This window comes from Stenella coeruleoalba, assembly GCF_951394435.1.
Source record: "Stenella coeruleoalba genome assembly, chromosome: 1".
Lineage (NCBI taxonomy): Eukaryota > Metazoa > Chordata > Mammalia > Artiodactyla > Delphinidae > Stenella > Stenella coeruleoalba.
In genome coordinates, this window is record NC_137169.1 from 32,171,084 (window position 1) to 32,232,031 (window position 60,948).

Consider the following 60,948-nt stretch of genomic DNA (forward strand, 5'->3'; position numbering starts at 1 on the left):
CCTAATTGTCATCTCAACCATTCAAGATGGATTTTTTAAAAAATTATTTATTATTTATTTTTTGGCTGCATTGGGTCTTCGTTGCTGCGCGTGGGCTTTCTCTAGTTGTGGCGAGCGGGGGCTACTCTTCATTGCAGTGCGTAGGCTGCTCATTGTGGTGGCTTCTCTTGCTGCGGAGCACGGGCTCTAGGTGCATGGGCTTCAGTAGTTGTGGCGCATGGGCTTGGTTGCTCTGCAGCATGTGGGATCTTCCCAGACCAGGGCTCGAACCCATGTCCCCTGCATTGGCAGGTGGATTCTTAACCACTGTGCCACCAGGGAAGTCCCTCAGGATGGATTTTAATATCTTTTTCTAAGGCTAACTGACTTGACCAAGATCATACATTAAGTGGAAGAGCTGGGGTTCAGGTTCAGGTCAGAGTGATGCCAAAGCCAGATCTTAACCACTACATTATTATATTGCCAATATCTCTTTTGCCTACTTGTAATTTTTGGACCTGAGACCTTAACTCAGGCTGGAGCCAGGGACTCTATCCTAGGAGGAGAAGAAAGATGGGCTCACATAGATCGTTGTCTGTCATCAGCCCCTTCTGGCAGGGGGATACAGGATCTGCCCAAATGCAGAGAGGCTCTGGGCCAGGCAGCACAGATGCAGGCGCTCCTCTGAGCCAGGCTGGGAAACACTCCAGATGAACCACCAGACTTCTGTGCCTGAAACTCTGAGCGATAAGGAAGAATCTTGGGTGGCACCCTCAGAGACAATGCGATTCTGCAGGTTTAGAATTTTGCTGAAATCCAGGCAAAATACATGAAGAGGGGGCATGTGTGAGAATCAATCAACTCTCTGCTGACAATTCTCGTTTGAAAAATGATTAACTGCACTCTTTTCTCCCTTTCTCTCACCAAGGTCTGAGGCTGAAAACCCCCAAATCCAGTCTTCTGCCCATCTCCCATTCACCCATCTCCAAGTCTCAGAGCCACCCAGGCCCTTCCCACCCTTTTCACTTAGTCACAACTTTCCATAACTATCCATTGAGATAGATTTTTGTGCTAGAGAGGCAAGGACTCTAACTTCAAGGTACTTAGAGAGAAAGAAGATAAAAAATAATAGCACAAGGGCTTCCCTGGTGGCGCAGTGGTTGAGAGTCCGCCTGCCGATGCAGGGGACACAGGTTCGTGCCCCGGTCCAGGAAGATCCCACATGCTGCGGAGCGGCTAGGCACGTGAGCCATGGTCACTGAGCCTGCGCGTCCGGAACCTGTGCTCCGCAACGGGAGAGGCCACAACAGTGAGAGGCCTGTGTACCGCAAAAAAAAAAAAAAAAAAAAAAAAAAAAATATATATATATATATATATATATATAATTGCACAAATAATTATTTAATTAAGATTGTGATATCTGCCAAGAAGGAAAAGCAATATTCAATGGGAGTGTATCCCTGGGGAGCTAGATCTAGTCTGAAGGTTCATATTCAAATCATCCCGTTTCCATCTGTCTTCCTCCTCCTCCCTAGCCCCTTTATAAGAATGCTATCTCCTGCATTGTCCCCTTTGCTGCATCCCCGATACCACAGCTTTGATTCAGACATCACTACATCTTTGCATCTGTTTTCTGACAGGTCTCCCTGCCTCTTTTTTTACTCACTCAAGCCCATGCTCTACACCACAGCTAGAATTGTATTTCTAAAATGCGATCTGACCAGCTCCCTCTCACTTTCACACTAGGGTTTCACCTCTCCTGCCTGGCACAGCTTGCTCAACCTCTTTTTTTTTCCAGCCTTATCTCCTATTCCTCTCCTACAGGAACCTCTCACCTCATCTAGACACAGATTCCCATCTCCACTACTGTTTACTCACGTTTGCCCTGCAATGTTCCACCCATCCATCTCAGCCCAGGATATGACTGTTCTGAATTCAAGGGGCTCATGAACATGAGCCTGATGAGAGCCCACCATGGATGAGGCACTGAGTACTGACTGGGCACTGGGCAAGATCAGTGAGGAGGAAAAAAAACTGGAAGCCAGTAGTCAGCACATCTACTGATGACCTCCCCAGATGGTGATACTGGTTTCTACAATAGACTGTGGAAGGTCCACGAGGGCAGTGACACGGTCTGACTTCTCTACTGCTGTACTCCTAGTAGTGCCTGGTACAAAGTAGCATGGTGCTTAGCACAGAAGAACTCAGTAATTTTTTTTCCATGTATAAATAAATGAATAAATAAAAGTCATGGACTTCCCTGGTGGCACAGTGGTTAAGAATCTGCCTGCCAATGCAGGGGACACGGGTTCGAGCCCTGGTCTGGGAAGATCCCACATGCTGCGGAGCAACTAAGCCCATGCGCCACAACTACTGAGCCTGCACTCTAGAGCCCGTGAGCCACAACTACTGAGTCCGTGTGCTGCAACTGCTGAAGCCCGCATGCCTAGAGCCCGTACTGCGCAAGAGAAGCCACCGCAATGAGAAGCCCGCGCATCGCAACGAAGAGTAGCACCTGCTCGCTGCAACTAGAGAAAGCCCGCAGGCAGCAATGAAGACCCAATGCAGCCAAAAATAAAATAAATAAAATAAATTTATTTAAAAAAAAAAGTCACAGATACTGTTCTTAAACTGCCTCCCATTGGAGTTACAAGTACCTGTGTTCAGACTTCTTAAAAGATTAGAAGTTCCTGAAGGGCAGGCATTGTGAACATTGCTTCTATTTCTCATTACAACCCCGAATTACTATCCCCAATTTATGCATGGGGAAACTTTCTTCCTTATTTTCTTCCTTCTCCTTCCTGTTTCCCACTTTCTCTCCCCTTCCTCTAGGATGCATGTATGGTTTTGGTATTTCCTGTCTCTAATCCGGAAAGAGATTTAGAAGGGCTAAGTGTAGAGCTGATTATGATAAGGGCCAGGGAGGCTATTTGCCCTAGGTTACACACACATGAATCACTCAAATATAACCTTTCAATTTTATGTCTGAATAGAGTTGGTGTGCATGTGTGAGAGACAGTGTTTTTGTTAAATGTAAATATTTAAAAGGTACTGCAGTTTTTGTTCCATATTTTGTCATGTGGTCATTTTCTTGTAAATATTCTGGGAGTCATAAAATTGAGAAGAGGCCCAGGTTCAGAGAAGTCAGGTAACCTGACTTAAGTCTGACCCCTGGTAAGCGCCTAAGCCATGACTGGAACCCAGGATGTCTCCCCACCAGGGGCATCACTGCCTCCAAATTGCAGCAAATGATTCCAGTTCGGTCTATCATAGGGGTTAAGTTCTGGGATTTAGTTAGATAGATGTGTCCCCTTCAAAATTCCGACACTTTATGAACCTGGCAAGTAATTCAGCCACCTCATTTTAAAACTGTAGGCCATAATGGTACCTACCGCAGAGAGTTCGTTAGAATTAAAGTGAAAATACGCTTGAAGCACTCAGCACAGTCCTGGTATGTACTCAGCGCGCAGTAAATGGTAGCTGTTATTATAAGAATTGTATTTGTTGAATGAGTGACTCTGGCATATAACGCTTGCATTCAACTTTGAAGCTTGCAGCCGTCACAGCCGTTCAACTGAAGGGGTGGGAACTTGCCACTTTTTTCTGTAAATAAAATCTTTGTAGGAGGATAATCACTGGTTGGAAAGTGTGAGCCTTGAGGGAACAAAGCTCTGATCCCCAGACCCAAGAAGCACCGAAGAGAAGTCTTCCCCGCGCGCCGCGGCCACCGTGCAGAACCTGCCCCGGTCTGAGTGGCAGGCAGCTGGCCACGCCCAGCCCGGGCAAGGTGCCTCATAAGCCGGGTTTTAGCCGAGTGGAGCTGGATACCTTCTGATTCCGCTCATCTTTTTCTTTTTTTTCCCCCGCTCATCTTATTCTCGGGGACACCACCCTGCGCGCAGAGAGGAAGGACTCCCAAACCGCCAGACGGAGGCTTCCGCGCGGCCCCAGACCTGACCATCTATGGTCACAGAGCGCACCGAACAAACAGGAAGTGGGGCGAGCTTCCACCTTCCCAGCCCGGGGCAGAGCGAGTGGGGCGGCGGCTGGCATGCCCAGAAACGCGGGGTTGGGCCCGAGCGCCCCCGCCAACCCCCCCGCCGACCCTTCCCCACACCCAGCCTCCGCAGGTCCTCCCGAAACACTGTCCAGAGCAATAGCCTCCCCACGTCACAAACGGGGAAACTGAGGTTTGAACGCCCAGAGGGAGGCGGAGCTTAGCCTTGATTCCCCTCGGAGAGTAGACGGCCGCCCGTGATTCCCGCCCTCAGAGAATCCTCCGGCTTGACCCTATTAGGGACTGAAGGGTTGAACCCCTTCCCGACTACTGTGAAAAGGGACCGGCCTTTGCCAATGAGGCCAAACTGACAGGAGAATTAACCACTCATCTGTCCTCCTTCTCCGGGGGTGGAGCTTAGCCAGTAATTTCGGCCCTTCATTGGTCCGGGCGATTCCGGCAGCTGCGGTTGATAGAAGGGCGTGGCTAGCCTTAGGTACGCCCCCCGTCGCTCCCGCCTTGGGGGCGGGACTCTTTTCCCAGGCTAGTGGGGATTCTCTCTCCCCGGCGTGGCGAGTAGGGGGCGGAGTCAAGAGCGGAGCTGCCAGTCTTCTTCCCCGGTCCCTCCTCTGGGCCGGCGTTTCGGCCGGCGGTTCATTTCCGGTGGGGGTGCCGCGCCCAGTGAGGGCACGGAAGTGGGTCGCGCGAAGATTGCTGGGCGGTTCTTGCCGGAAGTGGAGAGCGGCTGATCGCAGTCCCGAGGTGAGGCAGATCTCTGAGGTGAGTGTGCGCGGCGGGGTAGGGACTATGGTCCCCTCCGCGGCCCACTGGCCCCTGGCGTTGTTAATGACCCTTCTGGCCTAGGCGCATGCGGTGAGCCCCCCTGAGGCGGCCGGCGCCGGGACCCTCAGGCCGACCCGGGATCCTGGGCGCGGTCTCTTGAGGTGGGGCCGCGGTGACCAACTGAGCCAGGCTCTCCTGGGGAGGCCCCTTCCGCTGGACTTCGCGGTTCTGGCCATCAGCCTCAGCGGAGGCCTGATTCCTAAGGTGCTCTGACTGAAGGGAACCTCCGAGACCTTAGAATCTTCTCTATCCCTGGTCTCGCCCCCATTGCTTGGATGGGTAAATTGATCCCCGGAGAGAGGAGGCTGGTCCAAGATCTTACAGCGAGCGACGGAAACAGTCGGAGTCTAGACCTCAGCTCCTTAGATTACCGGCCCCATATCCTTCCCTCGTTCATTTCCCAGGAAACTCTCTCTACCTTGGGGTGGTCTTCCAGTAGGTATCGTCTCGCGGGCAGTTGCAGGTTAAAGGCTACTCGCTGCGTGGAACTTTTAAAAAATGCAGCCTGTTTGGCACACCTGGGCAGTTTTTTTAAAAAGAGAGGATCGGGTTTTTGTGTTTGCAATCAGAGAGCCTCCCCTTTCTCCTAGTCTATAGCTCTGATCCTGAAAAGCCAAGTTAACTTTGTTGAAGGTGTTGCATACTTCTGGATGTGAAAGCAGTTGGCTCAGTTTTGGGCTGGTCCCACTGCCAAGCATCGGTAGCCATAGGCGCTTTGTTTAACTTGTTTGAGCCTCATTTTTGTCATCTTTTAAGTGGAGATCTCTGCTCACCTCACAGGATTAAATTCAGTGTAACAGATTGTGTTTATTCTTTGTTAGGCACTCGGCCACATCCAGGGAAGGCAGCAACAAAACAAGGTAGACCCTGCCCTCACGGAGCTGACAGTGTTTGCAGGGAATTTAACAAATAATTATAAATGTGATGAGTGTTAGGAAAGAGGAACAAGGTGCTTTGGCAGTATGTAATGAGGGGCTCAGGAAAATCCATTCTGCAGAAGCAGGGTTTAAGATGAGTTTCGAAGCATGAAGAGCTCAGTGAAGAGAGCATGAGGAACTTAAGGCAGAAGTTAGTATCAGAACTGTCAGTTGAAGCTCTTTATAGGGTTCCCTGTTCAAGTGAAAACCGGGGCAGCCCAGCACATTAATCATTCACCAGCCATTTATTGAGCCCTTGATATGTGTGAGGCACATATTAAATGAGGCATCTAGCCCTGGTGACTAAGAATAAAGTAGTTCTCATGGAGTGGAGGAGGAGGCAGACAAGTAAATCAGGGGTGGCTTACAGTGTCATAGTGTGTGAGCACAGGGCTCTTGAGAGGAGGAATACCTGAGCCAGCTTTCCAGGCTTTAGGGAGGAAGTGGGAGGCTAAGTCCTGCAGGATTTGTTTAGCCGTATGGTGAATCTGGAAAAGGGATTTCCAGCCAAAGGGTCCAGTGCAAGGACATGGAATCTGGACATGTGAAAGACCATGACTGGAATTCCAGTAATGCTCAGAGAAGTGGAGGAAGTGGGTGGGGGTGGTTCCCATATGAAGGCCCTTGTAAACTATGCTAAGGAATTTGGAGCTTACCCTGAAAGCTGTGGGGAGGCTTTGCAGGCTCTTATGTAGGAAAATGATGTGGTCAGATTGATGTTTTAGTTCAGCCTGTCAAGGGGGAAGGAACATAATGAGGAAGTAGACCAGTGTTTGGAAGCTTGAACATGGCTTGAACCATGAAGACAATGAGAATGGGAAGGAGAGGAGGGATCAAATTTGAGCAATATTAAAAAGATGGAATCCATAGAGTTGAAGGCTGATTGTTTATGGAAATGAAAAAATAGCAGTAGCCTAGGATGATTGTCTGGTTTTCTGGTTTAGGGAACTGGGTAGCACCATTCACCAATATAGGTACTGTGAGAGGAGGGTCAAGTTGGAGAGGTGCCATGGAAAGAAAATGAATTTTGGACATATTTAGTTTGAGGTGTTTGCAGCACATCTAAGCAAAGGTGTCTAATAAGATATCTCAACTAGAAGAAAGAGCAAGACAAAGGTGTGGAGGCAGGAGAGGGTTTATATTGTTCAGGGAAGTACTGGAGCCTGGGGTTTGTAGGAGAAGATAAGACCAGAAAAAAAGGTAGGTGCTGCCAGGTTGTGAAGGGCTTTTGATGCCTTGTATGAATGCGTTTGGATTTATTCTGTGGTTGGCATTTTGCTGATTGTTTGACTTGCTGCTGTCCAGTATAAAGAAATTTCTGTTGGAATTTCCCCCCCCTTTTTCTTCCCCAGAAATACTTCATCAATCAGATGGACATAATTTATGTTTCAGCAGAGTTTAAATAAAATGGTAACTGTGAAAGTACTTTGTCAAGTACAACCTGTCATGCAAACCAAAAGTGGTGGTATTGTTAAGATTCAGTGAGTGTATTTTTGCCTTGAGGAGGTTAGCTGTTTAGTTTGTAAAATGTTTTGTTTCCAACCTGAAAGATGAACTTTTTTTTCACCCCTTTTCTTGCTTATATATACCTTTGTTTAGTTGCAGTTATTTTTTTAACTAGGGACTGAGCCTTTAAAAAGTGACTTCCTCCTTTCAGTTTTCTGTGAAGTATGGTGAGTCAAAGATTCATTTTACTTAAACAAGCAAATGCAGTGTCATTGAAAGTTGAACCCTCTGGTTTGAAATTTAATCCTGAGATTTGAAATCTGAGGATCCTCAAGCTATATCTTAGCCAGTCCTAGTGATTATTCCTTTGACTTGTCCTCATCAGTTTCTTTCTTTACTTTCTACTAAACTGGCTTTCATATCTATACTTCAGCTTCTCTACCATAACCAGACTACTCTTTTTTTTTTTTTTTTTTTTTTGGCGGTACGCGGGCCTCTCACTGTTGTGGCCTCTCCCGTTGCGGAGCACAGGCTCCGGACGCGCAGGCTCGGCGGCCATGGCCCACGGGCCCAGCCGCTCCGCGGCATGTGGGATCTTCCTGGACCGGGCACGAACCAATGTCCCCTGCATCGGCAGGCGGACTCTCAACCACTGCGCCACCAGGGAAGCCCCAGACTGCTCTTTTAAAAAGAACCATTTTCATCTTAACCCTTCACTGGCTTCATTTTCCCAAAGAATCAAGTCTAAACTCTATTGTCCAATTTACAGAGTTCTCCACAGTCAGACCCTCATCTTAGTTTTCATTGGGTGGTACAGAGTGACATTCTAATTTAGAAAGTCCTAAACTATTACATCAGCATTTTATTTGTACCTCTTGTACTACCTTTTGCTCATTATTACATTAGAACAGGGTTTCTCAACCTCAGCATAACTGACATTTTGGGCCAGGTGATTCTTCATTTCATGAGGTTGTCCTGTGCATTGTAGGATTTCAGCAGTATCCCTGGCCTCTACCCATTAGATGCCAGGGGCACTCCCTCAACTGTGACAACCAAAAATGTTTTCAGACATTGCCAAATGTCTCCTGGAGGACAAAATTGCCCCGATTGAGAACAATGCATGAGAAAGTATCATAGCTCTGATTGTGCAGTGTCTTATCTCTCCAACTCAGTTCTCTGAGGGCAGGCTCCATGGCCGTGGTTAGCCCAGTGTATGGCACATGATAAACGCTGGGTACCTTGCAAGGAATAAATCATGGGTTTCACTGAGGCATCAAGAATTATTGTTCATTCAAGGAATTTCTGGGTGGGCCTTGAAGAACTTGCCTTTTTGTGTTTTTTTCCCTCAGAGGATGTGATCTTAATAGAGAAAGGCCATTGTTTAGGCACTCACTAGAAATGAGGTTGGTGTTAGTTGACAGTGCAAGTCAGCAGATTTATATTTCCCCTATACTGGGGCTATATAAATTCCTGTTTTCTTTGCCTGCATTTAGACAGCTTGGTTTAGTGGATAGGGATTATCATTTATTTTACATTGGATGTAGTTTATGATGTTGTTACTCAAGATTTATTTTGACTGATAAAATTGTTATACAGTTGACCCTTGAACAACATGGATTTGAACTGCGCAGGTCCACTTGTACGGGCAGATATGGAGGGCTGGCTGTAAAGTTATTGGAGGATTTCCCACTGCACTGAGGGCCAGTGCCCGCCCGTATCCCCGTGTTGTTCAAGGGTCGACTGTAGTTTCATCAACCTTAAATTAATGCAGCTCTAGCATTCACCATGAAACTATTTGTTCTTGATATACCATCATGTAAACCTAATAAAAACCATCAACTCTAAAAATACTCCTCAGCTACAGTGCAGCTTTGTTTGCCTTGTATTACCAGACCTGTTGTATCAAATTTTTCTATTCTACTGGAAAGTAGTTATAGTTGAAATGTTTAATGGAAGAAGTGAGCTTGCTTTTTTGTTTTGTTTTTTATTTTTTTTCCCTCCAGAGGTCATTAAAATTCCTACACGTAAGTTAATTATAGACTTGCAGTCGCAGATCTTTTTGTATCTCTAGCTGTAGCTGAATCATGGTTAGGGACAAATGGCATCCTTGAATCTATCTTTATGCATGAGAATGGGAAATGCTGTTCTGTTTACAGCAACTACCAGTTGAAATCAACCAATGCAGTTTTTCCTTACACAATATAAAAGATGCCTGCTGAATGCTTTTATGGTGTTAGTCTTCATAATATTCCTTGAATGTGAGAGAGAGGGGAGCCCTTGACCACACAAAGTTATCTATTTGCCCCAGAGCATTGAAACAGCTAGTTTTCAAGTCTGACTTCAGCTTGTACACTATTACTAGCTTTACTCACTCCTGGAATTTTAGATGGAGGACCATGTTTAATGGTCAGGAGACAAGTGCTGATATTGGGTAGAATTCTTTCCCTCTGCAGGAGACAGGCCTTTCTTTCTGTTTTAATCTAAACCTCAGGTGGCAGTGACTCAGGCACTAAATGTCATTGGTTTCATCAGAGAAACCAAATGCTTGGGGAAGAACAGTGGCTCCTGATTTGGGTTAGATTTAGATGGCATCTTACTGGGGCAAAGTGGTGTCTGTTCTTTGGTTTCTGGGTTAAATCAGCCAACTTGTAAGTATCCTATTAGCATGTGTAGGTTTTGCTCTGTAGCATGTTAGAGTCTAGTGATGAGAATTTCTATATTGTTAGGAGCAGAACTAACTAATGCCTTATAGTTTAGTGGTAGCTTAGGAGAGATATCCAAGTGGAGCTGTTTTGTTTTGTTGTCTTCTATTATAAAGAAATTGTATTACTATGTTAAAAAAATTTTGGAAAACGGGGAAATTGTCTAAAACTCCATCACTCGAATGTGACAAACACTGTAAATTTTGTGTTCTTTTTCAGGTCTTTTTCCACAGTGCATTTAGCTCTTCCCCTGTAATTAGAAGTCTAAGCTAACACAGCATTAAACATCTTCATGCCTATCAGTTTTCCCGTTAGTATTATTTTCTTAGGATAACATCTAGGGAACAGAATTACAAAGCAAAGGCCAACAGAAGCATTTTGAAGCAGATCAGTTGGGCTACCATAGCATACAGGGTGACTTGTGTAGTTGCTTTCTTTTCGATTTTACTTAAGGGTATGACTTAGAGGAACAACTACCTGACAAAGTAGAAAACATTTTAAGCATAGCAACTTCTTATGAGTCGAAATTCATTCCACTGCCTTAATTGCCTGGTGAGAAGAGGCAAGAACTGCAGGAGTAACCTGGTTCCATTTACTTCTGAATGACAGGCAGAAGGAATTGGGTTGCTTGAATTGTTAGAATGATGAGAATATGAAGCAGCTTTGGCAGGAATCACTGACCATTTCTGATTTTGCTTGGTTTCAGACCACAAAAGAAATTGCTGGAGAATCAAGCTCCTGGTTTCTTTTCGCTCTGCATGATATCCCTCCAAAAGCCTATGCAGTCTCATGACTTTATGATGTTTCCTTGCTGATGACTTTGTAAACATTGATCTCTAGCCTTGATTCTTCCCCAAGCTAATTTCTAACTATTTACTGGACATTCCCACTTGGAAGCTTCATCTTCTGTTCAAACTGTGCATACAAAACTGACCTCATCTTCTTGCCTTAGCTAGAACGTGCCAGAAACCTGTTTTTTTCCTATAGTGTCATCATTCTCTTACTCCCCTGGATTTGCAACTCTGGAGTCATCTTTGACTCCCTTCTCTGAATGCTACTGTAACTCAGTAGTTAGTACCACACAGTTAATACTTGTTCTGTGTTTAATGTTTAGTTGTTTTGTGTGACCTCCAAGGGCAGAACCAAGATCAGTGGGTGGAAGTTGCAGGGAGACTGGTTTTGCCTCCATATAAGGAAGAACTTTTAAATACTTTGAGCTATGTGAATGGAATTGGCTGCCTCCAGAAGTCTTGGGTTCTCCACACTGAAGGTGTTTGAATAGAGGCTACCTGACTAATTGCTGAGAATGTTGAAAGGTCTGTTCTGTCATCAGATGGTGCTTTCTAGACTCCCTCCTCATCCTGAGAGCCAATGATTCAGTGGAAGGTAGCTTTGTTGCTCCTGCTAGACTCCCTCAGGGTAGAGAAACTATTTTACTGTTAATTCAGGTGCTGGTCACTTAGCGGCCTAAAAGTGATTATTATTTTCCTTTGCGATAGCAAAAATATTTTTTACAGTACCACTTTTTTTTTTTTTTTTTTGTGGTACGTGGGCCTCTCACCGTTGTGGCCTCTCCCTCTGCGGAGCACAGGCTCCGGACGCGCAGGCTCAGTGGCCATGGCTCACGGGCCCAGCCGCTCCACGGCATGTGGGATCTTCCCGGACCAGGGCACAAACCCGCGTCCCCTGCATTGGCAGGCAGACTCTCAACCACTGCGCCACCAGGGAAGCCCTACAGTACCACTTTTTTGTTTTGCAGCTAGTTGAACAGCTTCCAACCTAACCTAGACCCTAATATCTTCCCTTTTTTTCCTCCAAAACCCATGCTATCAGACAGTACTTGTAAAAATTTTGCTTTCGTCATATTATTCCTTCTCTCAAAACCCTTGAATGGCTTCACATTTATCACAACATCAAATTCAAATACTGCCCAGGTTTCAGTGCCCTCCATAACCTAGCCCAGCTTGCTTATTTCCCATGAGACTATGTGGGCTCACCTTCTCACACTTTCTGTACATAGCCTTCTTGGTCTCTCTTTGCTTTTGATTGCTCTGGAATGTCTTCCCTTTTTTCTTTTACTTTTTCTGTCAAAATGCCCCACTTCCCTCCTGAAACCTCCTGAGACTACCTTTAGTCCTCATTGATTTCTTCTCCAAGCATGTAGTCATTTATACTATATAATTCAGGACCATACAACATTCTGCAAAGAAAAAGCTCCACTGTATTAGCTGGTAACTTTAACTTTTCCCAATCCAAATGAAATTAGTTAATCTCTAACGGAACTTTAAAAAATATAGTCTTCAGTATTTAGTCCATTGGTATTTCATTTGCGTTGCCCTTCCCAATAAGAATGAAAGCTTCTAGAGGGCAGAGACCGCGGGTCTTCTGTTTCTTCAGTAGCTGTCACAATGCTAAGGACTTTCGTGTTATGAGTGTCTTCTGTGTGCCAGGTTGTTCTAGGTGCTGCAGATTTTGGGGGTGGGGGCAGCTGGGGAGCAGGGTGGGGAGAATGGATAAATTGCCATGTTTCTGGAGCCTGTATTCTATTACATGGTATGCAGCAATAACATTTTACATTTGAACTGCATTTTAAGGCTCCCGAAGTAACTACTCATCTATAAAACCAACTCCTTTGATCCTTACATCTCTGTGTGCTAAGTGAGGGTCCATTAAATGACTATCCTAAACTTACACAGTTAATACGTGGCAGAATTGGGACTTAAACCTTGGTCTCCTGAATCCAAGTTTTATTTAGACTTGGGTAATTAGGACTGCCTCTCCTTCTGAAGCTTTTATGATGAATGCTTAAATAGTTGGGAATCTGCACCTTCATTTACGGAGGCTTACATATAGTTCTTGGCTACTGTCAGTCAGAAATGGCAGGGAGCAAGATTAGGCAGAGCTATAGTTTTCTGCTCTGGCAATTCTGTATTCTTGGGAAAAACCTTATTTTAAATATTTGCTTTCCAAACATGTGTCGTCTACTGAATGTGAAAAAATATTGGCCTCCATAGAGGAAACTGAGAGCAGAGGAATTGAAAGCTGCTAATAATGTGCCTAAAGACACCATAAAGAGACCTTGAACCCACAGTGCTGTGCTTAGCAAACAGCTGGGGCTGCATGCTGTGATGAACCGGTTAGTCACTTAATTGCTTAAAAGAGCCTCAGAAAATTTGTGCTCAAGGTTAGGTTCTCTCCCACCGGTTGGTTGATACCTAGCAGGCTTTTTAACTTCTGTCAATTTCTTCATTCTAAAGATGGGGATCAGTATCTTTATAATATATGTCACAGAATTATTTTAAGTCTCAAAAGAAGCAGCAGTTTGATGATATAAAGCACCTACAACTCTAAGGGAGTTCTGTTTTTAATTAATATTATATCATCTAATAAACAAGGTTATCTGCCTTATGACACTTGGTTTGAAGATCTCTATATCAATTTAATTTCTGCCCAAGAAGGCAGCGTTTATTTGAAAGATGGGAATGTTTGCTAGAGCCTACAAACAGGCAAAAAAAAATGTGTTTTTTTTTTAAAGAAAGGAACACCCCCCCCCCCCACACACACACACACTTCTCCCCAGATTTGACACAGAGAGGAGATAACCAGACTTGCGTTGAGGGGAGAAGGGGGTAAAGGCACTTATGTATTTATTTTTCCCAAGGACCTTTATTAACCTATTGTATTTATAGTGCCTACCATGTTTATAGTACTGGAATTACAAAGGCAAGACATGGTCTCTTCTGTAGGGTGACTGCCTGTTGACTATTAAATGACTTTAAACCAGTGTGTTAAAGTGTGGTAGAGATAAGTACACAATGATATGTGGGAGCACATATTGGAAATGCTTCTTGGGGAGGTCGTACCTTGGCTGAGACTGAATGGACAGTAGGAATTCTGGAGAGGGGGCAAATTGAGAAGGGAAAACATACCAAACTGGAAAAGCTTCCTAGAGGAGGTGACACCTTAGCTGAATCTGAAAAAGGCAGTAGGAGTTATGAGAAAAGGAACAGGTTGGGAAGGGAAAGCAGCCAAGCAGAGTGGATAGCACTGTAAAGGCTCAAAAGTGAGAGAAAGCATAACTCTTTCTGGAAAATGCAGGTAGTTCTGGGTTGCTGTAGAATGTTGAGGAAAGGTGTGGCAGGAGATAAAACTGGCAGAGTAGTAGGAAATAAAGCAGGGCCAGTTTATGGAAACCCTTGCTTGGACTTTACTCTGAATCACTGTGGTAATAAGGAGAATGGATAAACAGGGTTTGTAACTGGAATTAGAGGAGACTAGTGAGGAGGTTATTGCAGTAATCTAGGCAAAGTCATGATGACCGAATTTTTATCAATCAGGATGAAGACAGGGGCATCTATTTATGATATGCAAGATAGAGCCTATGGATTTTGATGACTGATGAGATTAGTAAGGAGGTCATTTAGTTAATGTTTATGGAATCCTAACCATTTTTCAGGACTGAGCGAGCCAGTCACTTCCACATGTATTTCCTCATTTATTCTCACTATAGCCCTTTGGATTTTATATTGTTGTTGTCCCTGTTTTACAAGTAAGGAAGCTGAGGTTGAGAAAGTTTGGTAACACTGAGACACAGAGCCAGTGAGTACCACTATTCAAACTCCCAGTCTCTCTGACTTCTTTAAAGAACAACACTCTTTTTTTTTTTTTTTCCTGCGGTACGCGGGCCTCTCACTGTTGTGGCCTCTCCCGTTGCAGAGCACAGGCACCGGACACGCAGGCCCAGCAGCCGTGGCTCATGGGCCCAGCCGCTCTGCGGCATGTGGGATCCCCCCAGTCCGGGGCACGAACCGTGTCCCCTGCATCGGCAGGCGGACTCTCAACCACTGCGCCACCAGGGAAGCCCCAAGAACAACAATCTTAACCACTATACTGTACTGCTTAACAGTTTCCAGGTTACTATCTTGATTGCTGGTAGTGCTGGATTACTGAGACAGTGAGTCTGGGGGAGCAGTGCTAGGGAAAATGATGAGTTCTGTTTTGGACATTTCAGATGTCCTTTGGGACATCCAGGTAGAGATGTCTAGGTGGAATTCTGAATCCCAGAAGGATGGCCTGAGCTGGATACACTGCTCTGGGAGTTGTTAGTCTATAGGTGGTTGTGGTGGTATCACTCAGCAAGTGGACTGGATAGTAACGCGATAATGGTAGTTGACAGCTTTGGAGTGGACATGACCACCTAAAGAACGAATATGCATACATAAAGAATAAGACAAGGTGTGTCTTTTGGTCCTTCAATTCTAGACACTCTTTCCCATAACATCTCAAATTTAACTCCACCCCCACCAAAAACAAAAAACTAGGAACTCTTCTCCTATATTTGATTTGTGGTGGAATGAGATTAGCTATAATGATAGCTGTTTTGTCTTTTCTCATTCTGCTTAAGTTAAACAGCAGAACCATAGCTTGTTTAGCATTGAAAGCTTAAAGTACAAGTAAAAGATGGAAAAGAAGGAACCAAAATCCATGAAGCTGTATTATTAAGCTTTTCAGATTGGTAAGTATTCACGAACCCTGGCAGCCTTTAGAGATGCTTGTACTGTGTTATCATGTTCACACTGGCCGGAACTTATAGTATCCATTATGTCCGAAGGAACATGTTTTATAACAGAATGGGTGGTATTTATTAATGCAAGGTAGCTTGGGAGTTTATTGCAGTCACTGCCTTTTCCCCTGGGATTTACAGAGTGTGGTGGATTATATGTGTCTGTCCCTGGATAGTATCCAGAATGAACAGGGCAGCAGTTTGGATATTTGGGTGATTGTGCCATAACATAAGGGAGAGTATATTGGATACTTATAGTCTGCTCCATAGTCTGTTCCATTTTGAGTAGAGTACAGATTTGGAGGCTTCTGCTACCTCTTCAGGCCGGCGAATGGAAAGGTTTATTTGGTTCGCATTCTTATTTTTTTCCTTGATTCTTTTTTAAACAACATTCTCTGGCAAATCACCGGGCTCTGAGAGATCAGAGCCTGTACACAGAAAAGAATGGACAGGGATGATATTGTCTTCCTTAGTTTATCTTTTGAGTTGCTTCTCTCTTCCACAGGGAAGACAATGTGTGTTAAATGAGATATTCTGTCATGTAGCTGTCTTTGAGGGAATTATAATTGCTATGGTCATTTTAGGTGGCTTCAAGGGAGTTGAGTTCATTCGGCTTCAGTTGCCTGAATAAATTAACGCTTTGAAATGACATCTCTCCAAGTCAAGTCTTTGATTGTGATTACACTGACTGATTTTTATGAGATCACCTATAATCTAAAGCACTTTATGTCGATGTATATTGATAACATTAACACTCATTTATGTATATTTGTGGGTAACTTTCAGAACCCTTGTTTCTGGAGTTCTGGGATACTATACTTCAGGTTCATTAACTTCTAAAATATTTATTGAACACCTTCTACCTGCCAGGTAGTGGTCTAGATGGTAGAGGATAAACTTGTTTAGGAAACAAACCAGAGAAGGTCCCTTCTCTTTTGGAGCTTACTTTCTTTAGGATATTAGACATTGAATGAGGCTAGTTCAGATAAGTTGGTACTTGTGAAAGATCTGTAACAAGCTCTCTGGGTGTGTCTGTTCTCCTTCCCTGCTGCATATCCAGATCCTACCCACCTTCATTTGAAGCCGGCTCAATTGGAAGCTTTGCCATAATAGCCTTATCTGATCCTTCCAGCTGATATATTCTTCCCCTCTCTGAAATCCTGTGTTATTCTCTCTGCAACTTATGTCACCTTAATTTTTTTTTTCTATTTGTTTTACAGTCGTTAGTACACATGTAAAGTCTTCTCTATTAGACTGTAAGTTATTGGGGGCAGGATAAATACCCTATTCATCTTGGATTTGGGCATTCCATATGTAGGCAGCAGGATGTTGTAGGAAAAAACACAAAACTTAGAGCCATAAGGCTTGAATTTGAGGACTGGCTTCCCTACCAGCTAACTGTGAGACTATAGGCAAGTCATTTAACTTCACTGAAATTGTTTCCTATCTCTGAGAGTATAGTAATTATCTTTCCATTCCTAAATAGTTGTTGAGAGGCTTAAACTGAGATAATATATGAGACTGTACTTTGTAAATTCTAAATTCTTACACAAATATTTATTTGGTGATATCCAGTAAGTATTTGAATGAGTAAGCACTTGCTTTCAGTTAACACTGTTTCCTGGGTAGTTCTTTTGCTTAATGAAGTCTCTATGATTTTGCAAATATGCTAGACTATCTTCCATCTTATTTTACTGTAAAATGATTCTGTTCCTCAGAATTGGCATCCTCTTCACTCCCAGGGTATTCTTTTTTTCTTTTCTCCCTAGGTTCTATGTAATATTAAAACCACAAATGACATTTGATCTGTTTCAGCAGGTGCTACATTATGGCTGACATGCAAAATCTGGTAGAAAGGTTGGAGAGAGCAGTGGGCCGCCTGGAGGCAGTCTCCCAGGCCTCTGACATGCACTGTGGGTATGCAGACAGTGCTGCAAAAGGTAAGCAGCATACAAGCCAGCAGAATACCTTGAGTGGTGAATACTTGGTGTCCTGGCCGGAAATTCTTCTGTCGCAGTATATTCCTTCCTTTGGAGCTAACTCCCTAAAATGTTTAATCTAGAAAGTTCATTGCCTATAATTCGTTATTGCTGTGAACGGATAAGGGAGGAAGTGACTTGTGCAGGGAGGCCTGTGGTTAAGTTATTTTAACACGAGAACTTCCTGCTTGTGTGATATTTCCTGTTCTTTCTTTAGCAAAATGACTCTAGTATAAGTCAAATGACAAGTGATATTAAATTTCCTCTCTCCAGACAATTGGCAAATTGGCCATTTTGCACATGCCCAATTGAGTCAGAATGTTAGAGCTAAAAGTAACCTTGAGGGGGATCATTTTGTTTATTTTCATTCTATTGGTAAAGAAAATTAAGCTCAGCAAGAAAACGGGACTTAGCCAGGGTCGCACAAGAAGTTAATGGTGGTTCTGGAGCTAGAACACAGGCTCCTGACTCATGCTCCAGCCTTCTGTTTACTGTGTTACCTTGCCTCTCTGCTTTCATATGGAAGTGCCTTTAACAAATCCTCTTTCTGGTGTGTGACCAATTCTTCGTGGTGTGTCTGTCTTCAGCAGGAACGACTCCATATGTGCAAGCATTTGACTCACTCTTGGCCGGTCCTGTGGCAGAGTACCTCAAGATCAGTAAAGAGATTGGGGGAGATGTGCAGAAGCATGTAAGGAGGTTTGGCCCCTTTTTCCCTCTTTTAAGGACTGGTGGCTTTCTTCAGATCCTACTCATTCTTGGTTGAAGAGCCCCTTGAGAGGCTCCTGGCTCCTTCTCTTCTACCTGCACTGAGGAACTCAGTCCACGCACTGGAACATTTCCTCAGGTTTTTCCAGGCTCCCTGCTTTTATCACATATTCCGCATGGGCTTCTTTTATACAGATAGTTTGCTTCGTGCATAAAATGTGGCTTGGTTCATCTTTGTAGTGAGAACATGCTACCAGCCTGATCCCAGTGTGTTATATAACCAAGCCTGGGGTGGCTTATTCAAAGGAGTCATCATCATGACTTAGCATTTATAAAACTAAGCATGGTACTTATGCTAAAGCTATGCTAATGTGAGTTATTTTCATACTTAGCCCACAGTACGAATGTGAAGTAGGCAATGACAGGTGCCTCTCCACCAACCTCCCTTCATGTGCTGCTACCCACGTTGTCACCCCCGCCCCTACTCTGTCTCTTTCTCTGAGACCCAGAATCCTCCTGCTAGTCTTCTAAGTGATCCTTTGTCAGCAAGAACCATGTTTAGGATCTTCCTGACCCGTCAGCAAAACTGGTTGCTTGATCTTTGGAAGAGCTATTTGGAGCCTCTTATATACCATCTGTTGGCAATGGTGTTAACTCTAGAGGGTGGGACTGGGACTTAGATAGGAGTGTGGGGCTTGCATTTTTACTTTATACAGTAGGTCACATTTGAAAAGGTTTTAAAACGTATCACTTATATATATATTTTTTTACTTTTATATTTTAAAAATACAAATCCAGAAAAAAATATATGACTTGAATTTGAATTTTTGTATTTGTAGTGCTTATAGCCTCATGTTTCTTAAACGCTTGGTCATGACCTTCAGTAAGAAATACGTATTTGTGGGACTTCCCTGGTGGTCCAGTGGTTAAGACACTGCACTTCCACTGCAGGGGGCATGAGTTCGATCCCTGGTTGGGGAACTAAGATCCCGCATGCCGCACAGCGCAGCCAAAAAAAAGAAAGAAAAAGAAAAAAAAGAAATGCATATTTGTAGCTAAGATATAAGTTTCACATTATGCTACTTGTGTTGCACTTTTTTTTTTGGAAATAATTTCCAGTTGATGTATTGCACTCATTGTTCTATTCTCCTTCACTTAATAAAGTGCAGGTTATGGGGTCACAAAGTTGATTTAATTACCTGTGATAGGTCATGGTCCAACTTTTGAAAAATAGCTTTAACACAAAGGAGTAAATACCTTGAGAATTTGAGGCATAAATTTAGGTTTTTGCTTTAACTCTTACCTCTAGTTCTTGAGAACAGATTTGGGAGGGCGGGGGAGGTGATGAGAGGTAAGAGGGATTTTCAGTGCACTTCATATCGCACTGCATGTTCAGTTGCTGACTTGACTTCATCGAAAGCTAGCCCCAGTTATCTTCATTTCCAACTCTGGATTATATCCCTGATTAGTTCCAGCAGGAATAATGATATATTAGTCTGCCATCAGTCCCAAGAATCAGGAGTACTTGAAGAAATCAACATGCAGTGCCTGGGTTGCTACCAGAGTACATGCAAGTGGAGGTTTCAGGTTATTCTTACCAGGACCTCTACAGTTGTAAAGTGTCATTGATAGCTGATTCTTCTCCTTTCCTCTCCTTTTCAGGCGGAGATGGTCCACACGGGTCTGAAGTTGGAGCGAGCGCTCTTGGTTACAGCCTCTCAATGCCAGCAGCCAGCAGGCGTAAGTTCATTACTAGTTGGTTTGAGGCACAGGACAGGTTGAGAGCTTTCTGCTAAGCTATCACAACATGCTAAGATAGACCTACTAGGCTCATGTATGTTCACACCAAGTCCCAGAGGGAGAGTCAGATTTTAAGCGCTACTGTGGGAATGTGCCATTGAGTATATATTTGTTGGGCTCTAATGGCTTTTTTTCTATCACTTTACTTAGGACTGTAGTTATCCCTGGGACTTTGCTGCTTCTCTCAATAGACATTCTTAGCCCAAATTCATCATATTGTCCCCTATGCCCTTTGGGACCCAGAGAGTGGTTCTCTTGCTCCACTATGGGTGGGCTTAGTAAGGCTGCTGGGGAGATCCTAAAACTCCTAAAGCACTGCTTCTCCCCTCACCCTTCAGTGGTTAGGCATCTCTCTTTAACTTTATTCCTACCTCAAGATTTTATGCTGCCACAAGTATGAAAATAAATTAGAGAAAATTTAGATTTTTCTCAGAGCCAAACATTTTAGTTTTGTTTCATTTCTTCTTTTTGCATTTGGCTTTCCTAGGCAGAAGGCTAATAAAATAAGTCTTCCTACTAATGCTGTATTAATACCTGTGAACCCTTGGCATGCCTAAATAATGTAAAAATAGCGTAAGATAATGTTAAATATGTTAGACTCTAATTTTTAATCTGTCTCGAATAGTTAAAGCATTTTGTCTAAACCTTTTTTCCAAGCCCACACTTTCCACAACAAATCAGGCAGCTGAGACATTATTATCTTTCCCTTGCTTTAGATCGAGGATTGGCAGACTGTAGTCTGCAGGCCAAATCTGGCCTGACACCTATTTTAAATGAAGTTTTTTTTGGAACACAGCCATGTCCATTCTTTTAAGTATTGTCTGTTGCTGCTTTGTGCACTACAACGGCAGAGTTGAAAAATAGCAACAGAGACCGTATGGCCTGCAAAGCCAGAAATATTTACAGTCTGGCTCTTTACAGAAAGTTTGCCGACTCCTGCTTTAGACTGTTCTCATGCTAAGATCTGAGAAATGAGATGTTCAGGAAACCAAGCTTCGGATGAAAACACAGAAACACAAGATTCATCCATTTTGCTAAGCTGTCTGCTCAAGTGCCAAGCCCTCTAATTGCATTTGATTCAACAGATCTCTTCTCAGCAGCTGCTATATGGCTAGCAGCGTGTTGAGGGCTATACGGATTATAAAAGAGGGCTAAGACAAAGCCCTTGTCTTTGAAGAATCAATGACAAAGAAAAGCATGTTTACATGGGTCCATTAATAAATTGTGCTGGTGTGTGATAAGGTGCCAGAATTGGTTATGCTGACGATAGATGCTGTAGGAGGCGGGTGTGGTTGGTGGAGTGCTGTCCCTCATGACGCAGAGGAGCACACGGATAGATGGAAAGAGAGGAGCCCAGAAATGAACTAGTGTCTGCTGTTAGTGGGACAGAAAAGAGGCAAGTGGCAGAAATGGTAGAATTTTGTGGTACAGCTGGAGTATGGGTCCTGATCATGAAGAACCACAAAATCCAGCCTGGGTAGTTAGAGCTGTCTAAGGAGAGTGAGATGATGAGCAGTATTGTAGCCATGTGAATCTTTGCAAGATAAATACAGAGTTTATTTGCATGCTGTTGTAGTTCGTGAAGAATTCTTGCCTTGAGGATCAGAGTTGAGCAACATAAAGGCTTCTATAAAAATACACTAACCTCAGTCTTTTCTTGCATCTTTTTCTAGAATAAGCTTTCCGATTTGTTGGCACCCATCTCCGAGCAGATCCAAGAAGTGATAACCTTTCGGGAGAAGAACAGAGGCAGCAAATTGTTCAATCACCTGTCAGGTGTCAGCGAAAGTATCCAGGCCCTGGGCTGGGTGGCTATGGTGAGCGGCACAGCTTCCATGGGAGGGAAGGGACAGATTGAAAGAGGCAAGGTGATACGGCTGGAGAGGCCCCAAGTCACTGACAGCTTCTCTTTTTCTAGGCTCCCAAGCCTGGTCCCTATGTGAAGGAAATGAATGATGCTGCCATGTTTTATACAAACCGAGTCCTCAAGGAGTACAAAGACGTGTAAGTCCAGCCTGTCCTCAAGGGGTAAAGGACAAACCCAGCTGGTTACTTGCTGGAGTAGTGCTTTGTGTTAAGTTAAGACTGCCTTTGGCTGCTGTGTTGGTTCTCTTATCTCAGGGCTGCTTTTTGGAAAGTTTGATAGATATTGGCTCATAGAAGCTGCATTTGCAAGCAGGAAGTGTTTCTGTTTCCTCTTCTGCTTTTTCTCCAGGGTTTGTAGAGGACTTTTTTTTTTTTTTGTGGTACACGGGCCTCTTGCTGTTGTGGCCTCTCCCATTGCGGAGCACAGGCTCCGGACGCACAGGCCCAGCGGCCATGGCTCACGGGCCCAGCCACTGCGCAGCATGTGGGATCTTCCCAGACTGGGGCACGAACCCATGTCCCCTGCATCGGCAGGCGGACTCTCAACCACTGCGCCACCAGGGAAGCCATGTAGAGGACTTTCGAGTCTTCTCATCCTTAACCCTTCCAGGTTTAGGAGGTAAAATGGTCTAATGCCCTTTTATTTGCCTGTGTGGTCAAGATTTTGTTCCTTTGTTGAAAACTTCTAACTGGCCCAGTTGCAAAAGATTCAGTAAGATTTACTAGAAAATTACCCTGACTATTCACGTGGTCAGGTAAAGTGAGATGAAGGCTGCCTGACCACTGCAGGTATTGCACAAGGGGAGTCATTGTACGTCCAACCACACGTGGCCACCAGTGTCTACTTCTCCATTGCTGGTTTTGAGCTGGAGTGACTGCAGGCAGGTATTACTTAGCTGCATAACTCTCCAAACCCTTCCTTTCTTCCATCCATCATCAGTTATCCAACATCTGTGAAGGAATAAGCCTTCATGTGGGTGAAAAATGTCCCAGAACACCAGGCTGCTCCTTGATCCTTCCAGTAACCTGGGATTAAGCATCACAATGTTTTCATTATACTCCACCATATACTCTGCAATTTATAGTTGAGGAAATTAGGCTTTATGCTAAACAATCATAAACTCTTCCAGCTAATAATGTATAAGAAGAGAGGAGGACTTCCCTGGTGGCGCAGTGGTTAAGAATCCACCTGCCAATGCAGGGGACACAGGTTTGATCCCTGGTTGGGGAAGATCCCACATGCCGCAGAGCAGCTAAGCCCATGCGCCACAACTACTGAGCCTGTGCTCTAGAGCTCATGAGCCACAACTGCTGAGCCTGTGTGCCACAACTACCGAAGCCCACGGGCCTAGAGCTGGCAGTCTGCAACAAGAGAAGCCACCACAATGAGAAGCCCACGCACCACAACGAAGAGTAGCCTCCCACTCGCCACTACTAGAGATAGCCCACGCGCAGCAATGAAGACCCAAACGCAGCCAAAAAAATTTTTTTAACTTTTTTTTTAAATTAGAGAGAGGAGACTTGAACTATAGTGCAGTGCTGTTTCTATAATTTAATACTGACTATTTCCTCCTAACAGAAGTTTTTATTTTTAATTTCTTAGGAGGAGGGCATACTTTTGACATAAGGCTTATGCTATAAGGCACTTGAGTTTCTTGGAGTCCTAGAGATCCACAGTGATGCTCGAGAGACCTCTCTACCATGGCTTCATGCACAGAATGTTTGCTTTTATCAGTTTTGTATATTAGGTTCTGCCTAAGGTCTACTTTGAAATAGTGGTTTTGCTACTTTTAAAAAATGTTTGAGGAATACTGCTGTAAGAGATAGAAAGATATAATCTGGAGTCCCTATCCATATGGACTTTGGTCTAATTAGGGTAAGAGAATAGGTTCAAAAAAAGAAGGAAAGCTCAGTTACGCAGTTGAGCAGAGCCTAAAAAACGCCACAGGCAAGAGCATGTGAGTTCACAGATAGGAGGGGATCTGGAATCACTATTGTAATGTACCCTGACTGCCTGTGATGAGTTCTTCTTTAATTCTCCCAGGGATAAGAAGCATGTGGACTGGGTCAAAGCTTACTTGAGTATATGGACAGAGCTGCAGGCTTACATTAAGGAGTTCCATGCCACTGGCCTGGCCTGGAGCAAAACGGTGAGTGCTCCTCCCCTCCCTTCATCGCTCCAGGAAACCTCCAGGATCTGCAGGTTTCTTAGACTTTAGCACTACCAAGGTCTAAGAAGGAATGTTAGTCTTCAGAGTGGAGGGTAGAAAGAAAAAGGAGAGAAGGAAAGGGGAAAAAGAGTAAAGAAAGCAAGGGTCAGAGAAGGAATAGTCAGTTCTATTCAGCATCAGTAAACATGGGTCAGGGACAATGATTGGGCTGGAAGGAGAGACAGATGAATGAGTTACACTGTGCCAACCCTCAAGAAGCTTAAAAATACAGATACGAAACCCCACTTCAAATCACCAAGCTAAGTGCTATAATAAAGGTACACACTACAGAGTATGAAGAAGAGAAGAATGATTCTCACTGGGAGAGACTGTACTTTGAAGAGGTATAGTCAGACTTTTCAGGTATAGGACAGAAGTGGGAGAAATGGGAATACTAGTAAACAGCAAAGCTTAAACAAAGTAAATGCAGAGTAAGTGTAGAGATTGGTCATCTGGCTTCAATAAGGAGAGAGAGTCACATATTTAGGAGGAAAGGCTGGAAAGGAAGGTAGTTGAGACCTTTAGACTTTATAATAGGTGATAAGTAACTATCAGAGGTATTTGAGCAAGAGAGTGATAATGATCCTATTTGTCCTTAAAAGAGTCTTAGCATATAGGTTAGGGGTAAGGGCTTATGCTCAGACTATGGAAGTGCTCATGGCACTAGGGGCTGGTACAAAAAAGAATGAGATATAACCAAGGTAATAAACTGATTTAAGATCGAGGGGTTTGGAAGACTCAAAGAAGATTGAATGGTCAAGCTTGGTTGATAATATCTCTCACTGAAATAGAGACATGGGTGTGATGGTGAAATCAGTCTTGGACTTTGTGAGTCTGAGGTACCAGTGACACACTAAGTAAGTATTTAGAACTATAGGTTCAGAGCTGGAAAAATGTGAAGGTTGAAAAACGGAGTTGAGTTGGATCCTTGGGAAAGGGTGAGAAGGAATAAAGCCAAGTTGGGTGTGGGTAGGGAGCATTAATCATTGCATCAAGGGCCACAGTGGGTACCCCATGTATCTTGGACACATGCAGGGCCCTACTGGGGATGGTACAGAGGGGAAGAGACGCTGACTGTGTTACCTGCACTTACTGTTCCAGGGGCCTGTGGCAAAAGAACTGAGTGGATTGCCATCGGGACCCTCTGCTGGATCGGGTCCTCCTCCCCCCCCACCAGGCCCACCTCCCCCTCCAGCCCCCACCAGTTCAGGCTCAGATGAGTCTGCTTCACGCTCAGCACTGTTTGCACAGATTAATCAGGGGGAGAGCATCACACATGGTAAGTGAATGCTTTGGCAAGAAGAGTTGGTGAATAAGTTGTTTTGGCAAGAACTTACCGACTAGAGACCTGACAGTCTGTAAACCAGAACCGTGGTTTGTATATGGGAGATTCATTTGGGGTGTCACATTCCTTCAGGTTGCCTAAAGGGATAGCAGAGCTGGCTCAAATGGAAATTGACAATGGCTCATTATAGTTGGGGGAATCTCTCTCCTCAGAGGAAAGTGATTTAATATTAAGGGGCATATACAGAGTACCTACCCTGTGGTGCCAAGACGTGGTGCTGGCAGTTTTCCCTAGAGGTTTTTCCCAGTTACCGTGTGGTCTCTTCAGGAGGTCATCTTGGAGGGGGTGGTTCACGTCCTCAGAGGGTGTATGTTAGTCACATGGAAAATTTGCGTAAGAATGACCTGATGTTGGTGTAGAGAAAGTAGACACCCTTATACACAGTAGGTGGAAGTCTAAATTATACAGCAGTCTCCTAGGAATCTACCTATAAAAACACTGAAAGAACAACTTTTATACATTGTTGTTCACAGTAGCTAAAAATGGTGTAACAACCTGTATATCCCACTGTAAGAGAAATGGTTAACTGTGGTATGTTCCTCTTGACGCAATACTATGCAGCCATTAAATCTTTTTCTGCAGTGAACCATGCAGTGTTTAGGAGTGGTGGAGCTGAAACGCCAGTATTGGTTATATAGATTGGGCCGTGTCCACAAGCAAGGCACGTGTCAGCCTGTTGAGGGTGATTATCGAATGTTTTTCCTTAAAAAAAAGATATTTTTATTTATTTATTAAATATATTTATTTACTTATTTTTGGCTGTGTTGAGTCTTCGTTGCTGCACTCAGGCTTTCTCTAGTTGGGGCGAGTGGGGGCTACTCTTTGTTGCGGTGCACAGGCTTCTCATTGCGGTGGCTTCTCTTGTTGCGGAGCACGGGCTCTAGACGCGTGGGCTTCAGTAGTTGTGGCATGTGGGCGCAGTAGTTGTGGCTCACGGGCTCTAGAGTGCAGACTCAGTAGTTGTGGCGCATGGGCTTAGTTGCTCCGCGGCATGTGGGATCTTCCTGGACCAGGGCTCGAAACCATGTCCCCTGCATTGGCAGGCGGATTCTTAACCACTGCGCCACCAGGGAAGCCCCCAAAAAAGATATTGTTAGAAACTATAGGTTAACTTGAGAAAATTTTTATTGTGTTAATTGGTTAAACCAAATTTCTTAACAGTGTGCATGCTTATATCTAAATAAAAAACAACTATGAATAGAAAAATTATTGTAAGGGGAGTTTCAAATGCTAACACTGATTGGAGGTCGTAGGTTAGCTGTGAGGGTTCTTTTCCTTTTACCAAATTTTCTTTATTATCACATACTACTTTTTCTTCCTCTGTTGCTTTAAAAACTACGTACGTATTTTGTGAGTATATACTGATACTTAGTATGTCTTTCTAGATCTTTTTACATACCCATCCCCCCATACACACACATTCCACTTTTTTTATTTTTTAAGTGGAACTTTATAATTTAATCTTGGGGTAGAAGAAAAATTATAAAAGTGCTTCTCCAAAGCTGTGTGTGAGAGAACATCTCAAAGGCTCTGGTTTGGGGCTTTGAATTTTTTCTTAAGGATCAGTTTAACTTCTGATAGCAGAAGTTGGTTATTGCCTCAGCCCAAAGCCCTGGTATGAAGGACAGGAACAAGGCAGCTGTTGTTCTTACAGCCCTGAAACATGTATCTGATGACTTGAAGACTCACAAGAACCCTGCCTTGAAGGCTCAGAGTGCTCCAGTACGAAGTGGCCCCAAACCATTCTCTGCATCTAAACCAGGAGTCAGTCCTTCCCCCAAACCAGTCACAAAGAAGGAGCCAGCTCTACTTGAACTGGAGGGCAAGAAGTGGAGAGTGGTGAGTTAAAAATGCCAGGACTGGGGGAACAAGGAGTGGGGACAAAGCGATTAAACGGAGCACAGCCAAATGAGTACAGGGTTCTGGCTTAGATTGCAAGAATGAAAGTTTGGCATAGTCTGTGTTTTGGGGTGGCATGTGCTTAATGATGAGATTCCTAAAAGGGATATCTCTTTAACAGGAAAATCAGGAGAATGTTTCCAACCTGGTGATAGATGACACAGAGCTGAAACAGGTGGCTTACATATTCAAGTGTGTCAACTCAACATTGCAAATCAAGGGCAAAATTAACTCCATTACAGTAGGTGAGTTCTTGTTGTTGACCTAGGCAGGCTCTGTCCTAGAGCTTGAGAGGGCTGGAACCATAGCTACCCTATTTCTAGAGATTCTTAAATTCTTAATTCTTAAATCGAGTACTTTCCTTTAAAGTTATACTGTTGACCCGCTCCCTTTCTTCTCCTAGATAACTGTAAGAAACTCGGTCTGGTGTTCGATGACGTGGTGGGCATTGTGGAGATAATCAATAGTAGGGATGTCAAAGTTCAGGTAACTTGATACTTGGCTCCTTCCTTTAGTCCCTTAGGAATTAATTGAAAGAGACACAGCCGACCCACAGATGTTGCTGTGGTGGGAATCTGACTCTACAGAGTCTGTAAGCTGAGCTGCTTTGGATGTGGCAGGAAGAGTTGGCCCTTATCACGAGCTCTTTCCAGTACCCATTCTCACCCGCCCCTAGTATCCAGTATCTTGTACACCTGTGAGTTTTTCATGTAAGCCCGTGAAACAGTGAAAGCTTTTCCCACAGCTAACTTGTTCTGCTGGCTGCTGGGACTCAGTGCTCTTGGTTTCCCCTGCAGGTAATGGGTAAAGTGCCAACCATTTCCATCAACAAAACAGATGGCTGCCACGTTTACCTGAGCAAGAATTCACTGGATTGTGAGATAGTCAGTGCCAAATCTTCTGAGATGAATGTCCTCATTCCTACAGAAGGCGATGACTTCGTAAGTTCCTTGATCTCTTTAGTAGTATGGTCTGAAATCAGAAGGGACTGAAGACTTGCGTTGGAGGAGAAGTCTTCCAACGCAGCTGATGGACACTCTGCACCAAGTGGGTGCAGCCCAGCAGTGCACACCTCAGGCACAGACACATGAGGTAGTCCCACGAAGTAGACCCCCAAAGGAGGGTGGTTTCTGCCTTTCTTAGGCAGAGCAGATGCTCAGGGTAGTCAAAAAGGAATGGGATTGAATCACAGCACCCTATTGAGCTGGTGCCGTGAAGCCATACACATTCCCATCTACGCCTCGTAGGTTTAACAGTCTGCAAGGTCACTGATCAGTGAACAGTAAGAAACAGACTCAAACCTACATCTGTCTAGCTTTGGAGCCTTTGTTCTCCTTCCTACACTGCGCTGCTGCTTCACTGTCAGCGGTGGGGGAGGTGGTCTAGAAGATGTGGCGCTGCTAGTGCGCTGCCAGTTCCACGGCCTTGCTTTCTCAGGTGGATTCAGTTTCTCTCTCATTACATCCTACTTGCTCTCAGAGTTTAGTGCGAGCAAGCATTGGGAGAAAGTTAAGATTTAATTAACCCCAGGGTATTGCCTAGCTTGGGTTTAAACCTGTTGTTTCTTTATTTGCAGAATGAGTTCCCAGTCCCTGAGCAGTTCAAGACCATATGGAATGGGCGGAAGTTGGTCACCACAGTGACAGAAATTGCTGGATAAGCGAAGTGCCACTGGGTTCTTTGCCCTCTCCCTCACACCGTGGGACAAATCTGTATCAAGACGGTTCTTTTTTAGATTTCCTCTACCTTTCTGCTCTTAAACTGCTTCTCTGCTTTGAGAAGCACAGCTACCTGCCTTCACTGAAATATACCTCAGGCTGAGATTTGGGGTGGGATAGCAGGTCTTTGATCTTCTGCAGGAAGGTGCAGCTTTTCCGTATCAGCTCAACCATACAGCCAGTCCATTTTTCAGGAACTGCACATCAGGACAGGTGTGTTTTAGCTTTCAGCCTTTGGGGTTATTTGACCAACAAATAGTCTTCGGGGAAGGATAAAGCAGTCCCCAGGAATTAACAGATCACAATGTTCACACAAGTTAATCTTTTTCTAACAATGAGCGTGAAGGTAGCAGAAGCTGGTGTGATCCTAGTTGGTTCTCCTAACTTAAACTAATTTTCACTATTGACAAGTGAGGCAAGGGTTTGCACGGGACCAAAGGCTGAAGCTTGGCCATCTAGCATTCCAAGCAAAATGATTTCCTGTAAGCATTCCTTTTCTTCTGCATTCCATCCTGCATCTGCCCGAACCTGAGATAGTAGGTTGTCCTGTGTTAGCTGCTGTGGTGGTGCCCTGCACCCAGGCCAGCTAAAGGAGTCTTGGACCCTTCCTCTCTCTGGGGCCCCTGCCCAGCACCTTCCTACAGAGATGACTTAAAAAGAGAGAAAAAAAAAGGAAAACCACACCATTCCCAGGAATCTGGCTTCCCTTCCTCCTTCCATGCTGGGTGCCCATCATCCGTCTTCATTGCTTCCTTGCCCTGTCATGCTCAACAGCTTTTGGCTTCTGTCTGGGCACCTGAACAGAGGACTAAAATCTCCATTGCAGGCTGGTTTTAGGTCTTGTGTAAAAATCTTGCACAGCATTGCTAATGTAAATTTCAGTTTTTCCTCTAGGACAAACACTTTACCAAAATATGCAACTTCTTTTGGTGGGAAGAGAGATTGTCCTGTGATTTCTACCCATTTCCTGAGGCCTGCGGAAATGAACCTTTATGTACTTAAAGTTATACAGAAAATAGAATAAAATTAATACCAAACTTGCTTAGTATTTATGTATGATATTTGCTGTACAGAGATGTAAGGACTTCGAAAAGAAAAATGACACCAAGGATAAGAAACTACTCTTTATTTTAAACAACTTCATAAAATTATTTTCACACGTCCCCACTTCTTGCCTTTCATCCTCTTAGTTGAAAAGTCTTGAGAGAGGTGAAAGAAAAATCACAGAGGATAAACTTTGCAGCACTAACAAAGTGCTTCCCTCAAGTATAGCTACCCATTTCCGCAAACTGGCATTCTGCAGAACAATCTTCCAAAAAGTGTTGCTAGGTTTTCATGGGATAAGGGATTGGAGGTTAAGACGTCCATGCTCAAATAGCGTGGGAAACGGTAGATTAAGGTTAGTTTTCTTTACTGTAACAGGAATTTTCAGAGTCCTTAATATTCTAACGTGGGTTGATCTTCAAGAGGAGAAAAGGGATATGGAATACTCCCTAAGCTTTTTGAGCACTCGTTTTTTCACAGAACACATCAGAAGCAGTTTGAAGTGTGCGGTAATCTCAAATTTTTGAGATGGAAGTTAGAAAGCCTGATCTCTTCGCATTTTTCCTCCCATTCTTTGCTAATGCCAGCAATAGAGTGACTCTAGAATCCACACCACTAGTCATATTTAGAAAGGGCAGGTTCATCAAGGATGGAATGGAAAGAACTAACTACCTCCTCCTATTTTTCTTTAAACCTCCCCCGCCCCATCTAAGTTAAGCAATATGTACACTTCCTCCCTTAAGCAATCTAATTGGGTGCTAGTTCCCTCCTTTTGTGACAGAGCAACAAATTCATCACTACCTGAGGAGACAAAAAAAAGTGCTACCAAGGCAAGATGGTGGGCTGCCCGAATTTGTCTAATAATAGCTAAGACACCACAGAAAGCAACACAAAGAGGAGGACAGCCTCAAGAAATTATGTGGACACATCATCCAAGCAATACTTCTCCAAGCACTGGTCAAATCCCCACCAGCACAACTGAGAAAGCATTTATGTGAATACCTTAGGTCTGGGTACTGGCCCCTTGGCTTGAGATGTGGGTACATTTTCCTGAGAAAGGCATCTGCCTTAGACTCTATCTCATTGGTTTAGTTTGTTTAGTCTCTTCCGGGCCTGGGCACAGTTCTGCCACTGACCTGCAGCAAACTCCTGATTCCTAAAACACTCTGACCACATCAAAGGGTTGTAAAATAATCTCCGTGGTTATTAGCTAATTAAACTTGCATTCAACACCATATGCTAATAGGATGAGGCAAAGGATAAGATTCCTATCTTGGATCTTTCCAAGCAGGGCATGTTAGACGGTGACAAGAGAAGGATTAGTTTCTAGCTGGATCTGAGCTCAGGCTTGGGCGTGGAGGGAACTGGTTTGGAAGTGTGAGGGGTTCCCTGAGCTCTGGTGCAAACTACAAGGGTTTCACTCAAGGAAGGGTATGATGTGGGCATAAAACCATGCTTCAGACAGTTGAAGATGGTCCCCTTCGAGAGCCAGGAACACCAGCTGTCCTGCGTTGTCCATTGCCTTTAGCCCCAGGCGGTCCTGCAGAGAGAAAGGCCATAATTAATCAAGAGGCTTAATGAAAAGCTTCATAGTGAAATCATAAAGAAAGTTAACTTGAGATATATTCTCAAAATGCAGTCCTTTCTCTTGAGTATTAAAATTTAGATGTATTGTTGAAAATGCCAAAAAGGATACTTGCCTTCAGTTTTTTTCCTATGCATTAAAAATGTATGTGCAATTGAGGTTATTCTATACAGTTTTATATTCTGCTTTCTGAAATGTTTCCCAAAGCTTCTGGAGGACCACCTATGAGTGGGCAAGCCATGGACAAAACTGCCTCAAAATGTCAAGTTAAGTGGGACTGAGCTAAAGACAAGAGAACATTAGCTAGATAACTTACAACAGATCCAACCCTTAGATGACAAAACTCAGACACTTTCATATCCTGCAGCTGAACATGTCATGACCCACAGCTGGGGTGCTGACGAACAAGTATGGGTGGGAAGAGGAGCAGTTATGATGGTGCCTGCCAGCATGTTGCTTCTGCTGTAGCTACCATCAGTTTGAGTTCCTGACAAGTTCTTAGTTGTAATATCCAAAACTCTTAACAGATCCTAGCTTCCCTGTCCTTTTACCTCACCCAAGATGGGGCACCAGATGCAGGAGAAAAGCCAAGAGATGACAATTGGCCTCTTAAATTACTTGGAGGAATTTGAATAGACAGAAGGCAAGTGGTTCAGATGTAACACTTCTGCATTTCGGGGAGAGTATCTCCCAAGATAAAAGCCTTAAGGGTACGGAAGGCCTCAGAACTGGAGGTGGTGAAATGCTGCCACCTGTGCTTGAGAAACAGGACCTACTGCTGAACAAAATTCACAGCTCTGTTCCTTAGTCTCCTGCAGGAGGAGCTCCCCGTGTCAGTGCCTGATTTAAAAACAGGACTTGCGCATCTGTTGTTTTAAAGTAACAGCCCTCTATGTTTCTGTCACGCGTGGGGGCTTCTTGGATTTGTAGTGGACTACACCTCAGCAAAGGAAGCTGGTTCTAAACCTTATTATCAGAAGGAAGGAGTCAGAGATGACGTGTCCCTTGTACATGCCTGAAAACATATGACGTACAGGTCCTTCAACCTTCAGGATGTAGGCTTCGGTAAACCAATGCCTCATAAGCTAGTGCAACAATCAACAGCCTAACAAGCCTCGTCCACATCAGACACGAGTCAGACGCTTCTTGAGCACCTGCTGTGCTGGGGTGTACAAGACAAGGTGTGTCACCAAAGCACCTAGCAGCTTCCGGAAGCAGGAGCTGAAAAGGACTGCGCCTCTCTTCCCCAGTTACCTGTGTGTACAGGGTGCTCTCCTGTAAGGGAATGGTTTCCTTGGCTTGGCCACTTCTGTAAAATCCAAACCACTGCAGGAGAGAAGGAAGAAATGAGGTCAGATCAGACACATGGCGCATATACTGCCAAACTGGTTTAAGACTGGCTAGTAGCTAAGACTACCAACAAACTGAACACCCTAACACTGCAGCAAGGAGGGAAAACAGCGTGTCCTGAGTCATCTCTTCTTAAGTGTGGGTCCTGAGGTATGAGTTAATCATTCCAAAGAGCTTTCCAACTCCCCAGAATTGCTGCTTCCTACAATTATTGAGCACCTACTCTGTGAAAATCCTTGTGCTGAAGTCTAAATATTCAAAGATGAATATGTATACAGTCCCTGTTTTCAAGAAGCTCTAGTCCAATGCACAGAAACAACTAACTGTTCAGCATGGGGGTCAGCAAACTTCCATAAAGACCAAATACAAAATATTTTAGATTTAAGGGCCACGTGGTTGCAGCTACTAAATGCTGCCATTGTAATGCAAAAACTGCCACAGGCAATATTTCTGAAATGAATATGGCTGCATTCTAATGAAACCTTATTTATAGACATTGACATTTGAATTTCATGTAATTTTCACATCATCAAATATTCTTTTGACTTTTTTCTACCATTTACAAATAATAAAAACCATTTTTAGTTTGTGGGCCATACAAATGCATGTGGCAGGCTGGATTTGGCCCACAGGTGTAGTTTGCTAGTCCCTGGTGCTCTGACACAATGTGATGAATGCTGATAGAACAGAGGCTGATGATTCTTTAAAAGAGGGAGCAAAGGCAATTCCCTGGCGGCGCAGTGGTTAGCACTCTGCGCTTCCACTGCAGGGGCCGTGGGTTCGATCCCTAGTCTGAGAACTAAGATCACGCGTGCTGTGCGGCACGACCGAAAAAAAAGCAGGTGGGTGGTAGCAAATTCTGCTTGGAAGAGGGGTGGCATCCTGGATGGAGGAAGTGACATTTGAGATTGGCCTTGACAGCTGAATAGAAGCTTGTCAGGCGGAGAAGCCCACAGAAGGGCGTTTTAGAGACTGAAAAGCATGAACAAGGAACACAGACACACAAAAGAAAAAGCACATGCCAGGCCCGGGGCATTTCAAGTAATACAGTATGGCTTGATGAGAGAGGATATGAAGCGGTCATGAAGTTAAGATTAAGTTGGAAAGACAGGTCGAAGACAGGTCAAGGCAGACCTTGAATGTGAACCTCAGGAATTTATAGACTTTGGACTCGTAGTTCTGAACGTTTTTTGGATCACGGATCTCTGAAAATCTGATAAAAATTATAGACCCTTCCTCAGAGGGTGCAACTACAGTTGACCCTTGAACAACACGGGTTTGAACTGCTCCGGTCCACTTATACGTGGATTTTTTTCCAATACTGTGGATGCTGAGGGCCGACTATAAGTCATATGTAGATTTTTGCCTGTGCGAAGGGTCAGCGTCCCTAACCCCCACGTTTTTCAAGGGTCAACTAAGTTTGCACACAATTTGGGGCAGTTGGGGGGCTACAACCCTCAGTGTCCCATTTGTAGACCTCAGAACCCCTGCTCTACACAAAGGTGGGTGAAAGGGACTGACAGTTTTACCCAGCAGGCAGCTGTGGGCTTTTATTCGTTTGTTTCTTGTCTTTTTTTAGTTTCGCCGCACTCGGTCTTTGTTGCGGCGCGTGGGCTCTTCATTGCGGGCTTCTCTCTAGTTGCGGTGTGCAGGTTTCTCTAGTTGTGGCACGTGGGCTCCAGGGCACATGGGATCAGTAGTTGCGGTGCACGGGTTTAGTTTCCCTGCGGCATGTGGGATCTTAGTTCCCCAACCAGGGATCAAACCTGCGTCCCTTGCATTGGAAGGCGGATTCTTAACCACTGGACCACCAGGGAAGTCATGCAGCTGTGTTTTAATGCCATTTATTCTGATGGTCTCCTGGCATGTTGTGGCCTAAGCAGCATCTCACCTCAGAATCCACGGGGTCCACAATGGAATCGTTGAGGAATTTCACCATCACAAACTTCTTCAGGGCCATCAGGTTTTTCTTGTAGGACTCATTGACACCCTGGAGAAAAGGCGAACAGTAAGTACCTCAGGGACACCACCATCAGGTTATAGGTGGGGAATTAAAACCTTTCAGTACTCTGGTCTCCCTGACCCTGGGCCACCATGTTTCTTCTCCATGGTATGGGCTGCTTTTCTAGCTTCCTTCCCAGAATATACCAGGTACAGCCTTTTCTTACCATCCTATCTGACTGACAATGCTCCCACCAACCATGGCATACTGGTGCCACCATGAATCCGTCACTGCACTCCAAAGGCCCCCATCACATAGGTTCAAGGCTTCTAGCCAGAGAAAGCCAAGGCAAAATAAGAAACTACAAACTCGGAGTGGTTCTGCTATACTATTCTATTCCCACCGCCCCCCTTCAAATTCTGTTTTTGTTTGTTTTAAACCTCCGGATAAGCCCGATATAAATTGAGCCATCTAGTTTACCAGAATCTCCCAAAGCATGCTCATCTTTGGGACACACTCAGTCCCCTCTGCAGTCTCTCTTCTAAGTAAATTACTCTTCTGAGAAAATACGACCCAAAAAGGATCCACTAGAAAGGCTTCCCTCAGTAAGGCAGCAGCTGAAGTTCCATGTAAGCCAGCCAGCACCTACTGAGCTCACCCTGCTGCTTCAACACTGGGAAAGAGGAAGAACCTACAGGAAGAAAGCCACATGAATTTCAGCCTCCCTAAAAGGAACTGAATCTCATAAGCACCGCCTCCCAAAAGACAGAACTTCTTGTTTCCTGGGATATTCTGCCTGGGATATTCTGAATAAACGGTCACTGCTAATCTGTTTATAATGCCCCGAACAGGAAAATGAATGCACATCTGTGGTAGCCTGGGCTGGGTGCTTACTCTCTCCTGATTGATATCTGCCAAGAAGATGCTGTGGTTGCGGTACATGTCCTCCTTTATGGGGTCGTGCCAGTATTCTGCTTGCACCAGGCTGTGGGAGGAAAAGAAAGAAAGGTGACCAAGCTGCACTTCGGTCAGCACTCCCGGGGCATGCCCCTCTGCACAGGCCACCAAGAGACTTCAAAGGGACAAAGGACCAGAGCCTTCGGTTCCCTCTGCCTGATCCATTTTTTCTTAGCATCTCCTATGCTCCTTCTTGTCGTTGAGATCCCAGCTTAAATATCTTTTCTTCAAAGACCGTTCTGTCCAAAGTAGGCACCTCCTCCATTACTGTCCATTGCTGCCCCCTGTTTCTTTCTGCCACGGGCTTAGCACTGTTATCTAGTGCATCTGTTTACTTGGAGACCCCCTTTCCCCAAGTAAACAGAGTATGTTACCCTAAATGTCTTATTTACAAGAGCATGTTACCCTAATTGTCTTATTCTCCACTGTATCTGCAAGACTTACAATGGGGCCTGGCAAACAGTAATAGTTCAGTAATTGATTAAATTATGAACAAAGTATTTTAAGTGCGACTAAAACTTAGAGACAACACAACCACTGCAATACTTATAAATAAAGGAAAGAGAAAGCTAAAGTTGAATAAATATTTTCAACACAGCACCACTAGTGGTACCAGCCCAACCCTGCCTACTAACTACGAGCTGAGCGCTGCACTGAGAGCTTCACACTCCATTGGTCTAATCCTCACAGCAACCCTGCAGGAAAACACTATTAGCCTCGTGCTGGAGGTGAGAAGTAGGCTCAAGGACATCCAAGGCCACACAGCTGGACAGTGTAGCGCTGAGCCTCTCCAACAACCCCCTAGAGAGAGAATATGGAAGGCCATGTCTTTTATTTTCCCTTCACATTTGATTGCTACTTCCAGGTTCAGTAGAGAATTCTACATTGGAAATCATTTTTTCTCAGAAGCCAAAGGTACTGCACCACTGCCTTCTAGCTAGTAGTTTTGCTGTCAGGGAGTCAGTGTGCGGCCTCACGGGGCTCTGCCCTTTACCCCCAGTGTTCTGACACTTCACGGGAATATACCTGGATGTGGGTCTTTTTTCACCCCTGACTACTTGGTGAGCCCTTTCGATGTAGAAACTCATGTCCCATAGTTCTGAGAAGTGTTCTCATATTACTTCTTTGATAATTCCAATCCACTCTTTCCTCTGTTCTCTTTTTGAAACTCCGATCAGGCAGGTATTGAATTTCTTGAACGGCTTCTCTAATTTTACCCGTTCCCCCCTTTTTTCTACCTCATTGAGATTTTGTTCTAATTTCCAAGAAATGTCTTCAACTTTATATTCCCATACCGCTAACACATTTTTGTTCTGGTTATCTTATTTTTAGCTTCCAGGATCTCTTTCTCTCGGATGACTGGTTTTACTTGCATTCTCTTCTAGCAGATGAAAGGTTTTATTTGCATTCTCTTCTAGCATCATGGATGATCTCTTATCTCTGAAGATAATAATACAGGCTTTTTTTTTTTTTCCTTAAGGTTTTCTTCAGCTCCTTGAATTGCCATCTGTTTCTTCCAAGTTACTTTTTGCTTGTTTTGGTCTTTCATTTTGGAAGCTTTCCCCAGATGTCTGACTGGGGGTCCTTGGCTCACTGTTCATATTTAAAGAAGCTGACTGAAAGTTCTTCACGCAAGAACAGAGCTTATCTACTGGTGGCTTGACTACGTCCTAACTTCTTAAAGGATTCCAAAACATGAACCTATAGGTCTTTTCTCTGGGACCAATCAGTGTTTTCAGAGAGGGATCCGTCAAACTTCTGCCTAGCAGGTAATAAGCCTGGCTGCTATCATTCTAGGAGCAGAATGGGACGGGGTGGGTTTTCAATATGGTGTCTTACCACTGTTAGGTGCTTGTTATCTCGAAGTCTGGTACTACTTTTTTTTTTTTTTAATTAATTTTTTTTGTTTTGTGGCCATGTGACATGGCATGCGGGGTCTTAGTTCTCCGACCAGGGATCAAACCCATACCCCCTGCAGTAGAAGCATGGAGTCCTAACCACTGGACGGCCAGGGAATTCCCCTGGTACTTTTTTTTTTTTTTTTTTTTGCGGTACGCGGGCCTCTCACTGTTGTGGCCTCTCCCGTTGCGGAGCACAGGCTCCGGACGCGCAGGCTCAGTGTCCATGGCTCATGGGCCCAGCCACTCCGCGGCATGTGGGATCTTCCTGGACCAGGGCACGAACCCGTGTCCCCTGCATCGGCAGGCGGACTCTCAACCACTGCGCCACCAGGGAAGCTCCCCTGGTACTTCTTTAGTCAAACTGCTCCAGAAAATAAATTTGGCTTCTCTTGTCAGGGTGGAGGAGGAGCAGTCACTTGGACGTGCATTTCAGGGAACTAAGGAGTTTGATCATTGTTTATATAGATTTTCAACAAAAAGTCCCATGCACTTACTCTACCTTCCAAGGTATCTTAGGCATCTAATTCCTGAGTCTTTCTGGGACTGTAAAAAGTGAAGCTGGTTCCTTCTTGTCAGTGTATCCCTCCACAGACATAAAGGTTTCAGAATTTTCTTCTCTACTAAAACAGTTATCACTCATTAATTTGCTTTCTGTCTTTAAAAAAAAATGTTGACGTCTTTTATTATCTCTTCTCTCCTCTCCTGTTCTCTTTGCCCTTGTGGGTTTATCACTTTTTATTCTTTTGCTACCAGTTTATTAAAGGTTAAGAAGGAAGTGAAGATAAACACATCCATGTACCACTTTTAATCAGTATTCAGGTGTCACTGTCCCCCCACCCCCCAGCTGACTGCTCCTCTACAGTCAATAATAATCCCAATTGTGTTTGGTTCACCAAAGAAGGAAACACAAAGAAAGAAAAGGGTGGATTCTTTCTGAGGCATCTGGGCAATAGTTAGAAAAATAAAGAGTAAAGAATAAAGAACAATGTAGCTTAAACAGATCATACATACCCATGAGAACAGAGAATATTTGGACATAAATAACCAAGCTGTGACTAGTCAAACCAGGGAAGGGGTAAAGCTTAGCAGTGGTTTGAGTTGCCTGAGTGGGTAGGAGGTGGAGATATAAAGTCTCTTAGTTTCCTTCACTGACCATCAGGTGGCACTGTTGACCCAAGACAGCTTTGTGGCTACACGTGTAGTCAGCCAATGGGTAGGAAAGGAAAAGAGAGCTAGCTGCAGGTCTTTTCTACAGGCCAGTCATTCACAAGGCTGTACCCTTGGACAGGCCTTCAAGGAAGTGTTGTACTGAAAAGCTGCTATCAAACAAGAATCATACACTTGGAAGACCCATAGGATAGATACCAAAACCATACAAGTTAATCCCAAATCTCAGTTATCACCCAGAATACTCCAGACCTACTGAATTCAAATTTCTAGGGATGGAGCCCTAGAATTCATTTTTAATGAATTTCCCAGGGGGTCTGATGTATAATTTAAGTTTGGAAACAACTGAAGGAGAACACACTCTGAAAGTGATCTTGTATATTTTTAAATACCCAAACACAGGTAGCTAAGGACATTGACATAGGAAGCTAACCCCTCATTGCTGACAACAGAAAGAATCTGTCCTCCAAATATTAACAGCAATTCCTTGAGCCTACTACTTTCTAAAGGCTTTTTTGGTTTTATTTTTACAGATGAAAATGTAATGTTGTGGGGACTTCCCTAGTGGTCCAGCGGTTAAGACTCTGCACTTCCATTGCTGGGGACCAGGGTTCAATCCCTGGTTGGGGAACTAAGATCCCATACGCCTCGTGGCATGGCCGAAAAGTAAAAAAAAAAAAAAATTGTTGTAATTACAGTCTTCTTTTATAGAAAAAATGTCTTCCTTTCCTTTAAATTAATATTAGAGCAGTTTTAGGTTTACAATAAAATGAAGCAGGTAGTACAGACATATTTACAATAAATATCTCATTTGAAAATCACTAGCAACTACTCCTAGAATCACGGTTAGCATGAAAGTGAGCATGATATTTTCATTAGTGACAGTTCTGTATCCTTTTCAGCTAACCATACATACCGTTCTTGTATAGCTTTGTTGTAAGCTCCAGCATTCAGTGTTTTTCTGATCAAGTCACAGATGTGAGAGCTCTCTCCTGGGCACCGAGGGAGTCCAAAAACACCTATAGTAGTAGAAGACAAACATCCATGCCTTCAGTAGTCATGTACTGAATACCTACTATGTGCAGGGCATTGCAAGAAACAAAACCAGAACTAGACCCTGATCTTGTTCATTTATTCCTCAAGAAAATAATGTTTTGAGAATTAATACTACAACCAGCTTCCTCCTGGTGTTCCCACACTCTTTTCTGCCTCAGGACCTTTGCATCTGCTTCTCTCTGGAGTATGTATTTCTCTTACTCTTCAATGGCTGGACTCATTCTCATCTCTTGGGTCTTGGTTTAGAGAAGTCATACCTGAGTGCCCTAACTCAAGCAGTGCCCGACCCCAGTTCCTTCCCCTCCCCCAATTATACTTGCATCCTCATCATCCTCATTAATAACATTTTGGGGGATACCAGACATACCAGTTCTAAGCATATATTGGCAATAATTAATTTAATCCTCATAACCACCCTGTAGAGTAGAATCATTTGCACCATATTACAGATAGGAAACTTTTTTTTCCTTTTTTAAGGAAACTTTCAAACAGAGAGGTTAGATACCTTGTCCAAGGTTAGACAGTAAGTGATGGAGCCAGGATATGAACACAGGCAGTTTGGCTCCAGAGCCCACACCTTTCACCAATACAGCCACCATTCTTCCTATTATCCTATTTTTCTTTCTTTATCATAGTTACCATTATCTGTATTTATTTTGTTTACCTATTTCATGTCTATTCTCCCCCCCGCACTAGAATGGAAGTTCCATGAAGGCAGAAACCTTGTCTGTCTTGTTTCTAGGTTTTTAATAACTATTTGTAGAATCAATGAATGAATGATAAAGCTGTTCCTACCAACTTGCATTTAAATAATACGTGTACTTTAAAAAAGTATCTTCCTACCTATTATTTCATTTCATCCTCTGAAAAATTCCCACAAGATGGGCAGGGTCTTATTTTAGTTTCCCTCATCTGTGAAACAGACCTACAATACCGAATTACTTGCCCATCAGTAACCGTTAATTGGGTGAAGCCAGTTTCCTGATTATAAGGAGAATCCGTCTGTTCCTACACCCTACCAGCTAACAGCTATATCCATCAGAAGAGAGATAACGTTCTATCCCAAAGACACATCTTCCCCCAAAAGTAAATAATTCTGTCTAAATAGCAAACCTGTTGTTTTTTGAAAGATTTAATCTCTACTGTTAATTATAAAATTAACAAAAAGCCTAGACACTATTCTTTGCCTAAGTCTAAATTCAGTAGGACATCACCCATGTCAGAAAACAGGAAAGGTTGTTGGGGGACTTCCCTGGAGGCACGGTGGTTAAGAATCCGCCTGCCAGCGCAGGGGACACGGGTTCGAGTCCTGGTCCAGGAGGACCCCACATGCCGTGGAGCAACTAAGCCCGTGCGCCACAACTACTGAGCCTGCGCTCTACAGCCTGCGAGCCACAACTACTGAGCCCACACGCCACAACTACTGAGACAGCATGCCGCAACTACTGAAGCCCACGCGCCTAGAGCCCGTGCTCCACAACAAGAGAAGCCACCACAATGAGGAGCCTGCTCACTGCAACAAAGAGTAGCACTGCTCGCCGCAACTAGAAAAAAGCCCACACAGCAACGAAGACCCAATGCAGCCAAAAACAAACAAACAAACAAATAAATAAATTTTTTAAAGAAAAAAAAAGGAAAGGTTGTTGGACTTTCCTAACTCCTAAACCACCACCTGTTACATGGCTGCAACCACCTCACCTCCATGAAATCATGTCAATTAAATTAGAGAGAAGTAGGTGGTAACCTAATGATTCACCTGTGTTCCAGGCCTCTGGAATCCTATTTCATCACCTCTCCTGGCTAATTTACTATAAATTAGAAAAACAGGATTTTTGCAAGGATGGCTGACTTCTTGTACAAATAGAGCTGCTAGAATTTTTTAGGCAAAGGGGACAAAGTTACCTTGATGTTGTCCCCCAACTGATATGAGATTGATCATAGGAGGTGATGGGCATCTCTGAGCCACTGCCCTCCTGGAGAAAAAAAAGGATTATCAGTTCCAACTGTCAGATGGAAATGTATCATCAACAATTAACTTCCCAGGGCTTCCCTGGTGGCGCAGTGGTTGAGAATCTGCCTGCTAATGCAGGGGACACGGGTTCGAGCCCTGGTCTGGGAGGATCCCACATGCCGTGGAGCAACTAGGCCCGTGAGCCACAACTACTGAGCCTGCATGTCTGGAGCCTGTGCTCCGCAACAAGAGAGGCCACGATAGTGAGAGGCCCGCGCACCGCGACGAAGAGTGGCCCCCGCTTGCCACAACTAGAGGAAGCCCTCGCACAGAAACGAAGACCCAACACAGCAAAAATAAAGTAATTAATTAATAAACTCCTACGCCCAACATCTTCAAAAAAAAAGAAAACCACAGCTTTTCTCCTTTAAAAAAAAACAAAGACAAAAACAATTAGCTTTCCAGATTAAGCTACTTAATCCTCTGTGGCTCCCCAAAGCCACAAAGTTTCAGGACTTTCCTCTGATACAACCAATCAAATCTTTATTCCTTCACAGAAAATAAGTTAAGCTCCATAGAACTTCTTCCATGGGGATATTTTAGAAGAGTTTCCCTTCCAAAATAGGTGAAGATTCCAAAAGAACTGAATGGGTAGATCTATCTGAATCAAAGGGAAAAAAAATCAGTTCCATGTAAGTGATATAACAAAAAGGGACTTACAGAAATTGGCCTCCCTGGGAGAATCCCATAGCATTGTAGCCTTGCTGCAATTTAGGATCCTTAGCAAGAATCTGACACACCGTTGTTACTTGGGAGTTGACATTCAAAAAGAAGCTGTTCTCCACATCCTAAAAGAAGAGCCACGAGAAGTGAAAGGATGGGGCTGAAAACTATCACTGGCACCTTCTCTAAGAGCAAACTTGTTTAGGTTGGTACCCTCACAGAAGCCACTCAAGAACTAAAGTATCACTGTATGATCTGCTGCTAAAAATACAAGGTTAAGCATCTTAATCGTATATTCTATGAAATCAGTCAGCAAACCTTCAAAGGAACAGAGCCGTGAGGGGCCTCACCTCTACCAGGGTCTTCCCAATCTCTAAAGACAAGACATAAATTCCAGGTATTTTCTTCTCGACCATTTTCTTAACAGCGCCCATGCTTAAGGGATTACAACAGCTGTCTCCTAGAAAACAAAGGCAATCATGGAAACTCATGAGTAAAAAAAACATTATTTTTTTAAAAAAACTTCTGTGCTTTAAAGGCATTAATGAAAATGTGAAAAGACAACATACAGAATGGGAGAAAATACTTGCAAAACATATACTTGATAAGGGTTTAATACGTGGAATATACAAAGAACTCTACAACTCCACAACAAGAAGACAATCTAATTAAAATGGGAAAAGGACATGAACAGACATCTCTCCAAAGAAGACACACAAATGGCCAACAAGCACATGAAAATATGTTCAACATCAGTGGTCATTAAGGAAATGCAAATCAAAATCACAATGAGATACCACTGCACAACTAGTAGGATGGCTTTAATTTTTTTTTAAATTAATTCATTTAAAAATGGAAAATAACACGTGTTGACAAAGATAGGGAGAAATAGGAACCCTTTACATTGCTGGTGGAAATGTAATATGGTGCAGCCACCATGAAAACAATTTGATGGTTCCTCAAAAATTTAAACATACAATGACCATATGACACATCAGTTTCACTTCTGGATACATACCCAAGAGATGTGAAAACGTTATGTCCCTACAGAGATTTGTAGAAGACTAAAGCAGCATTATTTGTAATAGCTAAAAGGTGGAAAACACCCAAATGTCCATCAATGGATGACTGGATAAACAATTGTGGTACATATATACAATAAAATATTATTCCACCATAAAAAGGAACAAAGTATTGACACATGCTACAATGTGGATGAACCTCGAAAACATTATTATAAGTGAAATAAGCCAGAGACAAAAGGTAACATATCGTATAATTCCTTTTATATGATACATCCAGAGTAGGCAAATCCATTGAAACAGAAAGCAGACTGAACATTTCCTGGGGATGATGGGAAGTGGGAGATGAAGAGTGATTCCTTAATGGGTACAGGTATTTTCTGGGGTGATGAAAAAGTTTTTTGTTTTTTTTTCCCAGGAAATGAGTTGATTTATTTATTTTTCTTTTTAATTAATTTTTTTTGATGAAAAAGTTTTGAAACTAGAGAGAAGTGGTGATTGCACAACGTGAATACACTAAATGTCACTGAATTGTATACTTTGACATGGTTAATTGTATGTTATATGAATTTCACCTCAGCAACAACAAAAAGAGAGTTCAGCTCATGTTCATCAGGTAATAACAAACTTCAAAAGCCCACACAATATAATGGGGACACCAAATTCACAACTGAAAATAAGCAGGGGTGCAGATTCCCTTATCATCTAGAACATTTGGGGTTAATAGACTCAAAAACACTTTGGAATCTGATTTCTCTTTAGGGCCAGGACTACAGTAAGACAAGTAAAGCGCCTAGGACACAAAATTTAAGGAGGTGCTAACTCTTGCGTTCATGTAAGTGCTGGCCTTGAACTTACATTTTGCTTTTTTTTTTTTTCCTGTTTCAAGGAACCAGAACTAAGAATAGGAAGCAAAGTGGCCGCTGAGTGGGAGAACTGGGCTGAGATCATTTTCCATTTTGAATTTAATCATCCCATTTTCAACCTGAGAATAAGCTTAAGAATTTGTTTTTAAAGAAGGAAAAGGCCTCAAGCATCTTTGATTTCTTGCACTAAACTATAATTGTGGGTTACTTAACTGCCTCCCATACGGAGTGACTGTGCTCTGGGAGGGCACGGAGCTCCCCTGTTCTCCTTTAACTCCACTGTAGTAGCCCCAGGCCCTGGCACAGAGCCTTGAAAGAACTGTCTCTATTTACTGACTCTAATTCCACTCTGAACATTTTCCTTTAAGCCATTTCAAAAAGGCTCTCACTCTCACCACTCCCCTAAAAGTGCTTTTGTCAAGGTCATTAGTGATCTTCCTATTCCTAAATCCAATAACCAATTCTCAGCCCTCATCTTATTGGACCTGTCATCAACATCTCACAGTTTTTTACTCCCTTCCTCTTGAAACATTTTCACGTGGCTTCCAGGACTCTGCCCTCTCCTGACTCTACCGCCTCCCTAGTCGTTCCATCACTGTCTCCTTTGCTAATTCCTCCCCATCTCCTCAACCTCCAGACCTGACTGCTTCAGGTCTCGGTCTTTAGACCTCTTCCCTCCTCTGTGTACACTCACTCCCTAGGTGATCTCGCCCAGTTCCATGGCTTTAAATGCCAGCCATATGCCAAAGGCTCCCAACTTTAATCTCCAGCCTGTATCTGTCTTGGACTCCACACTCCAAATGCCTCTACATCTCCTGGATGTGTAACAAACAACTCAAATTTAGTAAGTCCAAAAGCAGACTCTTGGTTTTCATCCCAAATTTGCTCACCCTACAGGCTTCCCCATTTTGGTAAAATGACAACGTCATCCTTCTCACTGTCCAGGCCAAAACCCATGGAATCATCCTTGACTCCTTTCTCATCCCACATCTAACCTGTTATCAAATCCCGTTGGTTCCATCTTCAAACTATATCCAAACTTTGACCACTTCTCAACATCTCCTCTATTACTAAACTGTTTCAAGTTACCATCACCTCTTGTTTAGATTACTGCAAAAGCTTCCTAACTTTTCTCCTTGCAAAGATCCACGACCCCCTACAATCTATTCTCAATATAGCAACTAGAGTGCTTTTAAAGTGCAAATCAGACCATGTCACTCATCTGCTCAAAACCCACGAGAACTTCCCATCTCATTCTAGCCAAAGTTCCTACAGTAGCCTTAGTAGGCCCAACAACATCAGCAGGCCACCCCCATCCCCCTCCCATCTCTGAACTAAACACCTATTTTCTTCCAGCTACAATGACCTGAATGCTGTTCCTTGAACATACCACCATACCTGACATACTTCTGCCTCATGGCCTTTGCATCTGCTGTTTCTTCCACCAGATATTCACACAGCATCTTCCCTCATCGACTTCAGGTCTTTGTTCAGGTGTCACTTTCTCAGTGAATCCTTTCCTGACCTTGCTCTGTAAAACTGCAAGCCCCCACTTGCAGTCTCTATCCCCCTCTCTGCTTTATTTTTCTCCATTGCGCATATCACCATTTAACATATTATATTACATTATATTATTATATTATATTATAGTCTGTCTCTCCCACTGGAAAGTTCTAAAAGAGCAAAGAATTTAGTCTATTTCGTTCACTGCTGTATCCTCAGCATCCAGTAGGTATTCAATAACTATGTGTCAAATGAACTACTGGTGCCTAACAAATCTCTTCAATGTGTGAATGAACAAAAGGATGGATGCCCCGGTCATGCAGCCACAGCCCAGCCTTCCCCGAGCAAGCGTCTGATGCTGCACCCGGACGCCGCTGCCATGGGGATTAAACCAGGACACCACGTAAAACCCTACCGCAGTGCACACCGCTCTGTGAGCGCTCACCAAAAGACAGCTCCTTCCGCATCTCCCTTTCCCATGCAGAGTAACCCCCAAATCCTAAACCGTGGGGACTGCCGGGTGCTGTGTGACCACGGTCCTCGCCCTCCACACTTGCACTTTGCAGAAGCGAACACAGGTTTGGAGAGGGAAGGAGTCGCCAAAACCTTTTGACTCTCTTCTCACTCCCTCCTTCACTTACCCATCCCATGCCAGATCACCAGAGGCAGCGGGGCCGGCGGGTCAAGATGCCCCAGCGCCAGGGAAGCGCAGGACACCGGCAGGAAAGCGAGAGCCAAGAGCCACAACGAACTGGACGACGCCATCTTGACTCAATCACATGACCGCGCTCCCCTCTCCTGGGCCTGGCGCGGGAGGGGCTGGGCCGCAGCCTCCGCATCTCCGCATGGGAAGCTGCGCGGACTAGTGTCTGTCCTGGAGTGTTACCCTAGCGAACAGACCGCCCGCAGGAATCAAACGCAAGCCAACATTTATTCAGCGCTTCCTACGCATCAAACACTATTCTAAGCGCTTTACATCTGGTATCTGATTTAATCCTCGTAACAACGCCGAATACACTTCTCCCCATTTTATGGGTCGGGACACTGAGGCGCTGAGCATTTGGGTTTGGAACCAAGTTCACAGAGAGTAAATTGGCGGATCCAAAGTCTTTGCTCTTAACCTCTGCATTGCACTGCCTTTGGAAGAAAAGTACTTTGTGGAAGGAAGAAAAGAAGGAAGGACTCAGCTCTCTATCAGAAATTGAAGGGGAGGGATAATTTCCAGGGTTAATCATGGCAGTGTGGTATTCTCTATCATGAAGGAAAGATAGGACTTGAACAGGCAAAGATGAAATGCGGGAGAAGGACTGTTATGAGCTAAGGTAGACAGGAAAGCTACCTGTTTTTTAGAAATAGCAGAGCTTGCAGACTGACAAGAGCATCTGAAGGATGCAAGAGTGATGGAAAAAGCCACTGCCACTTCCTGGTCTAATCTTAGAGCTGGGTTACTGCAGGAAACTCTCACCCACCATTTTACCCTTTTTCATTTGCCTCCAGATTCATTATCTCAATCCACTTTCACCATTTTAGTTCCCTGCTCAAAAATATTTTTTCGGAAAAACATTGAAATTGTTTAAATGGAGAATATGTTAAGTGAATTAAAGTGTATCCACTGTACAAAGGAATATTGTGAATCAGATTTTATAAAGGATAAGGTAAATTTGTATATAATGACACAAAAAATGTTTTCTATATATTGTAAAGGAAGAGCTAGTAACTCTATTTTTGCAAGAAGTACATGTGTTGTGGTGATGGTTGCAGCACTCTATAGTTACCAAAAATCATTGGGTTGTACACATGAAATTGGTGAATTTTATGGTATGTAAAACCTACATTAAAACAGCTCTTTTTTAATCTATATATTCACGTGTTTCTAGTGATTTTGACTGAAAGGCCCAAGAACTGACAAGCAAAAAGAAAGAAAATAAATATACAAAAAGATCAGGGAACTGTTAAGAGTGATATTCTTGGGGCTGTATTATGTTGACTGAAGAAAAATGCACAACATGAGAGTTGTGAGTTAAGTTTTATTTGGGGCAAAGTGAGCCCTATAGTCCCGGATGCAGCCTCTCGGTTAGCTCTGAGGAACTGCTCCGAAAAGATAAGGGAGAGGTCAGTATATATGTAATTTAGGTGAAGGGGGATGCATGCAGTCAAACACACACATTTTGCCAGAGGGTTGCTGCTAGCGACAAGAAGGTAGCTGCTAGTCAGGAGGAGCAGGTGTTTCTGTTAATGATTTCAGTGCTTTCCTGGATATGAGAAGAAATTGGGCTCCTAAAATCTTCTCCCGAAAATATTTAACTATCTGGAGGCCTGTTCTGCCAGTTTTTTCAAGCGCAGAGTGCCTCATTCCTGAACTCCTTTCAGGGGGTGTTGAAGGTCAAAGACTGCAGTGGCTAGTGACTTCATTCTTGTAGGGTGACATGATGAGCAACAATTTTTAGCTGACAATTATAAGGAACTTTCATTTTTACTTTATATGCTTCTGTATGGTTTGAATTTTTATAGGAAGGATACATAACTTTTATTTTTCCCAGGTTTTCCCCCCAGTTTTATTGAAATATAATTAAAATATTGCATTAGTTTAAGGTAGACAACATGATGAATGATATATGTACAGATACATAAATTTTATAATCAGAGAAAAGGATATATATACATATATACATTAAAAATTATTGTATTTCTCAGTTAAGATAATGGAATTCTCATAGACTCTGTTTCCACCAATACTCAAGAAAGTTTTAAAAGTTGAAATTTCATCCACGGCAAGCGAAGCGTTACAGCTCAGTATCTTAAATGTCAATAAGCAGCAAAAATCAAGGAAAGAAATAGAAGATCTGGTCTGGAACAAGCATGTCACGGCTTCCAATCCTGCCTCCATTCCATCAAAACTCATACTGTTAGGTCCGCAAAATCCTGGAAAATAACACATACATATGAGCGTGTATTCCAAGAGAGAAGAAAATTAAGTGGTTTCCTTATCTTTTATCTCTTCTCTCTGGAAAAGTGAAAATAGCTACTGGGGAGATGAAGGTGGAGTGAGAAGCGAAGAATAGACTAAGTCTTTAGATAGCAGTGAGGACTCCAGGAAAGCATACTGAATCGGAGGAGGCTCTCTCCCATAAGAGAGTGAATTCTGGAATAGACACTTAAAACCTCAGAAGTGATTGCAGAAGTTTGCATTCTAACAAAGACTGCACCTCACCCTCCCTGAGTTCTTCCCCCTCCCCTCCTTCAGACAAGCTTATAAGTCATAGAAAAAGTGCATACAGCATAAAATAACAGCCTCAAGTTGCTGTTCATTAGGAAAACCAAACCAGTTTCAGATCAAGTGGGAAGGAATTCAGGAGGCAAGTAGAGAAACAGAAAAAATTCACCCCAAGTGCTTTGAGCACTAGAATAACCTAAAAAGAAAATGAGCTCAGTAGATGAAATTCAAAAATGAGATAATAAAACAACTGAAAGAGATGAATAGGGAAATTGCACATTTGATGAAGCGAAGACCAAAACAATGTCATTAAAGAACTAATAAATGCATCAAAACAGCAAGGAACAGAATAGACATGGCTGGAGGTTGAATTATTGATGTGGAAAAAGGCTTGAAATAATCACAATAAAGGGAAGTGAAAAACACTAAGAGATTAAAACAATCAGAGAGAAGCTACTAGATATGGAAGACGGAGGTTGTTTGTGTGCCTGGAGTTGAGAACTCTTAAATGGAACAGAAAAAGTATTCAAAAATTTAAGTACAGGGCTTCCCTGGTGGCACAGTGGTTAAGAATCCCCCTGCCAATGCAGGGGACACTGGTTCAAGCCTTGGTCCAGGAAGGTCCCACATGCCACGGAGCAACTAATCCCGCAAGCCACAACTACTGAGCCCAAATGCCACAACTATTGAAGCCCATGTGCCTAGAGCCCGTGCTCTGCAACAAGAGGAGCCACCACAATGAGAAGCCTGTGCACCGCAAAAAAGAGTGGCCCCTGCTGGCCACAACTAGAGAAAGCCCGTGTGCAGCAACAAACACCCAACACAGCCAAAAATAAATAAATAAAATAAATACATTTATTTAAAATATATATATATATATATATATGTACAGAAGTTCCTCTAAAATGATGAGTTAATCTGTAGCTTGAAAGGTCAAATATTTCATACAAAATATTTAACCCTGAGACATATTTTAGTTAATTAATTGAAATTCAGACATCCAGGCAGAAAAAAAGCAAATTGCCTACAAGAAAAAAAGTCAGGCTGTCCTCAGATACCTCAAAAGCAACATTCAGAGACAGAAGAAGTGGAGCATTGTCTACAGAGTTCTGAAAGGACAAAAGTGTGATCCAAGAATAGTATACCCAGCCAAGATGTCATTCAAAAATAAAGGTACTGGACAGTTCCCACAAATATAAAAGAACTCATAGAAAAGGGAAATACTTGAAAGTGAAATTCAGCCAATTAAGAAACAGGGCAAAATTAAGATTTTAAGAATTGAGAAGTCTTGGTAAAAGGATGTGTGATGATCATTGAATCCATTTAAATACAGAATTAATAATGAACACTTGAATGAGTTATTGTTTTGGAGCATATACATGTCATACAGATTAACAATGTAAAATACTATGACTAAGAAATATTGGCCCCATGGGAAGGGGTTATGAAAGATAGGATGAGTGCACCAACGTCCTGATCTTCCACATCAAGGTCAATTGATTTTAACTTAAAACATGTTTTTTGAAAACATTAGTAAGAATAACATAATATCAAAACCATTTTTTCTAACCTTAAATCGATATTTTAAAAAATGAGAACTCTTGTGGTAAATAAACCCTTATTTGATGTCCAGCTTTTCTTTTAGTTTTTAAAAATTCTGTTAAATTGAACTAAGCTTGAATGCAATACTTTTTAACTTTTAAATGACACATATATTATGATATTATTTTTTAAAATTAGGTATATCCATTAACACACCTATTTATCTACCATTCTATCTGTGTAAAAGCATGGAAAGATTTAGAATGATGCTAACCAACTGTTAATAATTGTTATTTTAGATGGTGGGTTTTAAGGGGTTTAAAATGTTTTCCTTGTGTGTGTGTGTGTGTGTGTGTGTTGCATTGCTTAAATTCTTTACAATGAAAATGTTATTTTTTAAAAGAACAACAACTGATTTTTTCTTAAAGCAAAGCAAATTGAAAAACAAACTTTCAACACTTCTCCCTAGTCTTCAGGATATGATTGATGCTTTTGTCTTCAAAAAAAACCAAACTATCTTTCCAAACCTATCTCCCTTTAGTCTCAAATTAACAGGGCTGATCTATAAGAGATATTCCTTGAAAATCTCTGCTCTGCTCCTTTTCCCAAATAATTTATACCATCTTGAATGGGGTCACCATCCTTATTCCTGGCAAATACAGTCCATCGCACAAAGCTCAACCTCTGGTCTGTCTCTTCCATTGACCTCTTCAGAATTCACCCCCTGCCCAAGCATTTTTTTTTTTTTTTTTTTTTTTTTTTTTTGGTACGCGGGCCTCTCACCGCTGCGGCCTCTCCCGTTGCGGAGCACAGGCTCCGAACGCGCAGGCCCAGCGGCCATGGCTCACGGGCCCAGCCGCTCCGCGGCATGTGGGATCCTCCCAGACCGGGGCACGAAGCCATGTCCCCCGCATCGGCAGGCGGACCCCCAACCACTGCGCCACCAGGGAAGCCCCCAAGCATTTTTTAATCAAATAGTTAAAGGTATCCATGTAGAGAAGTAGCAGTAGAGTTCTTGCTTCCTCTGGGTTTGGTTTTAAGAGGAACCATTTAGAATGAGACAAAGTTCTTTCAATTTAAGTCAATTCCAGGTTGTTATTTTAATAAGTAGCTTCTGACGCTTATTAATATTATAACAGGAAGTGAGAGCTTGCAAAGTCCAAATTTCAATGTAACTTCAAAGAGTACTGAAAGTTCATAAGATATGTATACATTCCCTGAGTAGGCAGGGAACAATGAGAACTTAGAGGAGTGTCCGAACACTCACAGGTTTCAGTTTTCTTTTTCGCAGACAAGAAATGAAAATGCTTTTTTTGTTGTTGTTGTTAAAATACCCAATTTTTAAAATATAAATTTATTATTTATTTTATTTTTGGCTGCATTGGGTCTTCGTTGCTGTGCGTGGGCTTCTCATTGCAGTGGCTTCTCGTTGCGGAGCATGGGCTCTAGGCACACGAGCTTCAGTACTTGTGGCGTGCGAGCTCAGTAGTTGTGGCTAGCGGGCTCTAGAGCACAGGTTCAATAGTTGTGGTTCACAGGCTTAGTTGCTCCACAGCATGTGGGATCTTCCCGGACCAGGGCTCGAACACATGTCCTCTGCATTGGCAGGTGGATGCTTAACCACTGTGCCACCAGGGAAGCCCGAAAATGCTTTCTATAGATTAAAAAAATTTAATAAAGTTGCTTGCTATTAAAAAACATGATTATTGATAACCAAGATCTAGACACCCACTGACTTTTCAATGAAGTAAACAGAGATTTCACCAAGTGACAGCATATTATAACTCTATAAATATTAACTGTAGAACCTAGTAACATGATTAGATCCTTAGTGATGGAAATATACTCCCATGTCATTAAAACTTTGTAACTCGAAAGGGAGCCTTCTTCCATGTATCAGAATCTTATGGGTCTTTAATTTTTTCCCAAGGTTTTTTCAGTTTGTTTAGTCTTATACCTCTATTATTTATATCCCATATGGTCCTCTTTGTTAGATTCCATTTTCATTTTGCTGAAGTATATCTATGAGTAATTTTTCCACATAGACTATATGGTGTTAAGCATTTTGAATTCTACATGCTTCCTATTTTGCCCTCACATTCAGTTGACAGTTTGGCTATGTATAGAATTCTGAAAAAGACTCTCTTCTTGACCAAAGTTTAGACAGGCTACTCTGAGCCCTCCTTTTGACTATTCTTCACCCTTGGGCTCTGTACTCAACTTGCCTAGCCCAGTTTTAGCAAGAAACCTGCTAAATTAGTTTAGCAAGAATTCCCCCATTCTTAATATCTGATCACCACTGATATCTGATGAAGTTATTCATTCCCCACCCTTGATGTCTAAGTCCTGCCCTTAGCAAGAATCCTGTTAGGCAAGTTTAACAAGAATCCCCCTACCCTTCAGGTCTCTCCTCTTAGTAGTTTCCATCCACTGACTCCCTCACTCTGCTCTTTGCCAGCTGTCTTTGCTGTATTTGGAGTTGAGCTCAGTTTTACTGAAGCCTCTCTCCCTTGTTGCAATGGTACTAAATAAAATCTGTCTTTACAGCCTTTGACTAGTGTCTGGCTCTATTTCTTTTTAACAATTCTAGGTTCAAATCATTATTTCCTCACACCTTTGAAGACATTCATTGCTAATGATGACAAGTCTCATTCCTTTATAAGAGAACCTGTTTTGTTTGTTTGCTTTTCTTCCTCTTTGGATGCTTGGTTGCCCACTCATATTCCTACATAGGGAGTTAGCTTGAATTTCCTCTGTGTCTGTGTTTTTCCAATAGGCCTATCCCTTAACTTTGGGCTCTATGTGAGCAGGAGGTGAATATCGTATCATTAGGCAGTCTTCATTGTAGCGTGCATGGGGAGTAGGCAGGTAGTCTGGTGACCTCTATAACTGACTCCTTCATGATGATGGAGTGCATTACATGAATCATTCCTGAGTGAAGCTGCTGTCCCACCCACCCGCCCCTTCCTTTTATACAAGATCTCTCTAGGAGCCTGCTCCAGTCAAGTCCCCACTGTCTTCAAAGAGCAGGTATGATGTGATTAGCAGACAACCCCTTAAAAGAAAATAGTTAGGTTCTTCATTTGATGACTGGCTGTGCCAGATTGTCTGTTGGAAATTCACCAGTGGAGTTCAGGTTACTGCCAGTCAATGAAAGGCATTCAGATGAGATTTGGAAAGCAAACAAGCGGAAGCTATATGTTATTGCTTCTTGGCCAGCTGCAGGAAGACAAGAGGTTTTACAGTAGCCTCCAAGTAGGTCCCCACAGATTGCCCGCCTTGGTGCTGCATGCAGGAGTAATCATTGCAGTTCCTAAAACTTCTGACTCTTTGAAAGCTAGTGACAAGTCTGAGAGCAAAGGATGACTTACTCTGACCTTCAATCCTCCAGCTCTTCTAATGGTTTGATTAAAAGACTATTTCCCTGAAATAAATTCCTTCCTGCTTGAAATATCTAAAATAATTTCTGTTTCCCTGACTGATCTCCAACTGACACAGTGACAAAGACAAGGAGAGCTGGGAAGATAAACATGCTTTAAGACAAAATTAGGGGAATTCCCTGGTGGTCCAGTGGTTAGGACTCAGTGCTCTCACTGCCGAGGGCCCAGGTTCCATCCCTGGTTGCGGAACTAAGATCCCACAAGTGACATGGTGCAGCCAAAAAAACAAAAAAAAATTTTTAAAAAGACGAAATTGGCTAGAGGAGATCCCATGTGATAAAGGCAGGAGGCGGACAGCTCTGAGAAGAGAGAAGATTGAATCCCTGGGGCTCACACAAAGAGTAAATAACTCAAAAGCCCTTCAAGAAGAAAGTGCCTGGGGGGTTGCTTTTAGATGGTGAGGACACATCCTTGTTTACTACTATATCCCTGGAGCATAGCACATGCTTGACACAGAATTGGTGTATGATAAGCATGTTTAACAAATACCCCAGTAGAGAACTGTGCCTTTCTTTGTGTTTCAGTTCGGATGCTTTTGGTTGCAATTAATAGAAAGTCCAACTCAAACTGGCTTAAGCAATAAAGGGGATTTATTATTCCACATAACTGAAAAATTTTCAGAACTATGCTGAAACTTACTATCAGAACTTCAGGCAATACTTAGTCCAACAGCTCAAAAAGGATGTAATTTATTTTCATCCCTTAACTCTGCCTTCTAAAATGTTGGCTTCATCATAAGACTGACTTCTTTTGTTGATTGATTGATGCCCAGAGCTCCAGAATTACACACTTCCTCTTTATTTTTAAAGTAAAATCACTCATTTTATTCATTCATTCCATCAGCTGAGAATTGCTCTATCGTACAAATACAGTATTGTACCAAAAAATCACAAAACATTACAAAATTAAAAAGTACAAGCTGCCTTACTTAATAAATACGACTAAAAGTAGTTAAAGTGAAAATGAGATAGACTTTAGGTTGGAACCATTGTTTGACCCAGCAAACCATACAAGCTCTGTATAGACATTTTTATTTGTACATAATACAGGGCAATCCTATTTTGCCTTGTGAAAGAATTTAAAAGGAATAGACTATGAAGACAGTATTCTCCTGCTAGAAAATAACTGCCAAGGTTGCTTGGGGGCATTTATGCCATTAGTTTTTAAATATCTCAGTTGAATCCAAGAAACTATATATAAAGCAGGCGGTTTATCTTGTCACAAAGTCTTCTAACTTGTTAAAAAGTTTTTTCCAGAAAACAACGGATATAAATAAAAACAATTGAGAACCCCAGGCAATCTACTCTAAACATCAACCAGAGTACAGAATAATCACTCTGCCATCATCAAATATCACTTTCATGCAAGTAAGAGCTGTTACTATTCTCGCACTTTCTCTTTTATATTTTATAGAAAACAGGGAATCTTTAGCCTAGCATTCCTAAAAAAGATATGATTGGATTGGATTAGATCACATGTCCACCCCTGGATCTATGACTGTGGTCAAGTGTGCACTGATCTGCTCCACCCCTGAATTAGAGTCAGCTTCCCTGGACAAAATGAATACTATGAGGAGAGACCAAAAAAAAGTTTTCTATTCTTAATATCTGACCTACTCAACTTTATTGCAAATTCTTGGGGGGACCCCCATCTCTGTATGGCTGGGACTGGGCTTGCTGTGGGAGTCACTAGATAGATGCAGATTCGACAATGGGTAAGACACATCCAAATGACTCCACTTAGTGAGAGAGGATCCCATCTATCTCAGTGACCAGCCCCAACCATGCATTGGGCAAAGATACTCATTCCCTGGAACAGTGCTGATAAAGAAAGGGGTCTGCCACTACCCTAGGACCTGACCCACAAGAGGCAAAGCCTGCATCTTCAGAATTTCCTGTAGCTACTGAAATGAGTGATCTACAACCCTAGATCCCACTTCCTCTTAACTACTCCAGGAATTAGCTCACCAATTTATTTCCTCTCACTTCTACAGCATCAGAATTTCCCTCTCTATTTGATTGTTTCCATGAGCATACAAACATGCTGTAATTTCTCCTAACTTAAAAAGGGTACCTCCCTTGAACCTCACACCTTCCTCTGGCAATTACCACATTTCCCAGCTTCTCTTAACAAAAAAAAAGGTCCCTTTTAAAGTTGTAGGTACTAGAAGTCTCTATTGCCTGTCCTCTCATTTTCTCTCTTTTTAAAAAATATTCCAATTTTTATCTTGATTTTTATTTATTTATTTATTTATTATTTATTTTTGGCTGTGTTGGGTCTTTGTAGCTGCACGCGGGCTTTCTCTAGTTGCGGCGAGCGGGGACTACGCTTCAATGCGGTGCACGGGCTTCTCATTGAGGTGGCTTCTCTTGTTGCGGAGCATGGGCTCTAGGCGCACGGGCTTCAGTAGTTGTGCCGCGTGGGCTCAGTAGTTGTGGCTCACGGGCTTAGTTGCTCCGCAGCACGTGGGATCTTCTTGGACCAGCGCTTGAACCCATGTCGCCTGCACTGGCAGGCGGATTCTTAACCACTGCGCCACCAGGGAAGCCCTCATTTTCTCTTAAACCCATTTTAATTAAGCTCTTATGCTTATAACTCCACTAAACTGCTCTCAGCAAGGTCACCAGTGATTACCACTTTGCTAAATCCAAGGGTTATTTTTCAGTTCTCACCTTTCTCCAGCTTCTCAACAGCATTTGGCACAAGTGATCATTCCCTCCTTCTTGAAACCCATTTTTCGTTTGGCTTCCGAGACCGCCCACTCCCGACACTTTCCCTCCTGTGTCACTTGCTGCTCTTTCTTAGCCCCCTTAGTTGGTTACTTCTCCTAGTCCTAACCTCTAAAGGCAGAGTCACAAATCAGTTCTCTGACCTCTTCTCTATTTATACACACTCCCTGGGTAATGTCATTTGTTTAAAAACAATCTATTACATACTGAAGTATTTATGCGGAAAGCAATAAATATCCAGTTTGCTTTAAAATACTCCAACCCAGGGAGGAGCAGGGGAGGATGGGACAAGACTAACAAAATATTAATAATTGATGAAGCTAGGTGATGGGTACATAGGTGATGGGTATATTATTCTCTCTACTTTTGTACGTGCTTAAAATGTTTTTCCATAATCCAGGCAAATAAATACAATCTATATACTGAACTCTTCTATATTTATGCTTCAAGCCCTGACTTTTTTTTTCCCTAAACTTCATACAAGAATTTTCAACTGCCTATTCAACATTTCTACTTGATTGTTTAACAGTCATCTCAAACTCAACATGTCTAAAATGAACGCTGGACCATCCCCCCCTCTCTACCGCCACCCTCCCCACCCCCGCAAAACCCTCTTCCTCTCCCAGGGTTTCCTGTCTCTGTAAATGTCATTACATTCATCCAGCTGCTCATACCAAAACCTTTTTTTTTTAATTTGGATTTTTGAATTTTATTTAATTTATTTTTTTATATAGCAGGTTCTTATTAGTTATCCATTTTATACATATTAGTGTATATGTGTCAATCCCAATCTCCCAATTCATCCCACCAACACCACCCCCCCGCCACTTTCCCCCGTTGGTGTCCATACGTTTGTTCTCTACATCTGTGTCTCTATTTCTGCCCTGCAAACCGGTTCATCTGTACCATTTTTCTAGGTTCCACATTTATGCGTTAATATATGATATTTGTTCTTCTCTTTCTGACTTCACTCTGTATGACAGTCTCTAGGTCCATCCGCGTCTCTACACATGACCCAATTTCGTTCCTTTTTATGGCTGAGTGATATTCCATTGTATATATGTACCACATCTTCTTTATCCATTCGTCTGTCGATGGGCATTTAGATTGCTTCCATGTCCTGGTTACTGTAAATAGTGCTGCAATGAACAGTGTGGTACATGACTCTTTTCAAATTATGGTTTTCTCTGGGTATATGCCCAGTAGTGGGACTGCTGGGTCATATGGTAATTCTATTTTTAGTTTTTTAAGGAACCTCCGTACTGTTCTCCATAGTGGCTGTATCAGTTTACATTCCCACCAACAGTGCAAGAGGGTTCCCGTTTCTCCACACCCTATCCAGCATTTGTTGTTTGTAGATTTTCTGATGATGCCCATTCTAACTGGTGTGAGGCGATACCTCACTGTAGTTTTGATTTGCATTTCTCTAATAATTAGTGATGTTGAGCAGCTTTTCACATGCTCCTTGGCCATCCGTATGTCTTCTCTGGAGAAATGTCTGTTTAGGTTTTCTGCCCATTTTTGGATTGGGTTGTTTGTTTTTTTAATATTGAGCTGCTCATACCAAAACCTTTGGAGTCATCCTTCACTCTTCCCTTTCTCTTATAATCCACATCCAATCCCATCAGCAAAATACATTCAAAACCTGACAACTTCTCACCACCTCCACTGCTACCATCCTTGTCTGTCATTTCTCCCTGGAGCTACTGCAAAGGCCTTGTAACGAGTCCCCTTGCTTCCACTTTGGCCCCTACAGTTTGTTCTCCACAAGCAGCCGGAGTGATTCTTTGAAAATGTGGATCAGATCATGTTAATCCTTCCTCTCAACTTTCCAGTAAGGTCCCATCGCACTTAGAATAAAGCCCAACATCCTTACGATGGCCTGCAAGGCCCTACATTATCTGTACCCAGCCTCCAGCCTCACGTCCCTGGCTGCATCTCTCACGGCTCTCAGTTTATCTCCTGAGCTCCAGCACACTGGCCTTCTGCTACTCCATGAGCCCACCAAACATACTCCCACTCAAGATACCTGCTATTGGGAGTTCCCTGGTGGCTTAGTGGTTCGGATTCTGGGCTTTCACTGCCATGGCCCAGGTTCAGTCCCTGGTCAGAGAACTAATACCCCACAAGCTGCCCAGTGCAGCCAAAAAAAAAAAAAAAAAGAGAGAGAGCGATACTTGCTATTCCTTCTGCCTGAAATGCTCTTTCCCCCAAGTATTTGCATGGCTGACAACCTCACTTCATTCTCATCTCTGTCCAGTGGTCACCTCTGTAAAGCTTTCAGCAAATAATACGTGTTAGGGCTTCCATGATGGCGCAATGGTTAAGAATCCACCTGCCAATGCAAGGGACACAGGTTTGAGCCCTGGTCCAGGAAGATCCCACATGCCGTGGAGCAAGTAAGCCCATGCGCCACAACTACTGAGCCCGTGCTCTAGAGCCCGCAAGCCAGAACTACTGAGCCCACGCACTACAACTACTGAAGCCCACACGCCTGGAGCCCATGCTCCACAACAAGAGAAGCCACCGCAATGAGAAGCCCGCACACCGCAACGAAGAGTAGACCCCGCTCGCTGCAACTAGAGAAAGCCCGAGGGCAGCAACAAAGACTCAACTCAGCCATAAATAAATAAACGAATAATAAAAATAATAATACATGTTTATATGTATACAATTATCTATCCCCTTTCCTGTTTAATTTCCACCTATTATACATACATTATTTTATTACTTGCTTTGTAAGATACATAAGAGCAAGAATTTTGTCTTGTTTACTACTATATCCCTAACACCTAAAACAATTCAAAGCATAAGTAGATAGCCAATATTTGTTGAGGGAAAGAATGATTGAATGAATGGGTCTTAGGTAAGGGTGGAATATAGCTCTGCTTTTGAACACTCTAGGTTGAGGGAATGTAACTCTTCCCTTCCCCGCTACCAGCTTCTCCTGAACCATGGTGTGTCCCTTTAACATCTACAAGGTTTGTTCTTAGGATAGAGCCAACTAAGTGGGTATAAGTTGGAGCCTTCATGAAGGAGTTGTGAAAGTTCTGCTTGTGATAGTCATGCCCTGAGAGATGAGAAAAGGAGTACAGGGGTTAGTGTGTTCATGTGGGAAAGTGGGAGATAGTTCAGTGGCAGAGAGGACTGGAAACCCTCTAAGAGGACTGAGTGCTCTGGGCGTAGGCCTCCTGGTGGGTGCATCCTGCTCGCTCACATGACATCCTGAGACCACAGATGACTCAGTGGCTTTCTCCTTCTGAATACACAAATTATCTATAGCCCAGGAATAGTCTTGGTTCAGGAGGAACCATGAACAGCACTTCTAGTTACCTCCGTCCCGAGGGAGAGCATTGTTGGGAGAAGGATGGGCACTTGGGGAGAATGAGGCCATTGGTGCCGTGATTTTTCCTCTGTCTGCTGGTACCCGATAAACAAGCACCTTTCTCCCATCTATTAATAGCCTCACATTAGGAGGGACTCTTTCAATTGCTTCTTGTGGATGGATTAGGAAGAACTGGAATTTCTTCTATTCTTAATTCTTCTGGCTCACTTGAGAACCATTCAGAACAAAAGAGATCCCAATTTATTAAAAAATATTCTCTTTGAGGAGTTGCTCTTGTCTGCTGAGAAGCAAAATAAAAGGCAGCAGGTTAGCCCTGACAAGCACTGGGCTGCTTGAAGCTCAGCTTTATTGGATATTAGCCAGAAACACTAAGCCAGCAGGGCAGACGGAGTCTATTCAAGTGGACATGGTCATTTATTTGCTTAAAACAAATAAAAACTTTTACCTAAGTGAAATAAAAAATGCACACAAGATAATATCATGGGGCTTCCCGGGTGGCGCAGTGGTTAAGAATCTGCCTGCCAATGCAGGGGACTTGGGTTCGAGCCCTGGTCCGGGAAGATCCCACATGCTGCGGAGCAGCTGAGCCCGTGCGCCGCAACTACTGAGTGCGTGCGCCGCAACTACTGAGCCGACGT

General features: G+C 43.2%; 2 protein-coding genes across 6 annotated transcripts; one reads left to right on the forward strand and one right to left on the reverse strand.

The window, feature by feature from the left end:
- Positions 1-4,649: 4,649 nt before the first annotated feature.
- CAP1 (cyclase associated actin cytoskeleton regulatory protein 1) lies at positions 4,650-30,014 on the forward strand. 5 transcript variants are annotated; one of them, XM_079924644.1, is made up of 13 exons: positions 4,650-4,756; positions 17,263-17,387; positions 18,014-18,117; positions 19,797-19,874; positions 21,608-21,751; positions 21,853-21,938; positions 23,845-23,950; positions 25,112-25,289; positions 27,010-27,194; positions 27,376-27,499; positions 27,658-27,740; positions 28,052-28,195; positions 28,831-30,014. In XM_079924644.1, exons 2-13 carry the CDS (start codon positions 17,276-17,278, stop codon positions 28,912-28,914), a joined length of 1,428 nt encoding a protein of 475 aa, XP_079780770.1. In that variant the 5' UTR covers positions 4,650-4,756; positions 17,263-17,275; the 3' UTR covers positions 28,915-30,014. The 5 variants fall into 5 exon arrangements, with proteins under 5 accessions (XP_079780770.1, XP_079780773.1, XP_079780769.1 ...); XM_079924647.1 differs by having other exon boundaries at positions 18,017-18,117; XM_079924643.1 differs by having other exon boundaries at positions 4,664-4,756; positions 17,266-17,387.
- Positions 30,015-30,088: 74 nt separating this feature from the next.
- PPT1 (palmitoyl-protein thioesterase 1) lies at positions 30,089-46,838 on the reverse strand. The gene is made up of 9 exons (XM_079924693.1): positions 46,681-46,838; positions 42,999-43,108; positions 42,646-42,773; positions 41,877-41,947; positions 39,835-39,937; positions 35,788-35,878; positions 34,843-34,941; positions 32,856-32,927; positions 30,089-31,556 (listed from the first exon to the last, which is right to left on the reverse strand). Exons 1-9 carry the CDS (start codon positions 46,802-46,804, stop codon positions 31,434-31,436), a joined length of 921 nt encoding a protein of 306 aa, XP_079780819.1. The 5' UTR covers positions 46,805-46,838; the 3' UTR covers positions 30,089-31,433.
- Positions 46,839-60,948: the final 14,110 nt, after the last annotated feature.

Excerpts from the sequence above, each read along its gene's own strand:
- CAP1 (XM_079924644.1), top strand. The coding sequence starts at position 17,276 with ATGGCTGACATGCAAAATCTGGTAGAAAGGTTGGAGAGAGCAGTGGGC. Across the intron at positions 19,875-21,607 it reads AATGCCAGCAGCCAGCAGGC|AATAAGCTTTCCGATTTGTT; the intron begins GTAAGTTCATTA and ends ATCTTTTTCTAG. Across the intron at positions 27,500-27,657 it reads AATTAACTCCATTACAGTAG|ATAACTGTAAGAAACTCGGT; the intron begins GTGAGTTCTTGT and ends TTCTTCTCCTAG.
- PPT1 (XM_079924693.1), bottom strand. The coding sequence starts at position 46,804 with ATGGCGTCGTCCAGTTCGTTGTGGCTCTTGGCTCTCGCTTTCCTGCCG. Across the intron at positions 42,774-42,998 it reads TTGGGAAGACCCTGGTAGAG|GATGTGGAGAACAGCTTCTT; the intron begins GTGAGGCCCCTC and ends CTCTTCTTTTAG. Across the intron at positions 34,942-35,787 it reads CAGATATCAATCAGGAGAGA|GGTGTCAATGAGTCCTACAA; the intron begins GTAAGCACCCAG and ends CCTTTTCTCCAG.